The sequence below is a fragment of the Oryctolagus cuniculus genome, chromosome 4 (assembly GCF_051225735.1).
Source record: "Oryctolagus cuniculus isolate XC-2025 breed Fujian yellow rabbit chromosome 4, ASM5122573v1, whole genome shotgun sequence".
Taxonomy (NCBI): domain Eukaryota; kingdom Metazoa; phylum Chordata; class Mammalia; order Lagomorpha; family Leporidae; genus Oryctolagus; species Oryctolagus cuniculus.
The window spans coordinates 93,972,786-94,043,085 of NC_142870.1; the positions used below are offsets into that span (position 1 = coordinate 93,972,786).

Below are 70,300 nucleotides of genomic sequence, written 5' to 3' on the forward strand. Positions count from 1 at the left end.
CGGCCCCTGGTCCCCAAGGACAAGAATGGCCTTTTGTTCCCTGACACCTTCCGCAGAACTTGGAAGGCAGTAAATGAATGTTTATGGCATGCATGAGTGAAGCAATAAATAAATCGCCCCAGCAATGACTCATCCACCCAGGCGTGCGAAGGGCTGAGCACCAGCGGCTCTCAGCTGGCCGGCGTGGAGGAAGCGCGCCCGTGGGCTGGGTGGCCTCGCCCTGGGCACCTATGCGGAACATGCCCCCACGCAACACGTCCGCTGCGCGGCCTCTGCCTTTGTACTCCAGCCCGGGCGGGTACACCGCATGCCCCGCATCCTCCTCCTCTGCCGCGAGGCCGGGCGTTCCGGGCAGCCGCAGAAGAGGTGGCGCGGCCCGGGCGGCGGGGGCGGCGCGATCCCTTCCCTGGGGCGCCGGGCTCCGGACATCGCGAGCGAGCCAGCGTTCTGGCTCCGGCTCCCGAAGCAGCTGGGGCAGAGGACTTGCGTTCACGGTCATGGCCTCGTCCCCTGCTGCTAGGAGCGCAGCAAGCCGCGGGGCAGGGGTGCCGCGCTCGGGCATCCGGGCTATCCTCAGGCCAGAAGCCCCTTTGCAACGAAAGGATGCCGGCTGAGGGTGGCAAACACAACCGAGGGCAGCTGGTACATCCGGGATCCTTGCTCGCCTCCGTCAGCACCTAGTTCCATCCCCTTGGCAAAGTACGTTTTGGTTTCAAATTTAAAAAGAAAAATCAAGCGCATTCCACAAGTTAAAACAATCAAAAGGAAAAAAACCACAAAAACCAAGTTTCTCCTCGGCCCTGAGCCCCTAGTCCCCATGCCCCAGATTCCGTGCGGTCCCGGCCCGGTCCGCGCAATCTCCAGGGGGTGTCGGGCAAGAGGGGGTGGAGGGCGCAGCGCAGAGGAGCAGGGGGCTGCCAGCAGCAGAGAGAAAGGCCAGGGTATTCTGCGGAGGCCCCGGCGGAGTCTGAAGCTTCCCTCGTCCCCCCCCCCCCCCCCCGTGGGGGGAGGAAGGAGTCGGGGGAGGGGTCGTGAAAGGTGTGCCGAGGCCCCTCCAGCACTCCCAGGCGACCAAGGAGAGGGAGGGGTTTCAGTTTGCACGCAGCGTGTGGAGGGCGCTCAGTCACCCGACCAGCGACCAGTGAGCCCACTCAGTTCGCTCCCCGCATGGCTCCTGGGGTGAGCTTCCAGTCCCGTCTCACCAAGACGGGGGTAAAACCTGGGCGTGGTGTGACAGCGGGTGAAGGCCTTGTCCTGAGCACATTGCCTTCCTCTGTCACTGTCCTGTCTACCCGGTCTGCACAGCCAGGCACCTGCGGCTGCAGCCCGGCAGCGCTACAGAACACTGCAGGCCCAGTTCTGCCCTTTAGAAAGAATGCCCCCACCCCCGCCGCCTCCGTGGTCCTGGGGCCACCTTTCTCTGGTGGGAGAGGGACAGGGAAGAAGAAAGGAGGCGGTGTTGGCTGCTCCCTGGGAAGAGCTGCGCTTGGTTTCCGTGTGCAGACCCGCTCCTGGCTGTCCTCTGTGCGCGGCCTGCTGTGTCCTGGTTTGCCTCGCCAGCCCCTCTCTACCCGTTCCCAGCTGAGTGCGGCTCTGTCCGGAGCCCCTTTCTCTGAACCCTCTCCAGAGATACCACCCCTCTCTGCGGCTGGAGTGGCCATTCCCTGGCTCCCGCTGCCCAGATCCTCCTCTTCCTCTAAACTCTGGCTGCCTCCAGAACACCTCAAACATCACAGCCCTACCTAGTATTCGTCTCTTCCCTTGCTCTCCCCATCCTGGTTCTCACTGTGTCAACAATTGCAGTTACTTTGCTGCCAGCCGCCTAAGCCCTGCTCTTCCCTGCATTGCTCAGTCCACTGAGGACCTCCAGCCCCGACACCCACTCGGGAGCCAGGTAGAGCAGCTGTGCAACCCCAGGGCCTTTCCTGCTTCCTGTTATCCAGGCGCCGTCAGTGGTCAGCTTCCCAACAGGTCTTTCTGCTTTCTGGTTACCCTCCTCCAGGCTGCCACATGGAGCCATAATCCTTTATATACATATATACATATAATTTTTAAAATATTTACTTATTTATTTATTTGAAAGAGTTAGCGAGAGGCAGAGGCAGAGAGGGGGAGAGAGAGGGAGGTTTTCCATTCGTTGGTTCACTTCCCACATGGCTACAACAGCCTCCAGCCGATCTGAAGCCAGGAGACAGGAGCTTCTTCTGGGTCTCCCACATGGATTCAGGGGCCCAAGCACTTGGACCATCTTCCACTGCTTTCCCAGGCCACAGCAGAGAGCTGGATCGGAAGTGGAGCAGCTGGGACTCAAACAAGCAGCTCTTTTCCAAAGTGGATATTTGAGCCTCACTTCCGGATGAATGCCAGTTCCTTAAAGTGGTCCAGGAGGACACTGACCCCTGTCTGCTCACCTGCCTTCAATGGTCCATCACTCCCAGCTCAAACACCAAGGACCAATTAACTTTCACTCACTTCCTCAAAAGTCCATGCTCCCTACAGCCAGGGATTTTCCAATGGTCCCTTCCCTCTCACCCAAATACTTCTCCATCCTTCTTTCCCATGGTACTCATTCTTCAGCTTCCTGTGGGAACGTCTATTCTGATCTCCAAGCCTGGCTTAGCTGCATCTCATCACAGAGCTTGACAGAGTGTACTTAGATTACTGCTTATTGGATCACCCTTTCTCCTCCCACTGAACCGAGTCAGCTTGAAGGCAGGGACCCAGGCATCTAGGGCAGTTTGTCATTCTCAGGGCCTAGTATGGAGTCTGACTATATAATTGGTGCTGAGCAATTACTTAGGCAAACAAATGAAAGAACTGCTAGAAACAAATGAAGATCAACCCCAGGACCCAGGCTAAGGCTGTTCACTCAGAGCTTGCTATAGCGAGGGAGTTCTCTACCATTGTTTGCCTTTTGGCAGGGATCCAAAGGCAAGCAGAGGAGTGGAAAAGCTTTTAGTGAGAAAAAGAGAGGTTTCAGGTGTGCTACGGGCATGGGGAAGCTGTCGACTGGCTAGCTAAAGGGAACATCCCAGTAGCAAGTGCAGGTATTTGGCTCCCACTGATGGAAGTGGGGTGAAAAGCTGAAAGTGGGCCAAAAAATAAGGAGGCTGTTGGTTGTCAATCAAGTCCTTATCTTTTTGAGCCAATTGTTGCAGGAGTCATCGTTTGGCTTCCTGAACTGATTACTAGAAGCAGTGAACTGATTTCCTACAAGTCTACACTCTGTGTATCTACAAGTTCCAGGCAGCAAGCAGGCTTCCTGGGCTGGTTACTGTAGATACTGAATGGGTTTCCTAGGCTGCTTGTGGCAGATTGTAGGCCAGGGTTCTATGTTTATATAGGATTTGGTCATCATTCGTTTGTGTATTCAGTCTCTCACATTTAGAAAAGTCTCTCATTTATTGAGCATTTACTGTATACCATGCTCTGTATTAAGCGTTATACATGTAGTATCTCATGTATTCCCCCACAATATCTCTATGGGGAAGACAAAACCTCCCCTTAAGCCTGACCGTTCCCTTCTTTGAGGCTCGTACTGTACACATTTCCTGTCTCTGTGCCTCTCGGTGCTTGTGGTCACCCCGAGAGCTCCCTGAGGCCCAGGCTCTGGGGCTCCTCCGGCCCCAGGTTGCTGTCTTGACGCCATATCCTTGTGCTCCCTCAGTGCCTTCCCACAATGCTGGACTCCCCATCTGGATTTCCCCATCTTCAGTGTCCTTCACCTCCAAACTTCTTGACTCACCCCCTCTTAGTCATCACCAGCAAAGGTTTCACCTTTAAAATATAAACCCTGTCATCCACTCTGCCTTTGAAATAACTTCCCATCCACTTAGCTCTCTCAGGTAGTAATTAATTCTGGATGAGGGCATTAGGTAGATTTCAAAATACTTTTCAGGACTTTCTAAGATATTTAAAATGTATAATGTTCATAACCATATTAAAAATCCTCTAAATATTATTTTTAATCTTTGAAAATAAGTATCACCTCCTGCACCTTCCATACTCTTTCGCCCACTAGAAAGAACCCAAAGGGGAAAGTCCAGGCAGCAGTCAGAACCCATAGGATGAAATTTCTTTACAATGAAGTGCCTGGTTAGGCTGCTACCTGCCACACCAGCATCCCTTATGAGTGCGAGTTTGAGTCTTGGCTGCTCCAGTTCCAATCCAGCTTCTGCTAATGTTCTTGGGAAAGCAGCAAAAGGTGGTCTAGATACTTGGTCCCCTACCACCCACATGGAAGACATGGATGGAGTTCCAGGCTTCTAGCTTTGGCTTGGACCAGCCCTGGACGTTGTGACCATTTGGGGGGTTACCCAGCGGATGGAAGATATCTCTTTCCCTCTCTGCCTCTCTCTGTAATTATGCCTATCAAATAAAATAAAATGAAGCTCTTGCTATTTGGAAGGTCTCCAAAAATCATGGCAAATGCAATTGATATAAACCATGTCTGAGTGGCCCATGTTCCAGTATGCAGGATATGATGGTTCATTTTATGCTAGCTTAGCTACACTATGGCACCTGGCTGTTCAGTCACACATCAGCCTAGATGTTGCTGTGAAGGGATTTGAAAGATCTGATTAATATTTAAATCAGTAGACTTTGAGGGAGCAGACTGCCCTCTAAAATCCAATAAAGATCTTAGAGGTGAAGAATGGGGTTCCTGAGGAAGAAGGAATTTTGCCTCCAAGAATGCCCTGGGACTCAACACTGGCACACCAACATTTTTCTGGGTCACTGGCCTGCTCCGCAGATTATGGATTTGCCAGTGCTCACAATCTCACAAGCCAATTCTGTAAAATCTCACTATCTGTCTGTCTGTCTTCTATCTATCTATCTTTATCAACATCTGTCATCTATATATCTATCTTTTTTTTTTTTTTTGACAGGCAGAGTGGACAGTGAGAGAGAGAGAGAGACAGAGAGAAAGGTCTTCCTTTGCCGTTGGTTCACCCTCCAATGGCCGCCGTGGCCGGCGCGCTGCGGCCGGCGCACCGCGCTGATCCGATGGCAGGAGCCAGGAGCCAGGAGCCAGGTGCTTTTCCTGGTCTCCCATGGGGTGCAGGGCCCCAAGCACCTGGGCCATCCTCCACTGCACTCCCTGGCCACAGCAGAGAGCTGGCCTGGAAGAGGGGCAACCGGGACAGAATCTGGCGCCCCGACCGGGACTAGAACCTGGTGTGCCGGCGCCGCTAGGCGGAGGATTAGCCTAGTGAGCCGCGGTGCCGGCCTATATCTATCTTTTTTTAAAGATTTATTTTATTTATTTGAAAGACAGAGTTACAGAGAGAGAGGTCTTTCGTATGCTGATTCACTCCCCAGATGGCCGCAATGGCTGGAGCTGTACCGATCCAGAGCCAGGAGCCAGGAGCTTCTTCCGGGTCTCCCACATGGATGCAGGGGCCCAAGGACTTGGGCCATCATCTACTGTTATCCCAGGCTATAGCAGAGAGCTGGATCAGAAGAGAAGCAGCCGGGACTAGAACCGGAGCCCATATGCTGGTGCTTCAGGCCAGGGCTTTAACCTGCTGCACCACAGTGCTGGCCCCTGTATCTATCTTTATAAACTAACTATCATCTATCTACCTCTATATTATCTCTCTATATGTCTATTATCTATCATCTACCAATCTACCCATTATCTATCTATCTCTCTATCATTTATCTATCTCTCTGTCCATATCCTAACACTAACACCCTGGACAGCGGCCAGATGTGCAGGAAGTTCTCACACAGCCCAAGAGAAGACAAACAGGACCAACCTCTGTCAATCACTCTTCCTGTCCCGCACCACCCCCACCAAGCCTCTAAGTCCCCTTTCCCAAACCAGGCCTAGGCTCTGTACTGCTCATTCCTGTTTGTGACTCTAGCCTTCCCATCAGTGTGTGATGTCACGAACATTTTAAGCCTCTCTTTTCCAAGTTGAAGAAGGAAGAGTCTTACCACTGGTCTCTAACAAAAAATGACCCCTGCCCCCCAAGAGCTGGGGAGCCACGTTGACCCTAAGGCATCCTGAGAATCAACTTGTGTGAAGTCTCCAGGGCTCATACAATTTGGAGCATCTCTTTTAGGAAAAAGAATCCAAGAAAAAAATAGCCTTTGCAAATGTTCAGTGACGTGTGGTCCTGTGAACACCTCACTAAGGCTCCTTCTGGGCCCCTGGACAGGACATGTAAGGTAAGGGGTTTTGAAGCTTAAGTTTTATCGGTCTCAGGGTACCAGTCTGGCTCTGCTTCTGCGTTTTTTTGGGTGGTGACAGAAAGAAGGAGGATGGCCTTTCCCTGGCTCGGGTCCTCCTCTGCCCGGGCTGGGGAGTTAGCTGGGCCTGGCCTGGTGCCAGCTGCTTGAGAAAGACGCAGTTCTCTTCCTCTGAGATCCAGGCTGCCTCTCCTCCAGGGTCCTGACCTGTTTTCCTTTCCCTTCCTTGCTCCCTGCTCTGATAGAACCCCCTCATCCCAGGGCCCCGGGCCTGCTTTTCAAATTCCTGTGCACTGCTTTTCCCGAGTGTGTCCAGAGGTATTCTCAAATGGCCCTGTGCGGCGCACTGATCTGGCATCCTGCAGCCCTCTCTCTGCTGCTTAGAGCTTGACAGTCTCCATAGGGAGCATTTCTGGCTGCTAGCTGGGGGTGCGATTGTAACAGCCTCATGATGCATACTTTTATTCTTTTTTAAAATTTATTTTCATCAATTTGAAAGGCAAAGAAGGGGGAGGGAGAGAGAGAGAGAGAGAGAGAGAGAGAGAGAGATCTTCCATCGACTGGTTCACTCCCCAAATGCCCACAATAGCCAGGGCTGGGCCAGGCTGAATCTAGGCACTGGAATTCCATCTGGGTCTCCAGCAAAGATGGCAGGGGCCCAAGCACTTGAGCCATCATCTGTTGCCCCCCAGGACGCATAAGCAGGAAGCGGGATCAGAAGCAGAGGTGATATGGGATGCAGGCATTCCAAGCAGCAGCTTAACCCACTGCGCTACAAAGCCCACCCCGACGTTTTCCTCTATGTTCCTTCTCCAATCTGCTGCCACCATCTCCTCTGTTCTTCCTGCCTCTTCCAACTTCCAAATGGTGGCTTTATCCATCCCACTGAAGCTGACTCATGCTATTAGAAGCAATGGATTTCTAATAGTGCCCAGGCATAAATCATTTTTAAATTGTTTGCTGTCATCTACTTCACTGTTCTCATTAACATACAAATTTACTGCTCATTCTGGCTGGAACACGATGGGCTGAACGTTGCTGCAAACGCCAGGGGCTGACGTTTTCGGGTTCCATCTCAGCTCTGAGTCCCGGCATCTGCAGAACCATGGAGCTCCCTGACAGCCCCCTCTTCACCCCAGCTTCGTGGCAGTTCTTTGCCCTCTGCTCTCATCAACTGAGATTTGAGCCTTTCCTTTGGTTTTGCCCAGAATCACTCCCACAAGGCATATGCAGGCGTTTCTGAAACAGCTGGAATAGTGGAGCTTTTTTGGACCAAAGCACAAAACAATCAACACTTGTCCTGAGACCATGCTCATTTCTGTCCTGACATTTGGGCAGCTTCAGGCCTCCTTGCTCCCCAGCCTGGAGACTCCGCTAAACTGCCTGACTTCCAGCCTCCAGCCCTAACCTCGGCATCAGAAGTAGTTTCACTCAGGTTAGGTTGAAAAACAAAACCACAGCTCACCTGTGCTTCAGCCTCAGTGCTACTATGGGGGGGTAAATAAAAAGCCAGGCAGGAATGCAGACAACAAGAACCTGCCCATTGTGCCAGACCAGATTCCCTCCTCGTGTTGAAATGCTGCCATTGCAGGCACACCCAGCACACGCTGAACCGCCGGCGGACAACAGACGCCACCTCGCCAAGTCCCCACCAGTCTCAATTTCCTCCTGTCTCTCCCTTCCCTTGGAGCCCAAAAGCCGCCAAAGAGAAGCACTGAGTTGCTCTCCCATCTCACATGTGCCCTGCTGGGGATCACACCGAGTGAACAGAAAAGACACAGACCTGGATATCACAGAAGGATGGATCAGCAGTCACCTTAGGAGCTGGAAGCTTTATTTGGGAACAAAGAAGATGGTTCCTGGGATGGAAACCACACTGCGGATTCCAGATATTTCCATGCCATGCATGTGGTAGGGCAGCCTTGAAACTGCTCACAACCGGCATAGCACAAAGAGTCTGCACCTAAATGCCTCCATCCTGCAGCACGGCCTCTGCCTTGAGCTTCTCCAGCTCTTCGCCTCTGGAGTCTGTGGGGCACAGCTTGTAGCCAGCACCAGTGGCCTCTGTCCAGGAGGAGAAGCGATGGTGCCAGAGACTGCAGAGGCCATAGGTAGTGGCCAGTATGGCGATCCCCAAGGCCAGGTGCCAGCAGAAGAAGATGCCGAGGAAGGCGATGTCCGTGGGGTTGTCTGCCCTCCAGGGTTGTCCGGAGGGGGGCATGTACAGCAACACACTGAGCTGTAGCAACCAGCTGCTGAGCACGAGCCCCATCCAGGTCTTGAGCACCCAGAGCTGCGGCTGCTCAGGGACCCAGACCTCGATGCTGAGCACCAGGGCGACCAGAAGGACGGGCACCATGAACAGGACGTGCACTCGGATCTCCAGGGTGCTCTTGTTCTCCAGGTGGTTTGCCATCAGCAGCGCCAGCACATAGAAGGCCAAGGCCTCGGCTGCTCGCTCCAGCTTTACCCACTGCCGCTCCCGACGCCACTGGCTCATGATGTCCACCACGCCACTGAACACGAAGAACCCGTACATGGTGATGTGGTGCCAGGCGTCCTTGAACAAGAATGACCGTTGTGGGTCTTTCCAGTCGATTATCACCAGCCGGTTTACTCCTGGGGGGAAGAACCACTCGGTTAAGATGCCTATCAGCGCGATGCTCACCTTTGCCGCTCCTTCCCCTGGCACCAGCTGCCACCGCCCTCGCTTCTCTCTTGGGGAGAGAGGTGGCTTGAGGACCTTCTGTTTCCGCAGCAGGGCCAGAGACACCAGCACTGAATAATAGAGTGAGTACGAGAGGAAGAACATTGCAGGCATCAGGTGTCCTAGGAAGGTGCCCATGGCTCCGGCGTGTATGTCGGGACCAACAGGGCAAGTGCTGGCAGAGCAGCACCCAACGAGGTTGTCCGTAGAAGCAGGTGCTGGCTGAGTCCTGCAGAGATCCCCCTGCGTAGCCCCGCCTCTGCCGCCTACACACCACACACACACACACACAGACACGATGACATCCTCGCTGAGGACTCCAGGGCCACGCCCCAGGGTGGGACGCTCTGGGAGGCCTCTGAGTCATCTCACTTCAGCCTGCTGTGCAGGGGAATTCTGCACCTACAGAGAGAGGGCAGAGAAAGAGAAAGGGCTCCAGCAAAGCAGGCTGGTGGAGCGGCTCTCTCACATCCACTCTCCTGGTGCCAGGAACATTCTATATATTTCTCTCACTGAAATTCCTCAACAGGGGCCAGCGCAGTGGCCTAGTAGATAAAGACCCCACCAGCGACGTTGGCATCCCCATATACGCACCGGTTTGAGTCCAGGTTGCTCCACTTCTGGTCCAGCTCCCCGTTAATGAGCCTGGGAAAGCAGCAGAACATGGCCCAAGACCCGCATGAAGCTCCTGGCTCCTCCATCTGGAGAGTGAACCAGTGGATGGAAGATATCTCTTTCTCTCTCTCTCTCTCTCTCTCCCTCTTTCTGGAACTGTGCCTTTCAAAATAAATAAAGGAAAGAAAGTCCTTAACAACTCCATCAGGGAGTGATAAACATGTCTCAGAGGGCAGATGGGACATGCACAGGGGGACGCACCTGGCAGCTGGCACAGGGGAGCCAGGGCAGGCACCCGTGTCTGCTCAGTTTACCAAGTCCAGAGTCAGTTTGTTCATGGAGAAAGGATTGGATTTCAGTGAACACTTGCCAAGTCCTATGAGAATGGGCAAGGCACTTGGTCTTCTTGAGCCTCAGTTTCCTGCTGTGTAGAATGGGAATAATAATTTCTTGGGGAGATTAGATGGATAATGTATGGAAAGCAAATACTGATACATAGTAATACTCAAAAATGGCAGTGATGATTAACTTCACCATTGTTCTTGTTAGCTTTCTCTGTTGAATTTCCACAATCATAAAGTTATTCAGTGCTTCTATAAATGATATCAAAGCAAGAATCATAAAGAAAACTAGTGAGCTACTTAATCATGTTTAGAAACTCTAAAGTTTTTATTAATTAAAATTAAACATTATTTTTAATTGATTTACGCATGCATTAAAATCAGTTTAAAAATGATTTTTTATGTTTTACTTTCATTTTATTCAAAAGGCATAGAGAGGCAGAGATAGAGGTAGAGCTTTCATCCACTGGTTTGCTCTCCAAATGGCCACACAGCTGGACCTGTGTCAGCCAGGCGCTGGGAGCCAGAAACTCAATGCAGCGCTGGCCAGAAGCCCAATCCGGGTCTCCCATGTGGGTGGCAGGGACCCTTTGAGCCATCACCTGCCACCTCTCAGGTGCACACTGGCATGAAGCTGGATCCAAAGAGGAGGTGGAACTAGATATTGGGCACTCCATATGGAATCGGCCATTCCAAGGGAATAAAGCAAATTTCAGAAGAAAAAGAAACCAGAAAATTGTACACCCTGTGTATTAAAGTGTTAGTCTCCTTACAATGTGGAGACTAACTAAAGTTAAAAACAAACACCTCAGTAGAAAAATGGACAAAGGACATAAAGTAGCTCTTTGCACCAAGAAAAACAAGAAATACCTAACAAATACGAAACTCAAGGTATCACATTTCACTGGTAAGGTAAGGACTAATCACAATATCAGCACGCTATGGACTGAGTGCTTGTGTTTCCCCCAAATTCACGTGTTGAAGCTCTAACACCCAATGTGATGGTATTTGGAGTTGGGGACTTTGGGAACCTTTGGGTTTGAATGAGGTCATGAGGTTGGGACTCTCATGAGGTGATCAGTGCTCTGAGACAGAGAGAAAGAGAGAGAGATAGAAAGTCTACAAACAGGCAATGAGGAAAGGCCATGGCCAGCCCCTCTGGAACTGCGAGCAAGGAGCCCCTGTTGTCCATGCCACCTGTCTAAGGCATTTTGACACACTGACCAGCGTGGAAGAAGCAGGGGGACCGGGTCATGGCCGCAGCTGAGACACATGCTAGGAAAAGCCTGGCTGAGCGTGAGCTGACTTTCTTTCTTTCTTTTTTTCTTTTCTTTTTTTTTTTTTTGACAGGCAGAGTGGATAGTGAGAGAGAGAGACAGAGAGAAAGGTCTTCCTTTGCGGTTGGTTCACCCTCCAATGGCCACCGTGGCTGGCGCACTGCGCTGATCCAAAGGCAGGAGCCAGGTACTTATCCTGGTCTCCCATGGGGTGCAGGGCCCAGGCACTTGGGCCATCCTCCACTGCCTTCCCGGGCCACAGCAGAGAGCTGGCCTGGAAGAGGGGCAACTGAGACAGAATCCGGCGCCCCGACCGGGACTAGAACCCTGTGTGCCGGTGCTGCAAGGTGGAGGATTAGCCTAGTGAGCCGCAGCACCGGCCATGAGCTGACTTTCACAAGTGATTCTGGTGAGGGAGCAGAAAGGAGAGAGCTGCAGGGCAAGCTGCAGTCCTCGGGAATACCTACATGCTCACGAGCATAAAGGCATCCCTGGGAGGGCTCAGAGAGAAACAAGGAACACATCACTGCACAAGGAAGGCAAGGTGATCCTTGCTGCCAAGAGGCCAAGAACTTGGCTGAATGGGCCGGCACCATGGCTCAATAGGCTAATCCTCTGCCTGTGGCGCCGGCACCCCGGGTTCTAGTCCCAGTAGGGGTGCCAGATTCTGTCCCGGTTGCTCCTCTTGCTGTCCGGTTTTCTGCTGTGGCCTGGGAAGGCAGTGGAGGATGGCCCAAGTCCTTGGGCCCTTCACCCACATGGGAGACCAAGAGAAGCACCCGGCTCCTGGCTTCAGATTGGCGCAACGCAGTGGCCATTGTGGGGTGAACCAACGGAAAAAGGAAGACCTTTCTCTCTGTGTCTCTCTCTCACTGTCCACTCTGCCTGTCCAAAAAAAAAAAAAAAAGAAAAGAAAAGAAAAGAAGTTGGCTGAATAACGTTTGCCTTCTAGTGACGGAATCAGGTACTTGGCTAAGGAAATATCTAAGCCAAGTGTGTAAAGCGTGACTTTGGTTCTTCCCGACTACTTATAATAAAATGTGAGAAAAGAAAATGGAATTGAAAAAGAAATTTTAACCAAAAAGGAATCAGAACTCAAAGGTTTGTAAAATTCTCACCCTAACCATTTTGCAAAGAACCAGAAACTCGAAGGGTGTGGCCGGACAGCGCTGTGAGTGAGAGGCGGGAACGGATGTGAGCCACAGCAGGAAGGTGGCCAGTTTGCTCTGAGGAGGAGACGCGGGGTGACACAGGAAGGCTGTGGGGCTCATTGGACCCCCACGGGACCAGACCAGAGAGCACCACAGCTGCAAGCGCGAGCTGGGCTCGAGACCAGGGAGCAACCATCTCCACGGGGCAGTCAGGGATCCTCGGGGCTGTGTCCTTGGTTTCTAAAAGCGGAAGCCATCACTCTGATTTCCGCAGGTCAGCCCAGGCTTCCCAGGGCGAGGGGTGTGGTCTCTGAGCCTTGGAGACAGCACCTGCCTGGCAAAGGCACAAGGAGGCGGAATTATTGCTTGCATGGGTCCGAGGGCAGAACCTTGTAAGCCAACAGAATTCTTCTTCAGCCTTAAGATCGGATGAGGTGTGCCTGGCTAGATGCTGGACTTGTTTGGGAGCTGTCACTTCTCCTGTTTCACTTCTGTCTCACTTCTCCTGTTTTTAACAGGAAGGTCATGGTATGTCGGTCCCACTCAGATTTTTGGAAGCACACACAACTTACCCGAGCTCACAGATTCACCGCTGGAGAGGAATTTTGCCTCAGGATGGGTTGAACACTTGGCCCCACTCGCATATGCTTTAGATCATCTTTACATGAGGATGCTGTGATGTCAGGTAGGTAGGTAGGCAGGAGCAGCTGGGGAGGGGCCACAAACCCCTCATCCAGCAGAGGCACCAGGGACCCTGCCCTCTGCTGGGACCCATTCAAGACCACTTACTTGGCAGTTTAACTTGTGCTTAAAGTATCCTGATAAAATGGGAGCTCAGCCAACCCAGAAAAGTCTAATTTAAAACCACATGTGCAGACAGCCCAAAGATATACAATTCCCAGCTGTCAATCACACATGCCAATCAGGAGTGTCATGGCTTCCTCACTAGTCAACACTCCTCATCTCTTAAGGATAAACAGCCCCAAACCAGGAAGAAAGGGGCCATCTGCTCTCCTGACTGGCCCAGTTCTTTGGCTTCACTCTCCCTGCTTTCGTCTCTCTGAGCTAGAAGGCATTACTCCATCAGCAAACAGGAAGGGAGGCAAGCTGGTGACACGGTGACAGACTCAGGTGAGGCTTCTGGGACTGCATGGGCATGGAGTGAATGTATTTTATGTATTCTCGTGTGAAAAGGGCAGGAGCTGTGGGGCCCGGGGTGATGCGGTATGAGCTGAACCTTTGTGGCCCCCCCCCCCACCGCCATTCCCACATGGTGGCTTTGGCAGTGGCACCCTTGAGAGAATTGGGCTTGGACAAGAGCATGAAGACAAGGCCCCCAGGATGGGATCCATGGCCTTTATAAGAGGGAGGCACAGGGAGAAGACAGCCAATTGCAAGCCCGAAAGACAAAGTGGCCCTCCCCAGAGGCCGGGTCTGCCAGCATCTTGATGTTCTGTTTTAATGCTTTTTATTTTATTTATTGGAAAGGCAGAGAGAAGAGAAACAGATGTTGCAGGAGGCGGCCAGAACAGAGGTTCTTACCTTCCTGTAAGAAAAGCATTTCAGACGAGCGGCAGGGACTGGCAGCGAGCAGGTTGAGGGGGCAAGGACCCGAGCGCCCAGCCTGCATTCAGAATGGGTTCCTATGGATGTGGGGCACAGCCTGTCCTCTTCTACCTCCCAAGGCCTCCTCAAGGCAGTGGTGTTAGGCGGAATAGCCCCCTGGGGGTGGGGCTGGGCTGGGAGATTCCCCTGAGATGATCCCGTGTCCCCCGCCAAGGTTACTGTTTCACGTGGGCAGGGCTTTTGATGTGCGAATGCTGAGCTGCTTCCACAGCTTGCTTCTGAGCCTATGTTCCTTTCCTCATTTAACCACATGAAGTGCGCTCCTAACATAAACCTTCCCACCTAACACAGAGAGATTCCGTCCACTGGTTCACTCCCAGGTGCCAACCAGGGTTGGGTCACACTGAGGGCAGGAGCTGAGGACTCAGTCTCCAACCTGTGTGGCGGGGACTCAGCTCCTAGAGCCACCACCTGCTACCTCCTAGGGTGCACACTGTGAGGGAGCCAGAAGCGACAGTGGAGCTGGGACTCCAAGCCAAGCACTCTGAGAAGTCCCAAGTACCACCTTGCCCACCTCGCTATCTCGATTTTGGACTTGACAGCTTCTAGAACTGTGAGAAATATTTGTTACTTAAGCCACCCAGTCTATGGGCTACTTTGTTATGATGACCTGAACTGAATAATTAATTCATTGACTCCTAAGTTGTTCGTGTTTTTAAATTTCCACAAATGTGTGAATCTTCTAATTTTCCTTCTATTATTAATTTCTAACTTCATCCCAATGTCTTTGGAGAAGATACCCTGTATGACATATATCTTTTTAAATAGAGACTTCACTTGTGACCTGGAAATCTCCCCTGTGCACATGAGAAGAATGTGGGGCTGGCATTGTAGCACAGTGGGACACCGGCATCCCACATGGGCACTAGTTTGAGTCTCAGCTGCTCCATTTCTGATCAAGCTCCATGATAATGTGCCTGGGAAAACAGCAGAAAATGATCCAAGTGCTTGGACTCCTGCACCCTCGTGGGAGACCTGGAAAAAGCTCCTGGCTCCTGGCTTCAGGCTGGCCCAGCCTTGGTCATTGCAGCCATTTGGGATGTGAACCAGTGGATGGAAGATCTCTTTCTCTTCTCTCTCTTGCTCTCTTACCCACTCCCCCCGGTAACTGTCTTTCAAACAACTAAATAGATTTTAGAAAACAGAAAGAAGAATGTGTATTCTGTTGTCAGGTAGAGAGCTCTGTGTGTCTGTTAGACCCACTCGCTCTATCTTCTCATCTTCTGATTGTACTGGCCAGTGCTGAAGCTTCCAATTATTATTACAGAGCCATCCATTTCTCCCTTCAATTCTGTCAATTTTTGCTTCATATGTTTTGATAATCTGTTATTAGGTGTATAAAGATTTATTAGCATTATATTTTCTTTCTATATCAACCCCTTTATTAACACATAATGTCCTTTTCCATTTCTCATAGGCTTTTTTGACTTAAAAATCTATTTTTTCTGATAAAACATAACTACTTATGCTCAATTTTGATTATGATTTGCATGGAATATCTTTTTCCATCCTTTTACTTTCAACTGATTTGTGTCTTTGGATCTAATATGAAACTTGTAGACATCATACAGTTGGATAATTTTTAAAACCCACTAGTCTCTGTCTCTTGATGGGAGAGTTTAATCTCTTTTTTTTTTCATTAAAAATATTTATTGAGCATGTACTATGCACCAACACCTAATTTATCTGGAAGACATCTACACACTGTACCATCCCATGCAGAGGCACAACGCATGCATCCCCACCTGCAGCTCTGACGCTGAACACAGCAGCTCGGCGTCCCTGCACACACCACCCACACAGCTCCATGCAATCCCACTTCCCCTAGGTGGAGTGGTTGGGCCGACGGCAGCAAGGTCAACACCAGCACATGCCATGTGAACGCCACGGTCCCTGGGGTACACCAGCTCATATGTGTGCGTCCTAGGAGTTCAGAACTAGACCTAGCTGGGGAACACTGAGCCACAACCGACCCATGGGGAGGCACTGTAGGCACCCCTGGGCGAACACCTGGACAGCCTATTCTACAGGGCAGACACTGGGCAGTGAGTGGTGTGGGGCCCAGCCATGTCTGTGAAGGGCCCCGACGATGCCTGCCAGGCGGGGAGGGGTCAGGCGGAGCCCACGTCCACAGACTGCACAGGGGCACAGGCAGCAGCTGGCTGCGTCTTGATTCGTGTGTGCTCGTCCCTTGAGATACGCACCCTGTTTCCCAAAAGAACACTGCTGTCATGTCCAGATGGGAAAGAATTTCCAACTTTTTGAGATGTGGGGTCTTGTCTGGAGGTGACCGCCCAGCTCAGAGAGATCGACATGTGGTTTCTCCGCACTGGGTACCTCTGCACCACATCGCCTGTGACCACATCGCCTGTGTGGACAGGGACTGGGTCATCCATCATGAATAGCGTCTGCTTCCAGTGTGCGGTGGGGTGCAGTGGGCCAGTGCTGAGCACCTGTGGTGGCGGGCCATCCTGCAGGCTTTGGAAGTGCACGCTGAACCAGGCGGTGGAGCCATGCAGGGTGTCTGCCCTCTGGATATCAAAGTGCAGCTAGCCCCACATGGTCTATAGATCAGAGATCTGCACAGTTCTCATGTCCAGCTGTAATAAGGTGCAGGGCTCAGACAGATAGTCTTCCACTTTCAAAATGTGATTATACTTGGGCTTCGAAAAAAACTCCTTACTTGCTTAAGATTTGAGAGCACTGAGGTTGAACTCGTAGGTGTTGTCCCAGAAGAGCACCTTGCTGTGGTAGTCCTGTCGGCACTGCAGGGTACCAGGTGCGGCGTGGCTGATCTCGGCCACATGGCCCATCCTTCTTCAGGCAAACAGGAAGGACGCGATCGTGAACTTGAACAGCGGGCAGGTCCCCATCCACTCAGACACAGGCACGTCCACCTGCCCGGGCAGCACCACCTCCTCCACCTTCTGCTGGAACACGTGATGGTGTCTGTGTGGCCATTTTGCTGTGCACTGCGCCATCTCGCTGGCCCCCACTGACCCACGACATAGAAGGGGCTGATGATCCCAGGGCCACAACTGACGGCCAGGATGGCTTTGCCCTCCAAGGCTTCCTTATTCTGCAAGGATGGCACTGCGGTATTTGGTCTTTGGTCTGCCAACCTCTCCAAGCGAAGTTTCAGGGTCTCATAGCTGCCAAAGTACTCCTCCTCCTGCCACGCGTCCTCGGGGTCGTACTCCTCCGTGGGCCGGCCCGCATGATTCGCGGTAATGTGCCCGCAGCAGCCTGCCCGCTCGCCCCACCACTGCTCTGCAGGTCTCAGGAAGAGAATCCTCCTCCCTCTCAAAGCACCGAGCCGGTTCTCATCAGTGGCGGCGCAGTCTGCAATGGCCACAAATTCCTCTGGCTGCACTCCCTCCAGGAAGAGCTCTGCCTCACCGGGCGGGACAGCTTCCGCTTCCTGAGACGCACCCCCACCCCCGGGGCAGTCGCCTGTCGTGGTCACAGCTCCCTCAGGCTCTGCCTCATACCTGCTGCTTTTATTATTTCATTTTTATCCCCTCCGTTTCTCAGCCACATCCCCCTGCTGAGTCCTGTATCCACGCCGCCAGCACGAGTGGCGGAGGGTGCCCATCGGGAGCCAGAGTCACCGCGAGTTTCATCTCTTAACATTTAAAGTAATTACTGGTAAGAAGAGACCTGCTTCTGTCATTTTGCTATTTGTTTGTCATAAGCCTAATGGCTATTTTGTCTCTCATTCTCAGCATTATCCTTTTCCCTTGGGTTAACTTAATTTTTTGGGTAATGAAACAATTTAGTCCTCTTCTCAGTCCTTTTCACATATATTCTACAGCTATTTTCTTTGTAGCTGTCCTGGGAATTACATCTAACACCCTGAAGCTAAAACACTCTAATTTGAATTCATCCCAGCTTCAGTAAAATACAAAAGTTCTGCTTTGATATAGTTCCATTCACTCTTTGAGTCATCAATGTCACAAAATTGCATACTTATGCATTCTGCATCTGAAAACATGGCCTATTAATTTTTAATGCACCAGTCTCTCGAACTGAATAGAAAACAAAATGCAGAGTTACAAGCCAAAGTAACACTACCACCTAGCTAATAATTGTTTTTTAAAAGATTATATTAGTTTTAAGGACCAGCATTATTGCATGGTGAGTTAAGCCACCACCTGCAACACTGGCATCCCGTGTGGGTGCTGGTTTGGATCTTGGCCACTCCACTTCCGATCCAGCTCCCTGCTAATAGCCTGGGATAGCAGCAGAAGATAGCCCAAGTGCTTGGGCCATGCAGGAGACCCGGATGAAGCTCCTGGATCCTGCCTTTGGCCTGGCCCAGCCCTGGTCATTGTGGCCATTTGGGGAGTGAACCAGCGAATGGAAGATCTTTCTCTCTCTCTCTCTCTGTCACTCTGCCTTTTAAATAAATAAATAAATAAATAATAAAAATCTTTTTAAAATTACGTTAGTTTTAAAATCATATAAAACACAAAAAAGCAGTGATAACTTGAAATTACAGTAACACTAGTGTTTATATGTGTCCAGTATTTATATTTACTGTACTGAGATCTTAGCTTCTTCACGAATTTCAAGTTACTGTCCCATGTCCTTGCTTTCATATCAACCAGCAGGAATTTTGAAAATTCCTTGCAATTCCTCGAAGAGTGGTAGATTAGTCCATTTTCTATTGCTTTAACAAAATGTCTGTGGCAAAGTATTTTATAAAGAGAGGCATATTCAGCTCACAGCTCTGGAGGCTGGAAGTACAAGAATGGGGTGTTTGTTTGGACTCTGGTGAGGGCCTTATGGAGGGTGGCACCATGGCATCAGGGAGGAGCACATGATGAGACAGGAAGCCAGAGAGCTTTGCAGGAGTCAGCCTTGTTATCTCGTAAGAATTCACACCTACATTAGCTGGGGTCCCATGAGAATGACATTAATCCTGTCAAGGGCAGCATCCCAATTACCTCATCACCTGTCACTGGGTCCTACCTCTTAAAGGTCCCAATACCTCAGTGCCACCACACTGAGGCCCGAGTCCTTGGGGAACAAGCTACATCTAAACCGTAGCATTCTGCCCCTGCCCTGAAGTTCAAGTCCATCTGGACAATGAAAAATGCAGCCATTCCATCCCCAGCAGTCCCAAGTCTTTTTCTTTTTAAATGGATGCACAAAAATTGTCCACCTTTATGGGGAGCCATGTGATATTTTGATACATGTAGTGTTTAAATCAGGGTAACATCCCTAAAAACACCATTTCTTTGTGATGAAAGATTTAAAAATCCTTTTTTTAGTTTTTAAAAAATATACAGTATATTAGTGTTAATTATCATCATGCTTTGTGCAATAGAATGCCATAACCTGTTCCTCCTATCTAATTATAACTGAGAACCTATTACCCACCTTTTCCCCATTGCTCCCTCCCTGCCACTCTCCTGAGTCCTGCTGACCATGCTCAAGCTTTTCAAGACCAGTTTCTTTAGATTCTACACATGAGGAAGATCATGTGACATGAGTGAGATCATGTGATCTTTGAGATCATGTGGCATGAGAGTGGGATCATGTGACACATGAGTAAGATCATGTGACATTTGTCCTTCTGTGTTTTGCTTATTTCACGTAACATAATGGCCTCTAGTATGCATCCATGTTGCTGTAAATGACAGGATTTAATCGTTTTCTGGCTGAGTAGTACTCCATTGTGTGCATGTACCACACTTTCTTCATCCATTCATTATACAATTTGACATTTAGTTTGTTTCCATTTATTGGCTATTGTGAAAAGCACTGAAACAAACATGTTAGTGTAGATGTCTATTTGACATACTGATTTCATTTCCTTTGTATGTAAGCCCAGTGGTGGGATTGCTATATCATATGGTAGTTTTATTTTTAAACTGTATTTTTTGTTTACTTGAGAAGGAGAGAGAGAGAGAGAGAAAGAGAGAGAGAGAGAGAGAGTTGTAATTCATTTTCCAAATGCCCACAATAGCTGAGCCAAAACTGGGAGCCAGGGATTCCATCCAGGCCTCCCATTTGGGTGAAAGGCCTCAATCACTTGATCCATCATCACTGCCTTCCAGGGTCTACATCAGCAGGAAGCTGGAGTCCAGAGCTGGAGCTGGGCACAAATGCAGGTACTCTGACCTGGGACACAGGTGTCCTAACCAGCATCTCAACTGCTAGACTAAATGTGTGCCCCTGGTAGTTCTCTTTTGAATCTTTGAGGAACCTTCATGCTGTTTTCCATAATGATGACACTAACTTGCATTTCTGCCAAAAGTGTGCTAGGTTTCTCTTTTCTCCACATCCTCACCAACACTTGTCATCCTTTGTCTTTTTAATAATAGCTACTTACCTAGAAAGCGGTGATCATTTTGATTTGCATTTCCCTGACGATGAAAGGTGTTGAGCAACTTATAAAATATGTGTTGGTCATTTGTCTGTCTTCTTTTTAAGAAATGTCTATTTGTATCAACTGCCCATTTTTTTGATTGTTTGGATGATTTTTTTTTTTGCTGCTGAGTTGGTTGAGTTTGTGCACACATACATAAACATACATTAACTCCTTGTAGATGTATGGTTTGCCAATGTTTTCTTGCATTCTGCAGATTGTCTCTTCACTCTGTTGATTATTTGCTTTGCTTTGCAGCTTTAGAGTTTGAGATACCAAATTTGTCCATCTTTGCTTTTGTTTCCTGTGTTTCCTTGCCACTTCAGCCGTCCTGAAGCAGTTCCCCTACATTTTCCCTTGGCAGTTTCATGGTTTCAGGATCTTGGATCACTCTTTCAATTGGATAATTTGATTCATTTACATTTAAGGTAACTATTGATAAGCAAGGTCTCAGAACTAGGGCTGGTGCTGTGACACATTGAAGTAACACCTTGACAGTAGGGACTCCATTTTGGAGAACCTAAGACTCCATTCTGGGAAGGTACCCCCCCATACACCATGAGACTCTGATCTGAAACTATGATCTAAAACAGTTGAACAACAGCAGTCCACTACGTCACACTTGGCAGAGCATAGAAACCCCCTAGCATGATCGCTCAAGCTTGGAAGTGGATAGGCTGCACCTGGATTAATGATAAAAATGTAATTTGTCTATGTCCTACATATGATTAAAACATTAGCATAGTTATTATTTTAATTGTCTTACATGTTTAATCTATCCACCGTGTTCACAGCATTGGAGCATTCTGAATTTGTTTGTGTAATTGCCCTTACCAGTGAGCTCCTGTCTCTGATGCTTTCTTCTTGCTATTGTCTCTGTTTTAGTTTGAAGAACTCTCTCTAGCATTTCTTGTAGGACAGGTCTGGTGGTGACAAAGCTTTTTAGCTTCTGTTTGGGAGGTCTTTATCTCTCCCTTATTTCTAAATGATAGCTTGGCCCTTCAGTACAATGAAAGTCTCACCCACTTCCTCCTGACCTGAAGGGTTTCTGCTGAGAAGTCGGCTGTCAGGTGAGTTTGAACACCCTTGTGGGTTATTTATTTCTTTTCTCTTGTTTTGAGAATTTCACCTTCATTTTTACTCTGTGAAATTTTTTATGATGTCTTAGGGTAGACTTGATTGAGTTGAATCTGACTGGTGACCGTTGACCTTTCTATACTTGGAGAATTATATCATTTTCTAAGCTTGGGACATTTTATGGTATCTGTGAATAAGCTTTCTACCTTTTTGGTATTCTCAAGTCCTTCAAAACCCAATAACCCAGATGTTTGCATTTTTAATGCTGTGCCAAAGTTCCCATAAGCTTTCTTCAGTCCTCATCTCTGTTTTATCATGTGTCTCCTCCGGGTGTGTTTTCGCATAGCCTGTCTTCAAGCACACTTATTTTGCCTTCCGTTTGATCTAGTTTGCAAAATGATGCCTTTGAATTTTGGTCTGGTGTACTTTTCAGCTGAAGGTCTTATGTTTGGTTTTTAGAAATTGCTCCGGTCCTTCTTCTAAGTTTCTCTAACAAAATACTGAAATGTTTCTGTGTTTTGTTGAAGTCCACTGAGTTTCCCTAAAACACCTACTTTAAATCTCCTGTCCTAGCACTCACACACAATGGTTGCTGTGTGATTGGCTTCCAGAACCTTATTTTGCCCATTAGGTGAGGTCATGGTTCCCTGAAAGTCTCTGATGCCTGTTAACATGTAACAACATCTGCTCACTGAAGGATTAGGCATTTATTTAGTTTTCACAATCGGGCTTGGTTTGTACCTGTCCTGTCAGAAAATCTAAGCAGATTGCTTGTTTTCTCCAAAAGCTGTGGTTACTGCTGCTATTTGAGTTGTAGCAGGTGCCCTAAATCCAGGTGTGTCATGAGTCTGTGGTTGCTTTGTTGTCACTGTCCCTGGCTGAAGTTTTTCCCAAGTCTGCACTTGGTTTGTTGTTCATGATGGACTTGAGGAGTATTTAAAAAGTTAGTCCATCCCTGTGAGCTTCTGCCTGAGGCTAGAGTGGACCCAGACACTTTATCCAGAATCACGGGCTCATTTGGTAGGATTCTGCCCGGCACTGGGCTCCACCTAGGGACTGGCCCTAGGCTTCTATGCAGTGATTTGGTGCCTACCTCCTTCTCTCCCCAGTGACTCCCATGTTATGCTGATGGGATTGGGAGAGGAGAGGGGTGGGGAAGTCCATAGCCACCAGTGCCACATTGCTGGGCTGCACCCAAAGCCCACAACCTGTTGAGACCAGGGTAGCACATGGGCTGGACCAAGGCCCACTCTGCTGTGGGCTGCCTGCTGTTGTAGTGTACTATTGGCCTGGGATTGCTGAAGCCAGCCTCAGGTGATGTTGGCTGGAACACAAGTCCAGCCAACTGGGGCCGTGGGTCTCCACCTAGCACAGGGGTGGACGCTCTGTTTGCAGCCACCAACCTGGAGGCAGAGGCCTTTGGAATTCCTTCAGTGTTGGGTTTCACTGCCCTGCACTGAGTTTCAACACAAAGTTCTTTGCTTGCTTCCCGGTCCTACTCCCTAGCGGAAATAGTCTTTCTCCATGCTGCGCTATCTGGGGTTGGGGGAGCAGTGGTAGAGGCTGGGCCTTAGCTACCAGGCTGATGTGGGTCCAGAGGCTGTGTCTGTGGACACTGGCCTGCAGTCAGGGACTGTGGGGCTCTGTAAGGTACCAGGTTTCACTGTAGTGGGCCTGGTACCGAGCTCCCAGGCTAAAACCTGGACTAATTCCCTCTCCTCCCAAGTGGGAGGCATCTTTTCCCCAGCTTCATTGCTTGGAGTTGGGGGAGAGACGATGCAGGCTACTCTTTCCTTCCTGCCTTCTTCAGTGCATCTTGTCTTATTATTATGCTAAAACCGTGTGCTGTGATGGTGCACCTGCTTTCCTCTGCTCCTGCGAAGGTAGTTTTGTGCATGCCTAGCTGTTCAAACAGCTGTTTCTGTGGGAAATGATAGGAGGCCCTCACTCTGCCGCCATCTTGCTCTGCCTCCTTCCCATAGTCTCTCCTTAATCAGATGTCACTCCAAATCTCTGTCTAAAGTCTCCTCTGAGACTCAAAGCAAATTCGTTCCAGTTGTGAGCCCTGGGAAACAAAACCAAGTCACACCTTCTAAGATCTTTGATGGGACAAGCACGGGGTGAACTAGGGAAGTGAAACGGAGTAGCCAGCCCAAAGCAAGATTGAAACCCAGAGGGGCAGACATTAACTCCTAAAGCTCCGAGTCTGGCATTCTGTGCACCCCACAGTGGGAGAGGAGCCCCCAAAGCCGCAGGCAGCTGCACACCCACAGTTTTGCTAGTCACAGACCATATGTCTGATCTCTCAGTTGGCAGGCTGGTATCTGTGGCTCTCCAAGACCGCTGTTGTATGCTGCTGGTTGCTCTACCTTTCTGGGGTTCTGGCTGCCAAGGTTCTCTGGTAATCCTTCAGTTCAGGCAAACCTCTGCCCGGCCCCCTACACTTTCCTGTGAAATCTCAGTGGGAGCCACCATGACCCCGTAACTCCCGCACTCTGCACACCTGCAGAGTGCGCACCTGTCTGTGCCCCCAGGTCCTGGCCCTCCTTGAACTGCTGCTCACACAGCCGTGGCGCACTTCACTGCAAGTGGGGAGCAGAATCCTGAGGTGGCCCTGGGCAGTGAGCCCATTCAGAGAATGGAAGCCCTTGTGCACTTCTAGGCCTCGGCCTGTGAGGGAAAGGCCACCTTGCAGATTTCAGAGACATGGTTAGGCCTCTTCTCATTTGATCCAATGCAAATCAGCTGGCTCCCTTTTAGCCTCTAACCTCTTTAGCAAGTAGAGATTCAACCTCATCATTACACACTTTTTCTTTGCTCCTTCACTAGTGAGGCTGCAACTTTTCCAATTCCTTCCACTCTGTTTCCTTTTGCTTCCAACTCTCACTAAAATTTCACTCAAAGTGGCCAATAATACCCATTCCTGGATGCTTCACTGTGTAGAAATTTCTGCTGCCAGATCAAGTATTCATCATCCTTAAATTCAGCTTTCCATAAACTCCAGGGTGTGCACACAATCAGCCAAGTTCTTTGCAATGTTGTGGTGCAGGAAAGGTGGCCTTTACCCAGTGGATTCTTTTTCACTTGAGACCATCTCCATGGACTCCTCACCATCTTTTTTTTTTTTTTAATTTTTGTTTAAGTTTTAAGCTTTTATTTAACGAGAAAAATGCATAGGAGAGTGAGGGCCCTATCTAAAAGAGAGAGGGAAATCTGGATTCATCCTGAGCACCAGGAGCCAGCCATGTGAAGGAGCATGCAGGCCGGGAAGCAGGGAGCGGGTGGCCCAAAGGCCACGTGCCCTGAAGGCGCAGGGGCAGCAAGAGGGTCCAGGGAAGAAGGGAAAAAAAAGGGCGGGACCCACCGCGTTCCAGGCTTTTAATTCACTTCCAAAGTGGAGTGGTTACTTAGTCTGATTGGCCAGTGGGCACACAGGGGTAGCCTGTAGGGGCATGAGGTCATACAGGGGCGTGGTGAAGGCGTGGCTTTCCAGCTCACAGACCTGATCAATTTTATCCTGTATGCCTGCCTACAACATTCCCCCCTCAGAGACTCCATTCCCTTAATCCTAAGGGATGTTGAAGAGCGTGGAATCACCCCTCTTCTGTAGCTGCTTCCTGCTTATTAGGGGTGTAGTGCAGGCCCTGTCTGTCTGGGGTCTGGAAGTCTCTGTCTATCTCTTCTAGCAAATTCATTGTGAGCTGGAGCAATCTCAGCCACTACCAATGTCTGTGTCCCCTGCATGGTCAGTTATTCCCAAAGGTCAAGTTCTGAAACATATAAGTTTGTTAATTAGCATAAGCAAAACTGGAACAGGACCAATGGTAAGTGGAGTGCCCCTTAAAATGAAAAGAACATATCTTACAGGCTCCCAGGTAGTGGGTGGTGATTGGCAACCCTTACATAGATTATAAAACCATTTAGCTTGAGCATAGAAAATTATAACAGAAGAACCCATTAGGAATTTTATCATCAGTAACAGTTCCCAGAGGATCAAAAGAGGAGGCAGGGGACAGCATACCTGCCTTAAGGAGCGGCAGTCTTGATGTGAGGAAAGCAAAGGCTTTGCTTATCTTTCTGCTTTGAAGAGGTACTTAAGACTCTAATTGGCTTACAGAACAGTCAGGTGTGTCTTTTGGGTTCACCTGTGAAGACTTAAAGAGGTAGAAGTTCAATCTTAATTTTACTGAGGTAGTCGTGTTCAGTAGCACCTGAAGGTCCCTTCCATTTAAGCCACAACTGATCTGAAGAGGATCTTCCTAGGAATGGCTTGCTCAGGAATTCCCAGTATTGGAGTTTGGGTCAAAAGCTCCCTAATTCTTTGGAACACCTTCTGTAGCTCCCCTGTCCAGCGCAGTGTGTCTGTGTCAGGGGCTTTTTAAGCAAACACCAGGCTTAGAATCCAAATGCTGGAATCCATATTCTATAGAATTCTGCCAGCAATTCCCAATTAATCCTTCGGAACAACTCTTGCAGCTACCTTGTCCAGCACAGTGTCTGCAGCAGGGCCTCTTTGAAGCTATATACAAAGCTTGGGATCCAAAGCTTGGAACCAAATTCCACAGAATCTTGCCATTCCCAGAAATATTCTTAAATGCCTTTTAAATATGGAATAGCGTTCTCTTCCCTTGACTGAGACAGCACACTTTCCTGGAGTTAGAACATACCCCAGGTAATCCACCTCTAGTTTAGAAACCTGAGCTTTGGGAAGTTCTATATCCTCACTATCCCAGATTCTGGGTTTAGTGAGATACAGAAGAAATTATGTCTTAGGCAAAGGTTTAGCACACAATGCAATGCATTGAAACAACTGTCTCATCAGTAGTCCTGAGGCTTTTAACCTTATGTTAAAGTATATGAGAGGGGCCGACGCTGTGGCACACTTGGTTAATCCTCCGCCTGCCGCACTGGCATCCCAATATGGGCGCTGGGTTCTAGTACCGGTTGCTCCTCTTCCAGTCCAGCTCTCTGCTGTGGCCCAGAAAAGCAGTGGAAGATGGCCCAAGTGCTTGGGCTCCTGCACCTGCATGGGAGACCAGGAAGAAGCACCTGGCTCCTGGCTTTGGTTCGGCGTAGCTCTGGCTGTAGCAGCCATTTGGGGGGTGAACCAATGGAAGGAAGACCTTTCTCTCTGTCTCTCTCACTGTCTATCTCTCAAATAAATACAATAAAAAAGCATACGAGATAGGAATTTCATAGAGACACATGGATCTAAGAGTTCATGTTTGAGGCACTTAACTTTGAAGAAACACCTAAGGATACAGGCAATGGAGTTTCACACTTAGCCATAACTAAAACTTATGACAGGTAAGAATATAACACACTAGAACAAGGTAATTCTTTGGGAACAGGCTTTACCATTAATGCTAATACTATAAGTCTTTGAGAACAGAGGTCTTGCATGAGAAGTTAGTGCACAGTGCCTCCTATTGTTAATTTAACAATTAACTCTTATGTATGACGTCAGTGATCACCTGAGGCTCTGCCTAGGCTATGGAAGCCTTCTGAATCCACCAACTCTGTCAGACAAGGCCACAAGCAAAGTGGAAGTTCCCTCCTCCCTTTGGAGAGAAGTAGGCCCTTCTTTAATGACCACTCCTTTCCGCTGGGGTCTCACCCAGAGAGGTCCTCCACGAAGGGACACTTTTTGCGTGAGCGTCCTGGCTTTCCACACCTGAAATGCTCTTGTGGGCTTTTTAACCAGACCAGAATGCCTTTAGGGCTGACTCTGAGGTCACTGAGCGCTATTTAGAGCAACTGCCATTCTATGAGTCTGCTGTATGGACGCCTTCCCATATTGGAGCATTCACTTTTCTTTAATTCTATTTATTATTAGCAGTAAATACTTAAGCCTATTGACATGATCTCTTTAACAATCAATCCTATCTATATATGATAACTTTAAAACTTAAGTTAACTTATAACTTTAAATCATTACCATCTAGCCCAAGGGATTTGGGATCTCATGCCAAGTTTTTAAACTGTACCCTTAGAAGTAGGTCTGTAGAAATGCATGCAGACCTATATAGCCTCACAATTTCTTTGTAGGACTGAGTACCAGGAGCCAGCCACATAAAGGAGCATGTAGGCCAGAAAGCATGGAGTGGGTAGCCCAAAGGCCATGTGCCCAAAAGGCGCAGGGGCAGCAAGCGGGTTCAGGGAAGAAGGTAAAAGGGCCCAAAACCGCCATCATCTTGTTTTTAAAGGTTTATTTGTTTGAAAGGCAGAACAATGGGGGGGTGTCCTCCATCCATTGATTCTCTCCCCAAATGGCCAGGTCAAAGCCAGGGGCCAAGAACTCCATCTGGGCCTGTCACGTGGGTGGCAGGGGCCCAAACTACTTGGGCCATCATCCACTGTCTTCCCAGGTGCACCAGCAGGAAGCTGGAATGGATGCAGAGCAGCTGGGACATGAACTGACACTCCAATAAGGAATGCTGGTGTTGCAAGCAGCGACTTAACCCACTGCACCAAACCCCTGCCCCCCCCCCCCTTCTGAGTTCCTTCCAGATTCTTGTGTGGCACTCCCTTACTGCATACAAACTTTTTCCAGCCTGCTTCTTCAAACTCTCCCAATCTCTGCCGGTTATCCAGCTCTAAAGCTGCTTCTACATTTCCAGGGGAATTTCCAGGAAATAGCCCCACTTCCAGGATCCATTTCCTGTACAAGTCAATTTTCTGGAACTCTAACAAAATGCCTGCAGTGGGGTACTTTACAAAGAACAAAGGTATGTCCAGCTCACAGTTTTGGGAGCTGACATCCAATACCATGTGACTCCATTTGTCTGGCCCCTGGTGAGGGCTTCCCAGCAGGTGGCACTAGGTGGAAGTGCAGGCGAGAGGGAGCCAGAGGGGGAAGCAGGGCCTGGGCTTGCTCTTTGAAAACTCACTCTGGCCTTTCGGGGAAGCCGACAAGATAGTGGAAGTGGAGCAGAAGAAGCGGACCTTCTGCAGGCTCACCTACCGCAGCGCGGACCTCGGCCAGCTAGCTGCTGCACATGTCCTACCAGCCCCTCAAGCAGTGACCCCGAGTCCGGCAGAGGCGGCGGAAGCAGCTCTCCCTCCTGCAGCACCTGCGCCAGACCAAGAACGAGGCACCGCCCATGGAGAAGCCGGAGGTGGAGACGCGCCTGAGCGAGACAGTGGGCAGCATGGGGGCCGAGTACAACGGCGAGACCTTCAGCCAGGCGGAGCTCCAGCCAGACGTGATCTGCCACCACCTGGGCGAGTTGTCCATCACCTGCAAGCCTGTGACTCATGGCCGGCCGGGCATCGGCGCCACCCACTCCTGTCGCTTCACTCCCCTCGAGTAGCCCTCGTAATAAAGGCGCCGGTTCCAGCGAGGAAAAAAGTAAAACAAAACTCACTGTGGTGGGAACCAGCTGGGGTCCACAGGAACTGCCTCAGCCCTTTCGGGTGGCAGTGCTCCCAGAGGCCTGACCAGCTCCCACCAGGCCATACCTGAACCTCAACCCCACCGTGCCGAGGGCCAAGCCGCCGGCGCGTGAACCCTTGAGGAACAAATAACCTCCAGACCCTAGTGCTGCTGTGTGAGTAGGCAGGGAGTTGGTAAGGTTGGCTGGAATTCTTGCCAGCACTGCCGTGGAATGTTATCCTTTACCTAGCCATCTAAAACCACCACCTTTCCAGGATGCACCTGTGTCTCATCTGGGACCAGGAAGCGGGAGATACCATGATGACCACATGGGTATTAAACTCGACGTGGAGGTGCCATAAAAATCCCAGATGGAGAGGCCATCATTGTGGCTTAGTGGGTGAGGCAACCGCCTGCCATGCCAGCATCCCATATGGGCACCAGTTCATATCCTGGCTGCTCCTCTTCCGATCCAGCTCGCTGCTGTGGCCTGGGAAAGCAGTAGAAGATGGCCCAAGTCCTTGGGCCCCTGCCCCAGTGTGGGAGACCCAGAGGAAGCTCCTAGCCCCTGGCTTCAGATCAGCACAGCTCCGGCCATTGTGGCCAACTGGGGAGTGAGCCAGCGGATGGAAGAATCTCTCTCTCTCTCTGCCTCTCCTTCTCTCTGTGTGTAACTCTGACTTTCAATTAAATAAATCTAAAAAAAAAAAAAAAAAAAATCCCAGATGGCTTCACTCATGCTAAGACCCCACTCTGCTTATTCAATGAAGGCCACACCCCTACCTCATAAAAACGGCTGAGAATGGGGAGAGCCCTGTTTTTGCCCCTGACCTTGGTTGGGGTGCTATTCATCTCCCCCACCTCTGACTCTAAGCAACGCTGGGGCCCACTCATGATGTGGATTTCTCCATGTGAGGTAGCTCACAGTTGTGCGTGAATACTTGCTTATTCTCTCACCTTTTAGATAAATCCTGCTCTCAATTCTGCATTTTATGATTCCACTTAGACTTTTTCTTTAATCTCTGTGGGGAGCAAGATCCTGGACTAAAAGTTAAGGTACCCGGCCCATATCAATAGGCCCATGGCAACAAAGTCCCTCAGGTTTGGTTAATCTGGGAACATCTTTGTTTCTCTTACAGTTCTGCTGGCTAAAGGATTCTTGATTGACAATGTTTTTTCTTAAACACTTTGAATATATCAACCTAATGCCTTCTCACCTCAAAAGCTTTCAATGAGAAATCTGCTAGTAATTTAATTGAGGGTCTCTTCTATGGGAAGCCTTCAAAAAATGTGCAGAAAAATGAAATTAAAAGGTAGTGCACATTTTCCATGAAACTTTTGAAGCCTCTTCAGATGTGACAAGTTGCTTCTCTCTTGCTGTTTTCAAGATCCCCCCTCTGAGAGCAGGTGTTTGGCCAGAGGTTAAGAGGCCACATCCCACATGGGAGCACCTGCGTCACGTCTTGACTTCTCTGCTTCTGATCCAGCTTCCTGCTAATGCACACCCTGGGAGACAGCAGGTGATGCCAAGTACTTGGGCTCCTGCCACCCAGGTGGGAAACAGGTGGAATTCTTGGCTCCTGACTTAGGCCCGGCCCAGCCCTCGCTGATGTGGGCATTTGTTGAGTGAGCCATCGAATGGATGAGTTCCCTCTGTCTGTCTCTCTCTTTCTCTCTGCCTTTCAAATAAAGTGGAAAAATTTTGAAATACAAGATTCTTGGCCTTTTGACTGGTTTATTCTAATGTGTCTCTGAATTCATCCTTCTTGGAGTTCATTGAGCTTTTTGGATATTTATATTCATGTCTTTCATCAAATCTGGGGAATTTTCAGCTACTGTTCCTTCAAACTCACTCTGTCCTTTCTTCTCTACTGGCAAGAGGTTCTGATAAACATGGGGCTGTGGAATGGCTGTTGCACCAGTATGTGGGAGGAACAGGTATGGATGAAATTATAGGCCATAATCCTGTGTAGCCAGAGACTGATTCACTGTTCATTCAACCAACGCCTTCAAATGCCAGACACAGTTCTAGGCCCTGAGGAGATAACAGCAAAGAAGAGAGAAAAGAAGCAGATGTGTACACAAGAAGAAAAATGGTAGCAAATGTAAATGATAGCACCCCCCTCCCCAGTTAAGGCCACTGAGGTAGTAAGTGGCTCTTTCAGATGGAGCCATCAGAGAAGATGTCTAAGGAAGTAACCTTTTTTTTTTTTTTTAAGATTTTGTTTATTTGAGAGGTAGAGTTACAGAGAAAGCGAGAGACAGAGAAAGAGGTCTTCCATGTGCTGGTTCACTCCCCAAATGGCCGCAACAGCCAGAGCTGAACAGATCCGAAGCCAGGAGCCAGGAGCCTCTCCTGGGTTGCCCACATGGGTGCAGGGACCCAAGCACTCAGGCCATCTTCCACTGCTTTCCCAGGCCACAGCAGAGAGCTGGATCAGTAGAGGAGCAGCTGGGATAGGAACTGGCTACGGGAGATGGGATGCCGGCACTGCAGGCAGAGGCTCAGCCCACTAGCCACACCACCGGCCCCAGGAAGTAACTTTTACATCAACATCAACTTGGCATTAGGGGCCAGCCACGCACTATGTGACCTTGTGCTGGGTCGCTCTACCACATAAAGCTCGAAAGAAGACCCGGATAAAAGCAAAGATCCTGAAATCCCCACCTCGCCATTGGGTGCTACTTCCGATCTCTCCATTGCTTTACTCCATGTTGTGCTTCTAAGAATACCCAGACTGGGTAATTGCAACGAGTAGAAATTCATTTCCCTCGGCTCTGGAGGCTGAGAAGCCCAGGAGCAAGGCACTGGCATCAGACGGGGGCTGCCCGCTGTGTCCCCATGCGGTGGGAGGAGGGAGGACAGCAAAGGGCCGATCACCATGTATCCAGGAGCAGAAGAGCAGAAGCAGGGAAGACAGCCACGCCCCTGTGTTGCAGGAGTCGTGGTTCTTGCAATTATTCTTTTCTCCACCAGGTTCATGTCAGATTCTCGAACAACGACATGAACAGACAGGAACGGTGTATAAAGAGAAGCAGTTTATTTAAGAAAACAAATATGAAGGAGGGAAAAAACTCATCAGCACTGAAGGGATCCCTAAAGAAAGCCTAAGTGAGAGAAAAAACCCTCCCAACAGCACTGAGCAGGATCGCTAGAGGAGGCAGCCATTTTGAAAGCTGATTGGCTACGGTTTTGCAGGCTGAGAAAGGGGAAGTCTTCGTGATTGGTCCAGGAAAGGGGTGGTTGGCTTAGTTTAAGTGGATGACTACGCAACAGAAAACACATGAAACATTCCCCCACGCATAGAATTCTCATCACCTAGTCAGTTACAGCAGCACAGAAGAACCTTCATTATAAGAACTAGCGCATGGCATGGAATTATCACCTTGACAGTAGGGACTCCATTACAGAGCACCTGGGACTCCATCTTGAGAAAGCACCCTCCCCCCACAAGATTCTGTTCTGAAACTATGATCTAAAACTCAGACAATAACAGTCTACTTGGCAGAGCATAGAAACTCCCTAGCATGATCGCTCAAGCTTAAAACAGCTAGGCTGCACCTGGATTAATGTTAAGATCGTAATTTGTCTATTGTCAAGATTGCAATTTGTAGCTTCGCATAGGCCTCAGGTCAGCTTGGCCCTAGCAACCATGTAGCCCCCCTCACCTCCTTGTGGTTTTTGCCTTTATAAACCCTATTGCTTTGAGCTTCAGGATCTATCGTTCTTTAGGGCTTGAGCCTGCTCTCCGCCACCGGCAATAAAGGACCGTCAAATTTTTATCAGTGTGTGGTGCTCCTCTGCACTCACTCAGGTACAAATCAACATCCCACGCAGAAGCTTTTTGCTTGAACTATCTTATCTCCAGATAGTGGGAGGGGCCGCCTGGTCCCTCTCTACCTGGCCAGGAATGTCTCTGTCACTTCCACTGAACTCCTTGAGCAAAGTACCTGACCCAACTCACAAGGGAGGGGTTCTCAGGGCCTCATCAGCTCCGACCAGCCTCGTCTATCAACACCATCACACTGGCAACACCTGAATTATGAAGGGGTTGCCTTCAAACCCAGCGTTCAGTAACATCTCCCTCTTCCTAGCCGGAATCAGATTCTACTTCTTGAAGCCATGGGCTGTGGTGGGGAGCTCTAGGCGCTAAGTAGTGGGTAGTCTGGCTTTCCTTATCTATCTACTGTATTTGACAACACACAAGTGTAATTAGACATGTTGTGTAAACTTGACCCAATTATCTAATTACCCACTGTGTGGAGGTAAGGCTTGGATACGAAAATATCAAAATGTAGCAGTTTCTGGATGGTAGTCTTATGGGAAATATTAATTGTGGCCTCCATTTTCATATTTTTCAATGTTTTATAAGACTTAATTGTATGATAAAGTTATTAACATGAAACAATTTGCAAGAGCTCTTCTTGATAATCAAAATATTTATTAATAAGTATATATATTTTAAAATATTGATTATTTATTTATTTGAAAGGCATTTTATATACATAGATCTTCCATCCACTGGTTTACTCCCCAAATAGCCACAATGGTTGGGCTGGGCCAGGCCTAAGCCAGGAGCCTGGAACTCCATCCGGGTCTTCTATGTGGTGGCAGGGGCCCAAGTATTCGGGCCATCTTCCATTGTTTTCCCAGGTGCATTAGCAGGGGCATGGATCAGAAGCAGGGCAACAGGGACTCAAACCAGTGCTCATAGGGATGCTGGCACCACAGGCAGCAGCTTAACCTGCTGTGCCACAACACCAGCCTCTATATATGTATATTAATGTGTGTAATTATATACATGTAATTATATACACATATGAGGCTATTTTTAAATGATCATGGAAAAGTGAAAGTAGAAGATAAATTTATCTTTGTGCAAAAAAATTTTAAAATTTATGGATACAAAGGGTCTTCACAAACTCTATGAAAAGTATGTATTCTGAAAAACTATGCACTGGGGTCGGTGCTGTGACACAGCAGGTTGACACCCTGGCCTGCAGCACCGGCATCCCATATGGGCACCAATTCGAGACCTGGCTGCTCCACTTCTGATCCAGCTCTCTGCTGTGGCCTGGGAAAGCAGTAGAGGATGGCCCCTGCACCCACGTAGGAGACCCGGAAGAAGCTCCTGGCTCCTGGCTTCAGATCAGCTCAGCTCCAGCCATTGAGGCCAATTGGGGAGTGAACCATCATAATGAAGAACTTTCTCTCTCTGCCTCTCCTCTTTCTGTGTAACTCTGGCTTTCAAATAAATAAATAAATCTTAAAAAAAAGAAAACTATGCACCAAATAAACATCTTTTAATTCTATTTTCCATTAATGTTTTCAAGTACATCTATGAAATATTGACAATTCGTAAAGACAACAAAAAGCACAGACAATTGAAAAGACCAAGGTAACACAATAAAGTCCAACTCAGAATGAACAGGTGTTAACATTTTGTCCTGCTTGCTGCCAGGGTTTTAAAAAATAAATAAATAGATCTACACCACTCCCACACCTCCCTTACTCCACAAGGAAAACTCTATGTTGTTGGTGTGGGCCTTCCCTGTCATTTTATATACATTTGCCTTCCTATCTATCACTCATCTACCTATCACCTACCAATCTAGATCGGACCATTTTCTATATATTTCTGATTTTGCAGAAACAGGGACAAGAAGGAGCCTTCCTGGAATAAGGCACTGGTCATGCCTCAGTGGGAGCCCATGCAAGTGGAGTTCCTGGGTAATGAAGTCAGTGCAGTTAAATAAAGGGGGGGGGGGGCGTGCATGAGGCTTGCGCCAGATACAGTTGATGGGAAACACATGTCTGAGTGGCCGCGTTCCAGTGAACTGGGTGAGCACACAGAGGCACTGGTCATAAATTCTTCTCAGCTCCTATTTGTTCGTAGAGTAACTGAATGTTAACAGGGCTAACTTTTGTTACTCCCCTCCCAAAACAGTGGCCATGGGTCCCTGGTGAGTGTGTGTCTTCCCGTGTCCCAGACTAGCAGTCACTTCCCTCCTGCTCTGAGCCCTCCGGTGTTCGCAGGGAGACGGTGTGTGCCAATAATGACCTACGCGTGGGGGTTGACCGATCCTTTTAGCACATGAGTCATTTCAGGCCTCTCATCACCAGCTCAAGAAGCAAAATCCTTCGCTTTACCCACAGCTAAAGGAATTCTAGGTGTCAGCCAGCAGGTGCCGAAGTGTGTGTGTCATGGGGCTGGGGGGTGCTCCTGGAAGGAAGTCTGGCCGAGCCCTTCGGACCCTGTGGATTTCAAGGCTGCCCATGAAAATCACCGGGGAACTTTTAAAAATGTCTTTGCGGGCTCAGGCCCCAGAAACTGTGACTTAACTGGCTTGAGGTTGGGCTTCCGCATTCAGGTTTTTAAAACGTGCCCTGTGGTCACAAAAGGAGAAATTCTGTGGATGACTGCGCTCGTGTGAGGTGCCCAGAGCCGTCCAGTTCACGGGAACGAAACCCGAGCGGGGCTGCCCAGGGCTCCGGGCCGGAGCTAGGAGGCAGGAAGCCAGGGGGCGCTGATGGCTGACCCGGCAGCTGCTCCTTTGGAAGATGGAAGGCTGTGACGGTGTGAGCGCGCTTAACGCCGCGGAACTGCACGTCTAAACGTGGTGAAGACGGTAGGTGTGGCCCTGTGTGTATCTTACCACAACGCACAACACGCAAGGTCACCTCTCCCTGGGGACTTCTAACGCGCCAGCAGGTTGAGACCGGTGTTAAACCTTCTCTGGTTCCTGGAGGGAGTATTGGTCCTGCCTTGCTGTTTAAGCCAGTTCCCTGCTCCCCTGGGAGTCTCTGCTGGGTGCTGTTCTTGCGACTTTTGCTGCTACTTGGGGACAAAGCAGTTTATTTTTCCTGTAGGAACTGGTCTGTTGCCCGCCCAGAGCGGATCCCAGAAACCCTCCGCTTACCTCCTGTGGCGCTTCTCTGCCAGTAACCATGTTTCAGGATAGCGGCAACCTCTTGATCAGAGTGGGTTTTTTGTTTTATTTATTTGAAAGGCAGAGTTACAGAGAGCTCCTCTATCCGCTGGTTCACTCCCCAAATGGCTGCAACAGCAGGTGCTGGGCCAGGCTGAAGGCAGGAGCCAGGAGCTTCATCCAGGTCTCCCATGTGGATGGCAGGGGTCCAAGCACTTGGACCATCATCTGACGCCTTCCCAGGTGCATTAGCAGGGAGATGGATGGGAAGTGGAGCAGCCGGGACTTGCACCACTCAAACTGGCTGATGTTGTGGCTTAACCCGCTGCTCCACAATGCTGGCCTCCTTCAGGGGCTGTTTTATGCTCAGGTGCCTTCTGATACCTTGGCTGGAGCCTCCTCCCTCCCAGACCCGGGATTCGTCTGCTGCAGCCTTGTAACCCGACTTGTGCTGGTATAAACCGTGATAGTGACCAGCCAGTTAGTGTCCAATAGTGATGACCATAGGCTCGCAGGGAGGACTGGTTTTTCATATCTTCTCTGATGAGACGTTGTGCTTATCTAGTTTATATTCCACCTGTTAGCAGAGACCACACTAGCTTATGAAAGTACAGCATACTGCAATTTTGTCTGAGGAGAATGGAATTATTTTCTAATTTTTAAAAAGATTTATTTGAGAGGTAGAGTTAAAGACAGAGAGAGGAAGAGACAGAGAGAATGGTCTTCCATCTGCTCGTTCACTCCCCAGATGGCTGCAACGGCCAGAGCTAGGCTGATCTGAAGCCAGGAACCTGGAGCTTCTTCCAGGTCTCCCACATGGGTGCAGGGGCCCAAGAACTTGGGCCATCTTCTACCACTTTCCCTGGCTATAGCAGAAAGCAGGATCAGAAGAGGAGCAGCCAGGACTAAAACCAGTGCCCATATGGGATGCCGGTGCTTCAGGCAGAGGCTTAACCCACTGTGCCACAGCACCAGCCCCAGGAGAATGGAATTAAAAGATAAGTTTACTGTGGTGAGAATATTTTTGAAAGCCCTGCATATGAAAGGTTTTCAAAAAGGTCATGGAAAATGCATATTCTGAAAAGACTATGCATAGGATTTTGAAGATTTTTACACCAAAATCAATGCATGAACTTTGTGAAGTCCCCTTGCCACTGCCTCGGGCCCTGTCCCACACCTTGGGGAAGTCCAATGGTCTGTCCAGGGATTCTGGACATTCCAGAGCACTGGGGTGTCCCCTCCTACGTGGCACAAGGTGTCCTAGTAACTCAAGCACTGTCTCCCTGGCAACCCCAGTGTACAGCAGTTCATGGGGCTCCAGTTTTGTGTTGATTCCATCTCTACTTTCTGGAAAAAAAAAAAAAAAAAAAAAAAAAAAAAAAAAGCTAAAACACTTAGAAAAGGCGTTGACGGGGGCAGGTGTTCAGTGTAGCAGTTAAGACACTGCTTGGGATGCCTGCATCCCACGTTAGAGTGTCTAGTTCAGGTCATGTCTCTTCTGCTTTTGATCATGCTTCCTGCTAATATGCACCCTGGGAGGCAGCGCCATGGCCCCACGTGGGAGACCCAGAGCGGGGTCTGGGTTCCAGGCTTCAGCCTGGTTTAGCCTTGGCTGTTGTAGACATTTGGGAAGTGAACCAGCAGATGAGATGTTTCTTTCCCTCTCTCCTGTTCTTTCTCTTTCAAATAAAATAAAATTATTTTTGAAAAGATTTCATTTATTTATTTGAGAGGCAGAGCTACAGAGAGAGGGGGAGACAGAGAAAAAGGTCTTCCATCCACTGGCTCACTCCCCAAATGGCCACAATGGCTGGAACTGGGACAACCTGAAACCAGGATTCAGGACTTTCTTCCAGTTCTCCCACGCGGGTGCAGGGCCCCAAGCACTTGGGCCATCTTCCATTGCTTTCCCAGGCCACAGCAGAGCTGGATCAGAAGAGGAGCTGCTGGGACTAGAACTGGTGCCCATATGAGATGCCAGCACCTCAGGCAGAGGCTTAGCCCACTATGTCATATTGCTGGCCCCAAAATTAATTTAAAAACTTTGTGTTAGGGGCCAGCGCCATGGCTCACTTGGTTAATCCTCCGCCTGTGGCGCCGGCATCCCATATGGGCGCCGTGTTCTAGTCTTGGTTGCTCTTCTTCCAGTCCAGCTCTCTGCTGTGACCCGGGAGGGCAGTGGAGGATGGCCCAAATGCTTGGGCCCCTGCACCCACATGGGAGATTGGGAGGAGGCATCTGGCTCCTGGCTTCGGATCGGTGCAGTGCCGGCTGTAGCGGCCATTTGGGGAGTGAACCAACAGAAGGAGGACCTTTCTCTCTGTCTCTTTCTCTCTCTGTCTATAACTCTACCTGTCAAAAAAAGGAAAAACTTTGTTTCAAAGAATATTTCTTTGTGCAATGGCTTTGTCCATGTGCGATCCTGAGGAGTGGGCTTTACATCATCCTAAAACAAGACTCTCAGTATTGGGCATTAGATAGTTCTGTTCCAGGAGTCTTCAGTCATCTCACTTGACTCTATTCATGGAACATCCCCAGACTGGGAAAAGTGACCCAAGGTGTTGAAGCCAGGTTAGTGGTGTGTGTGCTGGGGGAGTGGCTGGGAGGAGCCTGAGAAACTTCTGGGATTCTGGGAAATTCTTTTTTTGAAAAATTAATTTTTTTTATTTGAAATGGGAGAGAGAGCTCTCCCATCTGATGGTTCATGCCCCCAGATGTCCACAACAGCAGGGCCAGGCCAAAGCCAGGAGCTCAGAAGTCAATGGTGGCAGGGACCCAAGTACTTGAGTTGCCTCTGCTGCCTCCCATGGTGCACATTAGCAGGAAGCTGGGTTGGAAGTGGAGCCAGGACTCAAACCTCTGCACTCCCACATGGGATGCAGTTGTCCCAGGCAATGACTTAACCTTGCGCCAGATACCCAGACTACTTCTGGTAAAATTCCATTTCTTGAATCAACGTCACTCATACAGGTGATGTTGGGCAAAGTCGTTGAGCTGCACATGCTGTATTTGTGTCATGCCTCAATAAAACATTCACATTAAAAACTCAAGAACAGGGACTGGCATTTGGCAGATGAGCATATCATATCAGAGTGCTGGTTCCAGTCCCAGCAGCTCCCTGCTAATGTGCCTGGGAAAGCAGCGGAGGACGGCCCAAGTGCTTGAGCCCCCGCCACCCACATGGGAGCCCCAGGTAGAGTTCTAGGCCACCAGCTTCAGCCTGGCCCAGCCCCAGCGGTTGCCATCATTTAGGGACTGAACCAGCAGATGGAAGGTTGATTTATCAATCTGTTGTCCTGATCTTCAAATTAATTAATTAATTAATCAATAACTCTGGAAAAACAAACAAACGCCTGATGCTTGGCTCTCTCCTCCCAGATCTGCTCTCCAGACGCCCAGGGGCCTCACTGCACCTTTGTCCCTCCACTCCCACGTCTCAGCCCCTCCTTCGGAAACGCTCACATCTGTCAGAAAAGAGTGTCTGTCTCTAAATTTTTTTTTAAATTCTTTGTGAGAAAAATAAAAACAGAGAAACCCGCTGGTTCACTCTCCAAATGCCAACAGTGGCTGGGGCTGGGCCGGGAGCCGGGAATGCAATCCAGGTCTCCCACGTGGGTGGCAGGGACCGAATTGCTGGAGCCATCACTGCTGCCTCCCAGGATCTGCAGTGCCAGGAAGCTGGAGTCAGGAGCCGAGTCGGGAATTGAACCCTGGCACTCCACTGTCGAACACGTGTGCACTCGGTTAAATGCCGGCTCACGGGCTCTGCTGCTGACTTCCCAGAGAGGCCAGGAAACCACCTCCACACAGCGAGTGACAGAATGACAGTCCCTGAAGCCCTCCCGGGAGCGGAAGCGAAACAGCCCCTGGGAAACAGATGTGGCATGTGAGAGAGGAAGCCACGCTGTGGGTCACAGGATCCTGCAGCCCAACCTTCCTATTCTGGGGCCAAAATAGGGTACAGGCAGGGACAGAAGGACAGCTCAGCGGGGACATGGCTTCCTGCAGCGGGACCTCTGCCCTGAGCTTCCCAGCTCTCCACCACCGGGGCTGGTGCAGGCTGGTACCGTCCACCCCAGCTTCAGGTGCAGCTGTCCTAGCCATCCTGGCTCATCACAGCCACAACAGGGAGAAGCCCAAACCCAGGGAGGTGCTATCCTGGTATGTGGACTTGGACCAGTTCCCTGGGGTCTCCCCGGCACACTGTGGAGGACAAGAGAACCTAGCCAGGGTGACATTAAAGAGGAAACCACTTTGCCCATCTCTTCCACGATATGGGCTGCTGCTACCTCTGCCCTCCCGTGTTCCTCGCTGGGGCACAGAACCGCAGGGCAGGCCACCAGCCCTGGGGAGAAGAACCCAGGACCCTTCATGACTATGCCCCTCCCCCTGGGAAAGCACCTGAGCCCACTGACCTGTGGGGAGGGGGCTTGATATGGAAAAAGAGAACAGGGACTCTGTTAACATTCAGGGTTCAGGGATATCTGATAACCTGGGGCTGCCCACAAAACCATTGTAAGAAGAAACAATGTGGTACCTAAGAGAATATTTGTTATAAAGGAGGAAGGCATACATATGCCAAACCCATTCCTCTTCAAACCCTAAGGGGGTCCAAGTGACTTTGTGGTCTCAGAAACTCTGAAAGACTGGTCTGTGCCCCTGCGCCAGCCCAGCCCACCACAGCAGCAGGCCCATGCTTTGGGAGGGAAGAAGTCCAGGAGGAGGACCTCAGAGAACATCCCAGAGAATGCTGGGACCCTGCAGTGCTCAAAGACCCTTCCTCTGGCCCCCTCTCCAGTGGAAACAGAACTGCTTCTTTCTGCCAGGGACCCGACAGTCCCCAGGGAAAACTGGCAGCCATCCAAAGCCAGGGAGACAGCTGTCAAGGCCACTGTGTGTGGAGCCGCAGCCCCAGGGACCCAGCTCAGGGGTGGCAAGGGTGGTCGCTCACGGTGATGGTGACACTGCCAGCCAAGAGGAGACACAGGGCAGACAGGCCATGGCCCAGCGGCTATAGCCTCACTAGGGAGGTGTGGAGGGTGGCAGCAGCATGGGTAGCACAGGAGGACATCTGCCTGACCAGCCACCTGCTGCAAGAGCAGTCACCAGACGCTCTGGGGAGAGTCCCCGGTTCCCCTCCCCGTGGGAGCCGGAGGGGGAGCCTGTGATGAGGTGGGGGCTGAGAGGCATGAGAATGTGGGCCCTCAGATTAATCAGAGCAGACTCGTAGTTCCAGGCCGGCAAGAGCTGACGTGATAATGGCCATGATAAGGACAGTAATTGCTGTGGTGCGTGCCATCCACGCATAGTAATTTGGGGCCTGAGCAGAACAGAGTGAAACACACTGGGCAGCCCTTCCTGCTGCCCCCACCAGGGGCACCCCGCCGAGAGCTGAGCCCACCTGTCCCACCCCTGTTGCATGGTCCTGGTGCCCCTGCCAGCAAAGAGATCGCTCTGCCTGGCTGCTCAGCCCCTGAGCCCCTTTTCTGCACCCAAGGAAGTGCCCAGGTCCCGGGCAGGCAGGAAGCAGAGCTCGGCTCCCCAGTGCACTTCCTGCTTCTCTGCCCCAGGAGCACCTGGCTCTTGCGCCTCCACAGGACTCCTTTTAGCAGTCTGTTTCGGCTTAAATTCGCCAGAGATGGTTTCTGTGGTTTGTGGGGAGGGGGCCTTCCTCTCCGCCTGACCCCAGCTCCAGCCCTGTGAGGTACAGGCACGCGTGCCTGTCTCTCTTCCTCCCTTTGCTCTCTCCTCCCTCCCTGCCCTCCTTCCTGGTGCCCATTTCTTCTCACAGTCTTTCGCTCCTGAACTCACCTGTAGAATGACCTGGTGCAGCTGCCTCAGCCCCCGCACGGCCCCTTTGTAGCCCTGCCAGGCCCGGGACCAGCCCCTGCTGAGCTCGGGCACTGCAGGCTGGCCCAGGGCTTTTCTGGGGGATGCTCCAGCCCAGCGTGGCCTCTGTGCCCAGGTGTGAGTGAGGCACGCGTGGGCAGGAGGTTGCATGGCAGCAGAGCTGCAGACACCCTTGCCTCTCACACGCTCCTTCCCATGGTCCCGCTGCTTGGCTATGGGAACTCGATATGACAAAGATGGCACTGCAAGCCTACAGCCAGGGATAGATTGTTTAGCGGATGGCAGTGGAAAAATGGATTCACTTCCTGCCTGCAAGGGGGGACTCTAGATGGAGTCAGGAACTGATTGTGAAAGATACAACTGTGGACTCTGGTTCGAGTCCTGGCTGTGCCACTTCCAATCCAGCTCTCTGCTGTGACCTGGGAAAGCAGTAGAAGATGGCCCAAGTACTTGGGCCTCTGCACCCACATGGGAGACCAGGAAGAAGCTTCTGGCTCCTGGCTTCAGATTGGCCTAGCTCTGGCCATTGTAGCCATTTGGGGAGTGAACCAGTCTCTCTCTCTCCTCTCCTCTCTGTCTGTAATTTTGCCTCTCAAATAAATAAATAAGTCCTTAAAAAAAAAAAGATGAAACTGTATAGTCTGTAGCAGAGAGTGGAGAAAAGCATGTATTATATCATAGTGACTTAAAAAAAGTTCTTTTTCAAACATCCCAGTAATGTGGGAAAATGATTGACTGATTTAATGAACTTGATTCCAGAAGGTGAGGAATTTTGGCTCTGTGAAGAACACAATGGGAAAGTTCATCAGCAACCATGGACTTGAGGAGGTCATTGCAGTGTTGAAAACTGACCAGGTACAAAAACCATTCCAGACTATACAAAGAATTCCTTCAGATTAATAAGGAAATAAAAAACAGCAACTTCAATGGAAAGATGGGCAAAGGCCATGATTAGGCAACTAGCAGCACAGAGGCCCCATGAGCTAATAAGCGTGTTCCAAACTCACTGATCAAGGGAAATGCAAATTAACACTCCCATCAGATATTGTTTTGCTCCTATTACACTGGCAACAAGCAGAAAGCCCAGTAATGCTGAGTTGGAGGGATGTGGTGATGTCTGCAGAAGCCGGTCCTTTACCACTAAGGCAAGGGTAGACGTATGTGGCCATTCTGGAAAGGAGTCTGTTTCTAGTTGGTCAAACTGAGTCCTCCTATACATGCACACCCTGAGACCTGGCCATCCTGGCCCTGGATGTGTTCCCTAGGGAAATCCTCACACAGACTCATAAGGGAACACACATGGAGGGGTTCATGGCGGCATGTTTCTGAACGAGCAGGGATTGAAGGAGACCTGAGTGTTCCTGGCTGGGACTGTAGCCTGGCGAAGTTCAGCAGGTGCATGTGGGCTAGGATGCAGAAGGCAGACCTGTTGAATCAGATGTCACATAGCAACACGGTTGTATGTTAAAAATAGAGAGGAGGGAACAGAATAAAATATACCACGTGGTACCTTTTACATAAATTTTAAAAATATATGCACATAAATCAACAACACATGTTGTGCAAGAACATCCTCCTAGGAAGATGCTCATTAACACAGTAAAATAGTCACCTGTGAAGGGATGGGTAGTGAAAGCAGGGACTAGGGATGAAAGGGACTAAATAACCCACAAAGCAAGGGCACGATTTTGTGCAGGCTGAGGATTATAAATAACATAGGCAGAGAAACGGGAATCATGCAAGCCTCTGTAGTCCAGGCAAACAAAATGAAACAAAAGCCACAATCATAGAAGAGAAGACATGACAGGTGCACACAATGTCAATTATTATAAGGCCAAATGTGACGTGGACCCCCCTGAGAAGGGGCTCTGGGAGACAAGGCAGGGTGAGACCTGGCCCATTATAGGAGAATCTAGAGAAAGCATCCTGCTTGAGTTAATGCAAGTGCCCAGCACAGGCCTCTTCCCCAGGAGGCTCCCATTGGAAAGGTCTACTCACAGAAGACCCTGTCCACCACCTGGAGAGATCTGGGGATCAGGTCTGTATCAGATGATCATGGGAGGGGGGCCAGTATCAACACCAGAGATGCCTTTGCATATAGGTGGTTGGTCATGGAGACAGGAAGGTGGCCTCCAAGCTGGGCCCAGGAGGCTGGGTCCAGCCGTTTCTAGTGGCTCCATGTTGTAATGCCCTCTGCAGCCCCCTTGTGAAGCTCAGCTATGATGACTAAAAGATTTAAGTTCAACTAGAAAATAAGTAGTACCAAGAGGTGTTAGAGACTCCTTGTCGTTTGCTTCTAGTAGACCAGGGGATAAACCATTGTCCTACAGACAGCTACTAAAGCTAGGCATCAAAGCACCATCTTACAACACTGAAGACCGAATAGCAGGACAGAGGAACAGAGAAGCTCAGAGAATGTGGGTGATCCCAGGAGGCTGCCTGCCGAGCCCATGCAGTTAGCCTGACTGCTGGCAGGCGGCGGGACCCCCAGGCACATTTCTCCCACCCCTGCCTTCTGCCAATCAGGTAAACTGCTCCCAGGTGTGGCCCAGGCCCACCTGGAAAGCTACCCTAGCTACGTGACCTTCAAGCGGATTGGAGAGGCATATCGGCGCCCATGTCAGTTCTGTCCTATAGAATCAGTGTTGTCCTGAATTAGTGACGCCCCTTCTGCCTGCCCTTTAAAAAATGTGCACGGTTGTTAATAAAGACAGACATGTTTACCGAGCCTGTCCCAGGTGCTTCCTGTGGAAGTACACCACCGCCCCTCTCTCCCCAACGGTGCGGCCTCGCAGGACGAGTCTGCAAGACAAGGGTACGGGCCCAAACTGGAAAGTCTTTGCTCCTTACCGAGATGAGTTCAACCTCTGGGAGAAGGCAACCAGCAGGCCCAGCTCCCTGACTGAGTGGGAGGGGCTGCATTGCATTCCACAGTGTCCAAGAGTCCCTGTTGCCCCGCCCCCTGACACTTTCTCCCTGGACTGTCTGCCAGTCCTCAGCCGGGTGAGGTGAGCAGTGCTTTGGCATGGTTGGGGGCACTCCTGGAACTAGGAGCACAGTGGTGTTCGCTGTCCATCAAAGACACAGCCTAGTTAAGCCTCCTCGATGCTCTGGGCAGGGACCCCAAGGGGCTGCATCTGGAAATGGAGGTAGGCACAGGCTCTGCAGCCATGGAGAGTATTCTAAAGCCCTGTTCCTGGATAACTGGTGCCCTCAGGTGTTGGCAGGTGGGAAGGGAGACCCTCTCTGGATGGAGATGCTGGGCCTCAAGTTCATTCTCAAAATCATCATTTCAAAGGAAATGTTCAGAAACGCACAAGTACATGGCACCCGGCAGACAAAACAGCATGAGTCAGAACCAACAGGAGCCACAGGGCAGGGAAGCAGAGCCTCTGGGTGCCGGAATTACCAGACAACAACCAGATAAACGAGGCCATGCTTTGAGTGTCCACGGGGACATAGGCTGAATTTAAATTTTTTAGGTAGGAAAGTGGAGATTCTGCAAGCAACATTGGAGATTTTTAAAAAGAACCAAATAGATGATACAGAGCTATAAGTCCAAAGTACTAGAACTCAATTAAGATTTCAAAGAAGAGCTAATTACCATCAGTGGAATGGAAGATAAATCAGAAGAACCCCCCAGAATGAAGCCTAGAGAAGCCTAAAGATGAACAACACGGAAGAAAAAGTAGATGTGGGGAGAAAAATCTAACATATGTTTAACTGGGATTCCAGATGAGAGAAGAAAGAGAATGGAACAGAAGTGATATTTGAAGAAAAAACAGCCAAGAACTCTCCAGAACTGATGCAATAAGCCAACCCACTGATTCAAGAGACAAAAGGAGAGATACCTACAGGAAATAGAATCTCAAGGGGCCGTGCATTGGCTAAGCCAAGGACCTCCAACTATAGAGCTTCTCGTGTAGTGGCCAGCCACGGAGGTACTTGGGGAGCTGGTGGCTTCCTTACAACAGAGTTTGTGGGTTTGTTTTGTGCTTGTGTTTGAAGATAGGAGGGATCTGGCCTTTGCTGAAAAGTTGAGTGAAAAACTGAGAGTGAGAGGTTGAGAACATGAGTGGCGCGGGCGATGTGGCAGGGCAGGTTAAGGCATGCCTGGGGACGCCCACATCCCCTAGGCAAGCGCCTGACATCAAGCACCGCCTCTATTTCCAATCCAGCTTTCTGCCAGCATGCCTGGGAGGTAGCAGATAATGGCCCAAGTGTCTGAGTTCCTGCCACCCATGTGGGAGACCTGGATGGAGCTCCTGGCTCCTGGTGTGGGCCTTGCCCAGCCCTGTCTGTTAGAAGATCTCTCTCTCTCTCTCTCTCTCTCTCTCTCTCTCTCTCTCCCCCTTTCAGCTAAATAAATAAAACTTTAAAAAATGGAAACACAGAAGAGAGAAGGGGTAGTGCATGCAGAAGGTTCTAGAGGCACAGGAACCGATACCATGAGTAACAGTAATGGCCATCACTTACTGACCATATCATGTCAGAGTCATTCATTTTGAAAACTTGTCACACACTGATACTAATTACAATCCTTAAGGATGAGTATGGGGCAGATGCTGTGGCACAGCAGTTAAAGCCACTGCCCGTGGTGCCAGCATCCCATATCCCAGCTGCTTCACTTTTTTTTTTTTTTTTTGAGAGGCAGAGTGGACAGAGAGAGACAGAGAGAAAGGTCTTCCTTTTTGCCATTGGTTCACCCTCCAATGGCCGCCACACCCAGTGAGCTGCGGCCGGCGCACCGCGCTGATCCGATGGCAGGAGCCTGGTGCTCCTGGTCTCCCATGGGGTGCAGGGCCCAGGTACTTGGGCCATCCTCCGCTGCACTCCCTGGCCATAGCAGAGAGCTGGCCTGGAAGGGGGGCAACCGGGACAGAATCCGGCGCCCCGAACGGGACTAGAACCCGGTGTGCCGGCGCCGCAAGGCTGAGGATTAGCCTAGTGAGCTGCGGCGCCGGCCACTGCTTCACTTCTGATTCTGTTCCCTGCTCATGTGCCTGGGAAAGCAGCAGAGGATGACCCAAGTACTTGGTCTCCTGCCACCCACGTGGGAAACCCGGATGGAGTTCCTGGTCCTGGCTTCCACCTGGCCCCATCCTGGCAGTTGCGGCCATTTGGGGAACGAACCAATGGATGGAAGATCTCTCTCTCTCTCTCTCTCTCTCTGTCTATGTAACTCTTCTCTGTAATTCTGCCTTTCAAATATCTGTCTTTCAAATAAATAAATCTTTTTTTTTAAAGAATGAATACAAAAAATCCGCAGAACGTTTTTTCATAATACACATTTTCTGTGAATACTCTGAAAACTCCTCATATTTCTATTTAGATATGACTGACGCTTTCGCCAATGCTAAGAAAATTTCCAGAAAAATCAGCCTGATCCTATGGCTAGGAAGTGGTGGCTGCAGGGTCGGAATCAGGTCTGCTCTACTGCACAGCCTGGGCACTCTCTGCTCTCCCGGACGGCGCCCAGAGCCCACGCTGGCCCTGGAACGGCCCTTCCTCTGGATGCGCGACTGGACGGAAGGAGGGGGGCATGGTTGTGGATGGCGGTGTTTGTAGGATAGAGACGGGGAGAGGATTAACACGTTGAAGTCATGCAGGTGAGACTTGGTCATTCCCAGGAAATTGGTAAGCGGTGCTGTTTGCAGAGTTTGAAGGATGTGGGATTCCAACAGGGAAGCAGAGGATGGCATCCAGGTGGGAGGGGAGGAGCCACGCGTGCACGCACGCACGGGGCAGCGGTGCAGAGAACCCGGGCAGGGATGCTGACACAGCGACTTAGGCGACGGCAGCACTCGGGCGACAGGGAGAAGGCGAGCCACGTGCCAAACCGCCAAATGTGGCAACGTGGCGCTCCAGGGACGGGCCACGACGTGGAGCGCTGGGCGGGAGGTGGAGGAGAAACACACTACTTCACAGCCTCGGAGCATCTCCCCCGAAATACTTGTTAAGAAGGACAAAGAGAAAAGTCGTGGACATCACCTTAGCCGAGGGATCGCAAAAACGCTGCTCCATGAGGAGAGAGACCCAGGGGAAGCTCCTGGCGGTGGCTGGGGAGGGACGGAGGAGAAGAACCGGTGCCAAGCGCTGCAGCCGACAGGACTCCCCCAGCGACCTGTAGCTCCCACCGCGGCCGCGTGCAACGTTAACGTGCTCCAACATGCCATGAGTTCCAGAGGGTCCCGAGCTGTCCTTGGCGGGGGAGGGGGCTCGGGCATGGCGGCAGCATTGGGAAAACGGCTTTGGGGCTATGGCGCGGGGGTCTGGGTGTGTGAGCTCCAGGAGCACCGCCCCTGCACCTAGGGCGCAGAGGGAGCGCCCGGGGCACCCGACCGCTCCCGAGAGGCCTCTTCTGCGAAGCGCGCCGGCGCCCTCTAGTGGCGCCTTTGGAACTTCCCGCGGCCCCCTGACTCGGATCGCGCTCGGGGGTTTTAATCCCGGGTTCTGCTCGGCCCGGGGCCCGTGAGAGGACAGCGAGGACGACGCAGCCAGGTCTGAGCCCTCCCGCCTGGCGGTCTCGGCCTCTGGCCTCCACTCTCTCCAGGAGGAATGGGCTCCTCTGTTCTTGGTGTGGCTGAGGGAAAAGAAGAAAGCTGTGTGCCAGGCAGCTCGGCTTTAGGCGTCTGGAAAAGAAACTACTTGTAAAAAACGGGGGGTCGCAAAGACTCAGGAGGAAACCCTCGAGAGAGGCCAAGGTGCTTTTAAGACTAAGGCCGAAGACCGTGAGCCGTTAGAGGAAGGCGCAGGGCGCTCACCTGCCGCTCCACCCACAGGAGAAGCCCGTAATGCGCCGATCAGCGCCGAGAATCGCCCACTGGCGAGGAGCCTGCTTACAGAGGTGCCTGCTTGCTTGCTTGCTTTGTGAGACGCACAGCTCCGACACCACGAAGTCCGCAGCTTGAAAGCGCAGAGGTGCGTGACGCTGGAGAGGACAAAGCTCACCCGCCCACATGCCGCCCCGGGGCCAGGGCCGCCCGCGCGCACCTGCAGCCCACCCAGGGCGCAGCTTCTAAGCCGCACTCCCGGGCTGCCCACCTCCTGCAGCCGCAGCTCCCGCACCACATGCCCCGCAAGGCAGACCCAATGTTCTTTAGAGATGTGCAAACCCGGAGCTGCCTAAAGTCCTTGCGTGGCTTCTTCCGGTCTTTGGAGTGAAACGCCACCTCTGTCCCGCAGGCCCCCAGCTCATCGCCACCCCTCCCCCTCTTACCTGCGGAACTGCTGAACTGCCTGCTCTCCTGAAGTCCCCCTGGTACACCGGCCTCGCCTACAGAGGGGCTTCCCCGGCCAGGCCGCTCGCTCCTAGTACCACGTACTTCCCGCCGAGTACCTAAGGCAGCCCGCAAAGAGCCCACGTGTGGATCTGCCTGTTTCTCCTCCAGCAGAATTGTTCGTATCACCCTTTGAGGTCTTCTCCATATGCAATTAACTCACCTGAAGGTAGAGACCGTTTCTTCTGCAGCTAGAATTTCTCCTGTTAATTTCGTTTTCCTCCTGCACACCGTGAATAGCGCGTGATTACAGTAAGCATTGCTCCCTGTGGGAGAAATAGCTTTGAGGGTTTCAGTAAGCTGCTTGCTACCGACTTTGGGTAAATATGCTTTATTTATGTAAGAAGTGACCCTCTATATGACACTTCCAGTCTGTGCTAGGGTAACTACCCCATTACATCTTCCACTTTCTGGTGTCAGTTTGAACTTTTCCAGGAATTCAATGATTGTCTCCAGAATTTCAAATTGGCTGCCATAGAGATCAGGAAAGAGTGTCTTACACTCATCTTCCCTCTGTTGTATCTGGCTCTATGTCGTGCTTTGTATTTCTGTTATTGTTTGTGTCTGAGTTCTCATTTGTCCCTCATGATGGGCATGAGACTTCTGTTTATCTTATAAAAAATGTGATTGGGCTTAGAAGTACCCTGTGACGCAGCTGTTCATTCCTTTGCATGTATTTAAAAGGCGAAAGATTATATGATCCGAAAAGAAACCAAAGTATTTTGTATGTATTTAAAAGAATTGAGAGGCAAGCACTGTGGCAAAGCTGGTAAAGTTGCCACCTGCAGTGCCGGCATCCCATATGGGCGCCAGTTCAAGTCCTGGCTGCTCCACTTCTGATCCAGCTCTCTGCCGTGGCCTGGAAAGCAGTGGGAGATGGGCAAACGCTTGAGCCCCTGCACCCATGTGGGAGACCCGGAGGAGTCTGGGATATATTTTGAATGTCAGAGAGACGGTGACAGACCATCAATCCCCCACCTGCCAGTTCATTCCCCAGATGCCTACCACAGCCCAGAGCGGGCCAGGTCGAGGCCAGGAGACTGGAACTCATTCTAGGCCTCACACGTGGGTGGTGGGGACCCAAGTACCTGAGCCATCACATGGTACATCCCACGGTGCACGTCAGCAGGACGTTGGATGAGAGGCAGAAACAGGACTCAAACCCTGGCATGCTGACTTAGCATGTGGGCAGCTCTGGCAGTTTCTTTCTTTTTAAAAAAAATTTTTTTTTATTTATTTGAAAGGTGATGACATGGGGTGGGGGGTGGCGGGAGAGGGGAAGGGGAGACATTTCATATCTGCCACTTCACTTCTTGAACCCAGGAGCCTGGAACTCCATCCTGGTCTCCCACGTGGGTGCAGGGGCCCAAGCACCTGGGCCATCTTCCACTGCTTTCCCAGGCATGTTAGCAGGGAGCTGGATCAGAAGCAGAGCAGCTGGAACTTGAACTGGCACTCCAAAGTGGGACGCTGGTGTCACAGGTGGTGGCTTCAACTACTGTGCTACAACGCCAGCCCTCAGGCAGTAGCTAAATGCCCACACCCAGTATTTGACTTAGCGGTCAAGGTGCCCGCCCCGCCCCACATCAGAGAGCCTGGGTTAGGTGCTTGGCTTCAGCTCCTGTTTTCAGCTTCCTGCCAATGTAGACCTGGGGCTGGGGGCAACAGGGATGGGGGTCCTGCAGCTCATACGGGAGGCTTAGATTGAGCGTCCTGCTCCCAGCTTCGGCCTGGCCCAGCCTTGGCTGTTGCGAGCACTTGGAGTTGCTATGTCTGGTGAACTGTGCTGGGTGGTTGTAGTACTTGGTCCTCTGTGTCCTGGCTGATTTTACCCTCTCGATCGGGCTGGTTTTGGAAGATGTTTATAGACTCTTCTAGCATAGTTGTGTCTATGTGTTTGTAAACCAGGTTCCCCTATGTGTCCACAGGTTTCTCTGTGCTGCCTGATGGATGGACTGCCTGGCTGTTTCATATTTAGAGATTCATGACTAATACTCTTCTTAGAACGTGCCTGTCCTCATCATGCACTGTCTGTCTCATTTAATGCTTTTTATCTTAACTTCCGTGTTATCTCAGCTGTCGCTCCTGCTTCCCTGTTGTATTTGCCTGTTTTCTTTTACCCTCAACTTTTGGGGTCACTTTGTTTCAGGTATGCGTCCTATAAATAGTTTATGTTTGGATTTGGGTTTTCAGTTCTATCTGAGGGTCTCTATCTTTTAAATAAAAAATTCAACGTGGGCTGAGTGTGTGGTTAAGTCTTTAAAAAGAAGCATTTTGGGGCCAGTGCTGTGGCGTAATAGGTTAAGCCTCTGCCTGAGATGCCAGCAACACATACGGATGCCGGTTCAAATCCTGGCTGCTCCACTTTGGATCCAGGCCCCTTCTAATGGCCTGGGAAAGCAGTGGAAGAAGGCCCAACTCCTCGGGCCCTGCACCCATGTGGGAATGGGAAATCTGGAAGAAGCTCCTGGCTCCTGGCTTCAGACCAGCCTAGCTCCAGCCGCTGTGGCCATCTGAGGAGTGAACCTGCTGATGGAAGATTCTCTCTCTCTCTCTGTTGTGAAATAGTGACTGGGAGCTCTCTGTCTACCTCTGTGTTTCTTAAAAAACAAGAAATAGAAACTTCTTAGCAAACTGGTGATAGGAAACTCCTTAATCAGGGCAAAGTTACCTACTAAAAGCAAACTTCATAATTGATGATAAAATGGTGAAAATGTTCACCTTGATGTAGGGGGTGAGGTGAGAATGCCCATTTCAGCACTTCTAGTTAATGTGCTATTGTTTGTCCTAGCCAGCATACGGAGGTGACAAGGGAACCCAAATTACATGGTTTATAAAGGAGGAAGCAAAACCTTCATGAGTTGCTTACAGTATGTATATGTAAGAAACTCAAATAATCTATAGACAATGTATTTAATTTAATAAGGGGATTTAACAGGGATACTGGCTGCAAAGTCAACATAAAAACACAACTCGATTTGTATCTCGTTATTCATGCTACATGTACAGACAGGAAGTCCTGTCACAAACGTTAGGCTCTTTCTCCACCTGCACTATAGTTACACAGGTGCTCACTTTATATTTATCCTGAACCATACATATCTCAGGCAGTTGGCTGTGTGTGTGGATTATAGTCTCAGTTTTCTGTATATACCAGGGTTATCAATAGGAAGATTCAAAATCATAAAGATTTTTCACTTCCCAAATTAACATATGAAGTTACTGTTTAAATAAAAATTCCCAGCAAAGATTTTTATAGAGCCAACAATTTAAAAATATATGTACATTTCGCTATAAAATGCATGTGAAGTACTAGAATAAAATAGGATTTTAAAAATAACAGTCTTAAATGGGAAAAATCTTTTTAAGTAAGGACAAAACTCAGGAGCCAAAAAGGAAACAAATGGACACATGCATACATTAAAAATTTCTGCCTGAAAAGATACAAAGTAAGATTTTAAAAAATTAAAAAGGTAGGGAAAGTAGTTGCAACTTGTATGTTAGATAGATAGCTAGTTTTCTTAGCTGTTTTGTATAAATATAGAAATAAACTAGGAATAAATCTAACAAAATATGTTTTATATATTTGTATGATGTAACTTTATTGAGAGATTTTGAAGATCTAAATAGATGGAGATCTATTCTGTATCAATAGAAAGACAATATAAAGATGGCCACTTGCCACATTCAATCTAGGAGATCAGTGTTTAAATCAAAGTCTCAACAAAGATTTTTGTAGAACTCACAAGTTAATCCTAAAATATACATGATATCTAAAAGACTCCCAATACAGAGACAGTCTTGAAAAATATGGAAATGTGGGCACATCCCCAAATCAAGACTTAGGATGAGGCCCTGTACTGTGGTGTAGCGGGTAAAACTGCCGCCTGCAGTGCCATCATCCCATATGGGCACTGGTTCAAGTCCCGGCTGCTCCACTTCTGATCCAGCTCTCTGCTGTGGCCCGGGAAGGCAATTGAAGATGGCCCAAGTGCTTGGGCCCCTGCACCCATGTGGGAGACCTGGAAGAGGCTCCTGGCTCCTGGCTTCAGATAAGCCCAGCTCTGGCCATTGTACCATTTAGGGAGTGAACCAGCAGATGGAAGACTTCCCTCTCTGTCTCTCTGCCTCTGCCTCTCTGTAGCTCTGCCTTTCAAATACATAAATTAAAAAAAAAAAAAAGACTTAGGATCAAGTTACAGAAATTCAGAGAGTGTGGAATTGCTCATGGGTCACCACATGGAAGAAAACAGTCCAGAAAGAGAACAGCACGTGTTAGGGAACTTGGTTTATGACAGAGCCAGTGTTGCCAGCTGGGCTGCCCAATCACAGGTGGACCATCGTTAGCCATATAGGAAGACAAACTCTCCTGGTGATTAAGACCACATTGTCGGGGTCGGCGCCATGGTGCACTAGGTTAATCCTCCACCTGCGGCGCTGGCATCCCATATGGACACTGGGTTCTAGTCCCGGTTGCTCCTCTTCCAATCCAGCTCTCTGCTGTGGCCCGGGAAGGCAGTGGAGGATTGCCCAAGGGCGTGGGCCCTGCACCCCCATGGAAGACCAGGAGGAAGCACCTGCCTCCTGGCTTCGGATTGGTGTAGCGCGCCAGCCATAGCAGCCATTTGGGGGGTGAACCAACAGAAGGAAGACCTTTCTCTCTGTCTCTCTCTTACTGTCTGTAACTCTACCTGTCAAATAAATAAATAAATAAAATGAAAAAAAGAGACCACATTGTCAAAACCAAAAGTTTTTAGAAGGATTTATTTGTTTGAAAGGCAGACAGAGAGAGCAAGAGACGTCTTTTTCATCCACTGGCTCACTCCCCAAATGGCTGCAATAGCCAGGTGTGGGTCAGGCTGAAGCCAAGAGCCAGGAACTCCATCATGGTCTCCCACTTGAGTGGCTGGGGACATGCTTCTGCTGCTTTCTCAGACACATTGGCAAGAAGCAGAGCAGCCAGGACTCAACCCAGTGCTGCAGTATGGGATGCCCCTGTCCCAGGTGGTGGCTTAACCCACTGCACTACAACGTCGGCCCAAAACAACAACATTTTAAACTTTCAGAAGGAAATATAAGGAGACTTAGGACCTTTGAACAAGAGAGGGTATTTTAACCAAACTGCCCAAAACACAAGCTATAAAGAAATAGATACAGTAGACAAATTAGAATACACTAACACTGAAATTTTTTCTGTACCTTGAAAGACGCCATGAAAAAGTGACACAAAGTAGGATTAATATCCAAAACATAGAAAGAATTCTTAAAATCAATCAGAAAACAGTGGCCGCCAATGGAAAAATAGGAAAACGTTGTGGGGAGGAATTTACAGAACAAAATACACAAGTGACTCCTGAACATGTGGACAGATACCTAGCCTCTAACCCTACAGTGATGGGGAAATGCACATTCGAAACCAAAGTTAAAAATGCAAATTCACCCTTGAATTGGGAAAGAATTTGATGAGAGCAAATGTGGGTGAAGATGAGAGACAGACCACTCGCCTGCTGCTGGGGTGGCCGCCATGGAGAGCGGCTGGGCACTCACTCATGACGTTGAACCAGGTACCCCTGGCAGCACTGAGGACCCAGCCCCGACTGTGTGTTCTGTCCAAAGTCACACCGACTAGAACGTCCACAACAGCAGTGTTTGCAGCGAGAACAGAATGGGAACCTTGAGAATTTTCGTCAGCAGGGGAATGGGTAAATAAATATGATCTTAACACTGTAGTCTACAATACGGCAGTGAGAATGAGTTTTTAAAAAACCCAACAGACAGGCACGTGTAGCACCATGTTCAGGACTCAATTCTAAGTTCTTGATACATATGAACTTGTTTGCTGAATGAACCAAAAGTAGAGTCCCCAAGGCATCATGTTCCCCGAAACAGCAGGTTGCAGGGTGATACGGAGTACCTCACCTTGTATGTCAAGTCTGTAAGACTTCAAATAGTGTTCTAGAACAGTAACAGCAAAATAGAGAGAGGTGATCTCAGGGTGAGGGGAGGAGGCAAGGGGCCCTTCACCAGCATTTCTTGTTTTTTAGAAACAAATTTTTTTGACAGTGGGACTTTGTCATTTGAATTTTTATTTATTTATTTTCATTTTATTTGAAAGGCAGAGAGAAAGAAAGAGAGACATCTTCTATCTGCTGGTTCGGATGCAAAAGCCAGGGTTGGGCCAAGCTGAAGCCAGGAAGCAGGAACTCCAATCGGGTCTCCCATGTGGGTGACAGGGGCCCAAGCCCTTGGGCTGTTAGCTGCAGGGAGCCGGAATCAGAAGCGGAGCAGGAGATGGACCCCAGGCCGAGACATAACCACTGCAGGATGCGCTGCATGGCCTTGCTTGTTGCCAGGTGAGGTTTCCTCCGTTCCGGATGGACCTTGAGAGAGTTCATGGAGCTTTCTTTAAAAAGGAGGGAAAAGCTCACCCACCCGCGTTGAGTTTATTTTATAGCCCATATCCACACAAACTTGAGTTCTGTTTGTTTCATGTAATCAGGATGTTCCCTTATATTATTAAAAACTCGTAAGGACAGGGTGACAGCCCAACTGGTGGACACACCATACTGTCTTTATCAATGCTCAACTAGTGGATTCCAATTTTCAATCAACCCTTTCTCTTTTCTCAATACAAAGAGTATCTGTGTGCAAAAGCTTCGGGGCCTGTCTAGAGGATTCCTTGTGATCCAGTTCCGCTGGTGGAGTAACAGCATCAGAGGACACGGGTATTCAAATCCTCTCCCTGGATTTTATGACACCGCCACAGGAGATGGGCGGGGCTCCATTTCTGCAACTGCTCTGTCCGCCCCACCCCCAACACTTTCCATTGCCCAAGTCCTTGCAATTCTGATGCGTGACGGTGGAAGCCTCTCTGCGTTGTTTTGAGATTGTTACCCCCCCTAAATGCTTACCAGACACGCACGAAGGGAGCCCCAGTCTTGTCCTGCAGTGGGTGTGGGCCCAGCTGCTGGCGCAGGTGCCACTCGGAAGCTCCCGCCTTTGTGTGAGACTCAGCTCCCAGCCAGCTCCTCCCCATGCTCCCGGGGCCGTGGGGGCAGAGTTTGCTGCCACCAGCTCCTTCCTGCACCCCGAGTCGCCTTGAGTCACCCCCCGCTCCCCGCCTCGGGTCACCCCCACCCTCCACCGCCCCGTCCCCGCCCCGGGCCTGCGGGCCAGGCTTCTTTTCACGGCTGCCTCCGCCTTCCCCGTCACCCAGTGACCCGCTGGCCGCTGACCTCTGGCCCCGTCGCCCACAGAGCCTCCACCTCAGGCCACACACAGCTTGGGCGGGACCGCGCAGCGGCTGCTTTCCCATGAAGAGGACTGGAATTTGGGGGGGAGGTGGGAATTGAGGAAGTGGGGAAGGGAGGAGTGGAGGGGGTGGGTGAGAAGAAGGGCGGGGGAGGGGCTGAGGGTGGTCTCCCCAACCTATCCCGGGGGACAGGGAGGCTCAGGGAGGAGACGCAGGGAGCATCTGCGGGTGCGGGAGTCGGGGAGGGCGGCTGTGACCGCACACAGATTTCAGAGTCGCTGCTGAAGCTGAGAGCAGCCGGAGGAGCACCGGCCCTGGGGAAGTGTGCCTGGAGCAGGTGCAGGCTGGGCCAGGGCAGAGCCCGTGGAGATGGACTCTGAGGGGCCAAGAGGTCATCTGGGAAGTGGGGAGAGGCCACGGGGTGCACAGCCAGGAAGGGGGAGACCCTCACTGTGAGCCTGGGGAGCCCACCACAGGGCAGCTCTGGGTGGGGCCGAGAGCGGCCTTTCTCTCCAGCTCCCAGCCATGCCACAGGCGGCTCTGGGCTCACGCTTGGAGTAGCAGGAGTGCAAAGAGCTGTGTCTTGGCATCAGCTATATTTGCAAAGAGGAAAAATACCGTACGTGTGGCAGGAGTCCCATTCTGTTTCTTAAAACACAGGGTGTCTTACACAAACACACACAAGCATACACAGACAGGAAAAAAAGATGCTGAAAAAGTCCATCAAGACTATTTTTCCCGTGGAGGTGGAATTATGAGTGATCCTAATTCTCCACTTTCTGCTTCTCTCTCTATTTTTGTTTTGAATTTTCTTCAATAAATGTATATCCCTATTGTGAGAAGAGCACTCCCTCAAAACCATGGAGGTTCTTTGTTTTAAAGGGAGAAATCTGGCAGAAGTTTCCAGATTCCCCTCAGTGGGAAAGAATGGCCGCTCCTCTGTCCCACACTCCCAGAGCAGCCGGCCGCTGGCTGCTGGGAGGGGGACCGCTGGGCGCGCCTCTCTTCTCGCAGGAGCCTGGAATAGACCATCAGTGCCTCTGTGCTGAATGCGTGCACAGGGCCGCACAGGACAAGACCCATGGAGCTGACTTTGGCTATGGAACTCTAGATGTGCGTTTCGATTGAAGCCTTAAAGCAAAATGTCCTCCTGCTCTATCCTAAAGAAATGGTTCAAACTGCAGAAAAGAAATGCATTTGCAAGGATGCTCATTGCATTATTTATGATGACTCCAACACTGGAAACACCCTAAATATTCATCTGTAAATAAATTAGGGCACATTTGCATATTTGCCCAGTGGCATATTTTCCACCCATTACAAATTATGTTCAGTCTTAGGGCAGAGAAAGGTTTCCTATGCAGGGCACCAAACCCACAAGCCATTAAGGAAAAGCTAACAGCTTTGACACCATAAATATTAAAAAGGCTTGTCCTTGAAAGACACCGCAAACAAAGTAAAAATACAAATGCAAACAAATAAAATATGCAAGAGGAACTCTATTAAATCCATGCATTTCTATTCTTCCTGTAAATCATGCTTTCTCTCAGCTTTTCTTCTCCAGGCCTGAGACTTGGAGCTTGTTGCCCGGGGAAAGAAAGGCAGGACTGCCTGGGACGGAGACCGAACCCTTGCGAGTCTCAGTCTCACACTTGACTTCATTAACCTCTTTGGCAAGACTAGAGTCACCTGTGTCAGCCTTTGTGGAGAAAAGGAAGGAGATGAATTCATCCTGAAGCTCATCCTTGCTGAAAGCAGCTTACAGGGGCCAGCACTGTGGCGCAGTGCTTAAAGCCAGTCTGCAGTGCCGGCATTCCATACAGGCTTCTGGTTCGAGTCCCCACTGCTCCACTTCCAATCCAGCTCTCTGCTAACACACCTGGGAAAGAGCAGAAGATAGCCCAAGTGCTTGTACCCCTGCACCCACATGGGAGACCTGGAAGAAGCTCCTGGCTCCTGGTTCAGCCTGACCCAGCCCTGGCTGTTGCAACCATCTGGGAAGTGAATCAGCAGAAGGAAGATCTCTTTCTCTGTCTCGCCCTCTCTCTCTCTGTAACTCTGACTTTCAAATAAATAAATCTTCCTTTTTAAAAAAGATTTTAATTTATTTCTTTGAGAGACAGAGTTACAGAGAGAGAGAGCGATGGAGAGACAGAGAGAAAGGTCTTCCATCTGCTGGTTCACTCTCCAAATGGCTGAAACAGCTGGGCTGATCCGAAGCCAGGAGCCAGGAGCTTCTTCCAGGTCTCCCAAGTAGGTGCAGGGGCCAAAGTACTTGGGGCATCTTGTACTGCTTTCCCAGGCCAGAGCAGGAAGATGGATCAGAAGAGGAGCAGCTGGGACTCGAACCGGGGCCCCAATTTTTTTTTTAAAGCAAGCAAGCAACTATTAGTCCTGCTCATGTTCATCTACACAGGGCGCCCATCAAGAGCAGGTGGGGCCTGCGGGAGGGGGGACAGGGGGAGGAGAAGGAGCAGTGGTGAGAGCTGTGTATCCCTTCAGTCCCAGAGTTCTCGACTGGAGGGCGGAAGGCGATGCCAAAGGCAGAAGAGGGGACTCTAGCCCTGTTCTTCTGGGGATTCTGGGACGAGAAGCCTCGCCAGGCATCTGCTCTCTCTCAACCTTTCTGCCTGTTTAGGTGGAAAGAAGCCAAGATGCACGTGCTCAGTGGGACTGAAATGGGAAAGAGTCCATTGAAGGGACCCACGTCGCAGCACAGCAGCTAAAGCCACTGCCTGCGATGCGGCTACCCAACATGGCGCTGGCTTGAGTCCCAGCTGCTTCCCTTCCAGCTCCCTGCTAATGCATCTGGGAAGGCAGTGGAGGATGGCCCATGTCCTTGGGCCCCTGCACCCAAATAGGAGACTCAGATGAAGCTCCTGGCTCCTGTCTTCTTCTACCTGGCCCAGCCATGGCTGTTGTGTCCATCTGGGGAGTGAACCAAGCAGATGAAAGGTGTCTCTCTCCTCTCTCTCTTCTTCTCCTCCTCCTCTCTCTGTAACTCTGCCTTTTAAATAAATCAAAAATAAATCTTAAAAAACAAAAAACAAAAAACAAAAAAACAGAAGCTGATTCCCTGTCACTGGCAAGTCCAGGAGGGCGATGCGGCCTGGGTGTTACGGCTCCATGGGGCCAGGGACTGCAGCTGCTTCCCTGTGCTGCTCCCAGCTGTTCTCACCATGTGACCTCTCTCTGATGGGCTAGGAAGGCTGCTCTAGCTATTACCATCGTGTTCACGTATGTCCCAGCTGGTGGGAAGGGAGAAAACACTAAGTAAATAAGGCAGACTGCTCCACCGCCTTGAGGAGCCAAGCTCACATCTGCTGTGCACAACTCGGCGGCACTGCTCTACCCGGCTACGAGGGCAGCTGCAAGAGGGGCCAGAATCCCTCTCTGTGTCGGCCACAGGACACACGCCACGTCCTCTGCAGGGAGGACAGGTCAGGACCTCTGCAGCCCCTCCACAGGCTGCGCAGTGACTCTGAGGACCCATGAAGAAAAGAGAGGTCAACTCCCCTACCCCCATCAAACATCCCAGAATGCACTCGGGGAGAGGGACAGGATAACTAATAAAAGCTTCTTCCTCCACTCAGAAAAGAGAAGGATGGGAAACACTAGTTCACAGCAGGTGTGAAATCCGACCAAACAGGAGGTAGGCCCGCCTGGCTCTGCACCGCCCCCCACCCCGGCCCGCCCTGGAGCAGCCATGGGCCCTGCCGTCTGCAAGTGAGGCCCCTGTGCACAGGCCCCAGGAAGGACGGCTTCACTTGCCTTTGTGGCTGCCTCTCAGGTGGGCAGTGGAGAGAATGGCCTTGTGGGGACCTCCTGGAGCTCATGACCTGTGTCCTCTGGAGCTGTTTTTTGGGGGGCACTGGGAGTTGCTTTGGAGAAATCAGAAGAATTCCAGTCCATGTTTGTGGCTCCTTTGCCAATAAAATTCCCTCCAAGGGTTAGTGGGCTTTCTGCCCATTTGTTTCCGCTCAGTGCCAGGTGCACGGAGCCAGGGTCACAGCTCTCTGGGTATGGTCCTGCTCTCTCATGGACTGCAGTCCTGCAGCTCTGGGGTGGGTGTTAGCAGTGACCCAGAGACGCCCACCAACAAAGCCAAGGCCAATGTGGAATTCACTTTGTGTGTCTCCTTTCCCGAGGCTGCCTCGCATCAGACGCCTGAGAACTGTAGCCTCATCTATTTCGTCTGGTTTTAGCGTTTTCGTCTGGTGGTGGCTGTGAGTGGAATCTGGGATCAGTCACCCCACCAGCGCTGTAATCAGAAGCCCTTTGGCCTTCCTTGCTCGGTTAGAGACTTTTATTTGGATGCACAGCCGTACAGGGCACTGGTAAGCAGGGCATGAGCAGAATCAAGCATGGGTCTCGGTTTTGCTTTGTTTTCTTTTCCCGCTGGGTGGAATGCTATGGCTGTGGCTGCCAACTACCCATGAAAATCTATTCTCCATAATTAACGTGTTTAAAGCCGAGGTCTCAGAAAGAAGAGAGAGACTGGGGAAGGAAAAAAAAAAGTGCAGGAAAGAGGTAGTGGCCAAGTGGTAAACGTCACTTGAGTCAGTTCAGTGAACCCAGGCAGGATGAGGAAGAAGAAAACCGTATCCAGGGCCATCACAGTCAAATTGCTGAAAACAAGTACAGAGAACAAAGCCTGGGGCAGGCGCTGTGGTGTTGCCAGCCCACCCCGCAGTGCTAGCGTGAGTCCCGGCTGCTCTGTGCTTCCGAGCCAGCTTCCTGCTAATGCACCTGGGAAGCCAGCAGAGGGCTTGGGCCCCTGCCACCCACGTGGGAGACCAGGATGGAGTTCCAGGCTCCTGGCTTCGGCACAGCCCAACCCTGGCTGTGGAGGCCATTTTGGGAGTGAACTAATGAATGGATGCAGGATCTCATTCTCTCTCTGTCTCTCCCGCTCTTTGTCACTCTGCCTTCAGAACCCATCACTGTCAGTTAGATTTTTTAACAAAAGAAAAAAAATCTTGAAAGTGGCCAGGTGAAGGACATGCTGTAGGTGAGTGACAATGGGAATGACGGCTGACATAGATTGAAAAACCACCGAGGCCTGAAGACAGAGGAACTGTGTCTCTAAGTTGCTGGAAGAAAAAGCTGATCATCCATAATTTTATATATGTATTTTTTCTGACAGGCAGAGTCAGACAGTGAGAGAGAGAGAGAGACAGAGAGAAAGGTCTTCTTTCCGTTGGTTCACCCCCCAAATGGCCACTACGGCTGGTGTGCTGTGCTGATCCGAAGCCAGGAGCCAGGTGCTTCCTCCTGGTCTCCCATGTGATTTCAGGGCCCAAGGACCTGGGCCATCCTCCACTGCCTTCCCAGGCCACAGCAGAGAGCTGGACTGGAAGAGGAGCAACTGGGACAGAATCCAGTGCCCCAACCAGGACTAGAATGGAAATCTCCCTCAAAAATGGGAATAAAGGGGCTGGCACTGTGGCATAGGGGGTAAAGCCTCCACCTGCAATGCCAGCATCCTATATAGGTGCCGGGTTGAGTCCCAGCTGCTCCACTTCTGATCCAGCTCTCTGCTATGGCCTAGCAAAGCAGCAGAAGATGGCCTGAGTGTTTGGGCCCCTGCACCCATGTGGGAGACTCAGATGAAGCTCCTGACTTCTGCCTGGCTCAGCTCCTCTGTTGTGGCCATCTGGGGAATGAACCAGTGGATGGAAGTGTTTCTCTCTCTCTCTCTCTCTCACACACACACACAAACACAAACACACACACACACATATACTTTGCCTTTCAAATAAACAAATAATCTTTTAAAAAGAAGGAAAAACAGACTCAAATCAGTTACCTAATTGTAGCATCCCCATGTCCTTCAAGACAGGACAGACCATTTGTGGTAACAACTGGAGCCATGGCTGCTTGTGCACTGGGCACAGGGGAAATTTCTGGTGATGGAAACAGACTGCATTTTGATTAGTGTGTTAGCTACAGCTGCGTAAGTCGCTCAACACACAAGCTCTTTGCATTTCGCTGTCCGCTTGTATTCCCCAATTTAAAACGGGGAGGGGCTGCTCAGTCTCTGGTATGTCATTGATGTAGCCTTTATTTTTTTTTTGCCACTAAAGAAGACTTAAAAAAAAAAACAACTCCTTGGTGTAATAGCTAATGTTTGTTGCTGTAACTGATGAGTCTCCAAATTGTGCTGGGTAACACAAACACTGTTTCTCAGCCACAGGAAGCCCCAGACAGAGGAGAACCACAGCAGCCCTCCAGGTGTTGAATCAAGCGTCTGTCTCAGCCTCTGCCCGTCCCACGGGCGCCTTCCCAAGCTGTCTGCGGGCAGCCAGCAGGAGGGTAAGGCTGGGAAGATCCGATGGTGCTGGCCATCTCTGCCACCCTGTGTTACCAAAGTCTCCTGTAAGCTAACATGCATCAGATGCGGACTGATCACCAGCCACGCTTTTAACAACCTTGCAGGTGCTCACCAGCAACTCTTGAAGGTGCGGGGCAGGTTTTACAAGTGAGCAAACCGCGGCGTCAAGAAGTTAGGAGGGATGGATCCTGAGCCCCGGCAGCCGGACTTCAGGGCAGGGAGCCGCGGCCGCGGCGCCGCGTTCCGAAGGTCTGGTGAGCCCGGTGGCGCCGGCCCGTGTCCACACAGTCAGAGACTGGGATTGTCTCTCAAGGTGCTGCAGAATACCTCCCACGCTGATTGGAGGCGTTGCTGTAGCACCCCCAGACCTGGGGCTGCGCACCTGACAATCGCTGACGTCGGGGTGGTGGAGGTAAGCGGGTAGGTATTGCAAAGTGCAGAGCAAGGACCAGGCAGCCACAGCTTAATTTCTGGGCTCCCCAAGGGGCCGGGGGGTGAAGGTCCTTCTAGATTGAAGTTGGCGCTGAGAGGCGTATGATCAAGCTCCTGGTTGGTCCGTGGTGCTCGTGACTCTCCTTTGATTGGCCGCGGAGGCCGTGCTCTTTAGGCAATCTGTGACTGTGGGCGGGGATCCAGTGGGTCTGGGGAGGGTTCACGTGGGTGGCGGTCACCTGCCCAGGAGCTGCAACGCCCCTGGCTGGACCTGGAATTTCCCTACTCAAATCCCTTCAGACCATACTGGCCAACGGGGCTTCAGGCGTTGGAGAAGCAATGACTTCTTGCATCCGGTGGTGAGACCCTTGTGCAGCCCGCCGTGGCCGGTGGATGCAGTAAATTCCTTGGAGAAAGGACAAGTCAGGACTCCGGGGCTGAGGGAGACGGGGGAGAGGCGGGTCCCGCCTGTACCTTCTAGGGGTCCTGTCTCGCTGGAGACTTCGCAAAATAGGTGATGCGGAACGTCCTGAAATGTCTCCCCCTGACCTTGGGTTGATGCCTGAAGACTGGTTCCTTGCTTTTTAAAGATTGCTATGGCCCTGTGTTTCCTCTCTGGGTTACGTACTGCACGCAGATGCCCTCGGTATTGACAAGACTTTCACCACTGGCTGGGAAATGTTTTGTTTCAACTCTCTCCACTTGTGAGTTGTTCTCCACCAAACATTCATCTGCTTTTGTTGATGTTTGAGCCCCCAGACATGGAGTAGACAGCCACGAGTTCCTCCACTTATGCAACGCGGGCACAGAAGCTGGTGGTGGAAAAGTATCTCACAGCTTATCTGGTCCAGTTCCTGAGCTGATGGAAAAAGATGCTTCTAAAAACGGCTGGGCAAAAATAGACACTTTATAAATTGAATCACATTTTTTTGACTTCCAAGGCGAGCTTGCTCTCAAACAGAGTCAGTGATAAATGTTTTAGGAGGTGAAAATTTAGCTTGCAAGCAATTAGCAGTGATTAAAGCCAAGACACAGAGCGCCCAGGCTGCCAGCTGACAGGTCGGGCCGAGCCTGGGAAGGGATTTGGCTGCCTCAAAAGCGCAGCTCACTGCACATCAGACTTCCTGTCGTGTGGTCCTTGCAGCAAACCTGGGTGCTGTGGACCGCTGACAGCCCTGCCGCACACACAGGGTTAAGGAAAGATGCAGAAAACCCTCACTGTCATCCTCACGTCTTCTTAGATTCTCCCGCAATCCTAACATTGTTCTAAGGTTAAAAACAAAAGGGCCAGGATAGCGATGGACTGGTGGGGTACAAACCTAGCTTTTCTTGAAAGCTGAGGTGGGGGGATGTTTGTCTGATTGATTGATTGATTGGTTGTCTTTTGGGAAAGAGAGGCCCCTGGGGGAGCTGGATTGTGGAGCTCCCACTCTCTGTCCCAGCTCCTTCTCTGTTTCAGAGCCCTCACACCAGGGGTCCTGCCTGCCCCTCCCTCCCGAAGTCCCTTGTCTCTTCCCATACTTCTCTCACAGCCTCTTCCCAGGCCCAGCATCCCCTCCACCCCCACCCCATGTCATTCAAGCCACAGCCCCCTGGAGCCTTCCTGGAGTTGCCAGGAAGGCGAGACTCCACCTGTTTACATAAGCAGTTCCTGTGCAGTGCCCAGCCTGGATCCCATGGAGCACAGGCTGAGTGGAGGGGGCTCCAGGGCTGTGGAGTGTGGGGACTGTCAGGTGCTCCTGCGGCCACTTCAGGCCGCGGAGGACAGTCACACCCTGGACGTGAACTTGGCTTTAGGAAAACGTCCCCGTGGCCTCCGGTGTCCCCCATGTGGATTGCACTGGCTTCGGCTGGGGCTGGGCAGGAGAACCGAGGAAGGAGAGGGTCAGGGCCATTGTGCGGCAGGATGGGGGTGGCCTAGAGGGGACCTCGGTGGAGCCTCTCTCCTCCTGTCTCAGGGAGTGTGGTAGGCAAGGCCTGCGCAGCCTGAGCAAGGCCCCCGGGGAGCGGGAGGAGTCACACTGGCCTCCGTTTGCGGGGTGCTCACGGTCTCCTGCGAGAGGAAGCACAGGTGCTTGCTGGCTCACCCACACCACGTTCACACGCGAGGACCCACGCCCGATGAACAGCTGACAGCTGCAGCGCTACAGAAGCTCCCCCCGCGCGGCTCTGCTTGCGGGGGCAGGGGGCAGGGGCAGTGGCGGGGTATAGGTAAGTTTCCAGGGGGTCTTTGAAGCAGTAGCTCAGGCCAAGGCGTTATAGGACTTGGAGCTGGACCCAGGTTTGATCACTGGCATCTTGGGTGACCTTAGCCAAATGAGGAATCGTACAGGTCCCTTACAGGGTGTTTTGTTTTGTTTTGTTTTGTTTTAGAATGTATGGCTTTTCCAGAATATGTGTGGAAGATTCTGGTGTATAGCAAGTGTTCCATAACGTGACATGAGCCTGAATCTAGAACATTCTGGGATCCCATGCTCTGCAGTGGCAGCAGCCTCCCAGAGCGCAGGTGACGGGAGAACACTGATTTTTCTCAATGTTACGTGCATTTTTGTGGCACCTGGTGTGAGGGCTGAGAACTCTTGCTTGTGCCCTCATGCAGTGCTGGGCTGTGAGCACTCAGCAAGGGGCTGGGGGGCGCGCAGCCTGGCATGCCCTGGCTGTAGCACACCCAGGGGCTGCACAGGCGTGGGTCCTCAATCACAGTGGGTGATGTGCACGCTCAGCTCTGTCTCCTGCACTTAGAAACTGAACCCCAGAGAGGCACAGGCTTTCTCGGGGCCACAAATCCCAGCAGTGGTAAGATGGAGTCTGAACCCGAGTGGGTGGATTCTGAAGGTCCATGCTCTCTGGCCAGCCTGTGACCTGCAATCAGGTCCTGAGCCCAACTCAGCTAAGAGTGCTGGGGCCTGAGCCATGCTGTAGTGGGCTAAGCCCCCGCCTGCATCCCATATTGGTGCCAGTTTGTGTCCTGACTGTTCCTCTTCTGATCCAGCTCTCTCTTTGTGGCCTGGGAAAGCAGTAGAAGATGGCCCAAGTGCTTCGGCCCCTGGATGTGCATGGGAGGCCTGGAAGAAGCTCCTGGCTCCTGGCTTTGGATCAGCTCAGCTCCAGCCATTGCAGCCATTTGGGGAGTGAACCAGCAGATGGAAGACCTTTCTCTCTGTCTCTCCCTCTCTCTATTACTCTGCCTCTCAAATAAGTAAGTAAATATTTTTAAAAAGGGTGACAATAACTACATCTCTTAGTGTTTTGAGATTTGACTACCAAAAAATCCACTTAGGGTGGAGCTTTGAAAACTTTAATATCCTGGTATAATGTATTCTTAAACAAAAAAATGGGTGGGTAGGGGTGGGAGCAGGGTTGGAGATACCTTTTCCTCTCCTCAATTCAGCCTCAGTCCAGCTCCTTAACCTACTATTGGAGGTACCCGGAGCCTTCTTCATGCAGCCCATCTTGGACGGAAGTTGATGCTCTCTCCCCGTCCCCAGTTCCTGGAGTTTCCATGGCTCCACTCTCTGTGGCTAGGAGAACAGAACACTCCTCCTACTGGGTTTTCTCCCCAGCTGGGTCTCTCGCAGCTGGATGCACCTGTTGGGCCATCACACCCTGGTGGTGACTTATGAGGCGCTCTGAGTTCCCTTGCACCCCCAGCTAGTCAGCAATGCAGGGGAGGAAGTACCGGGGACCAGACTCAAGCTGTGGGGTCCGTGTGTAACTTCCATCCCCGCCCCGTGGTGCCGGGGCGACCGATGGAAAGGCTGGCTGATGTCGGTGCTGGCTCATTTTATTACTAGTTATTAAGTCTCCTTCACAGTAGATGCCCTCTGGTGGGCGTTAACTCGTGACACGAAGACCTTCCCACGGTGCCCATTCCCAAGGGTCCATCTGCATCCTCTAGCCACACCTCCTGCTCCTCCTCCTCCAATCATTTTCCTTTCAGGCTCCGAGCAAGGCTGTAGCCAAGCTCCCAGCGTGGTCGGTTCACAGCCACACGTGAGGCTGAGACCTCTGAAACCCAAGTTCAGGCTTTTCCTTCTTCCTGCAGCTGGCTGGCCTACTGCCCGTCCATCCTGGGGCATGGGCTGAGGCAGGGCGCTGAGACCATGGTGGTGGTGGGGGCACAGCTGGCCTGTGACTTCCGGCTGGATGGGCCGTTGCTGGGGCCGCTGGGCGCCCACAGCCCAGTTAATCTGACCAGACCCAGATCCAGGGGCAGCCTGGCTGTGTGCTCTCATTGTGCAGCGTGGAGCTGTTTTGTTTTACCTTTGGCACGTGTGTCTCAGCTGCAGGTGCACAGCCTGGCGCGAGACCCTCAAGGTCCCCCTGTGGGCCTCCCCCGGGGTTTGCTGCCAACTCCAGGGACGTCTTTCCCCACCAGTGGCACCCCTGCATCAGAGCATCCTCGGGGACACATGCTCAGGGCTGCTTGCTCTGAGGGGACACACGGCCGCTGCAGGCGGGGGGGGGGGCAGCCTGAGGAAGGGCTTTCCCTCTCTTCCCGCTTTTACACTCTTGTGAGTGCAAAATGAATGGGAAGACAGAGAAAGAGAATGAATTTGCTCTTTGCTGAGTCCTCTTGTGGTGCTTTGGGTTTTTTATTTTATTTTTTAATGAGAGCAGGCATTTACTATTTATTTATTAAAGATGTGTTTATTTGAAAGACAGAAGGGGAGAGACAGAGACATCTTCCATCTGCTGGTTCACTCCCCCAAATGACTGCAACATCCGGGTCCGGGCCAGGTGAAACCAGGAGTCTGCAGGGGCCCAACACGTGGGCCACCATCTACTGCCTTCCCAGGCGCATTAGCAGGGAGCTGGATCCGAAGTGGAGCAACCGCAGGCGCATACACAACAAGGCGGCCCCTGGCGCTTTTCATTTACATCTCTCCCCAGCTGTGAGCGCCTTCCGGACAGAGCAGCCACTCGGCCTCGGCGTCGTCCGGTGCCCTGCTCGGCGGTGCGGTGAGCACCTGGCCAGCGGCAGGACGCGACCGCCACCAGCGCCGCGCAAATGCGGCTCTTCCTCCCCTGCCGCCGCGAAGCACGGCTCTTAACGAGTCTGTGCGAATGAGCGAGAGGGTCCCGGTGAACGCGGGTAATCCCTGGGGGACACGTGGCTCACGCGGGCGCGTGCTGACCAGCGTTCTTTCCCAGGGATTCTAACGGCGTGCAGGTTGTACGGGGCCGTGGCGGGGATCCTCCCCGGGGTGCAGACTCGCAGCGCCTCTGCTCTCCCCCTCTCGCTCGGAGCTCCTAGTCTGTCCGACTCCTCCGCAGCCCAGCTGGCCGCTACCTATGGGCTCAAGCCCAGGACCACGCGGGATGCGTCTGCAGTGGGCGGCGTGGGTGTCGCCTGCGTGTGCACATCTTAGGACGAAAGTCCCCAGATGCAGGGAGAAGCCAGACTGACCCCCTGAGTCCCCTCACCCTGCGCAGGCTCGGGCTCCTCTGCCGTCCTCAGCAGGGGGCAGCACCTGCGTCCTGATCTTTGCATCTCGGCCTCCCGCGCAGGACGTGGAGCTGCTTCCCGGCTGCGGGGATGGGGTGAAAAAGAGAAAGCCGCGGTGGACTGCCTCTCCAGGGCGGTGCCGCAGTGCCCTCTAGTGGACGTTCTCTGAACTTCGCCAGCCGCCCTCGGCCGCCCTCGGTGCGGGTCACCCCTCTCCTCCTCGCAGCCTGGGGGTCTCGGGAAAGGCTGAGGCTGGGGCGGCGGGCGAGGCTGGGGAGCGCACTGACGCAGGGAGAGCAGACCTCTCGTTCGTGTCATCCTCTTCTTGCTGCTTCTCCGGCAGGAAGGTCTCAATCGAAGTCCCGAGTGTCCGCGTGCAAAAGGAAGCAAGAGGTGAGTTGTGTGTGTGTCAGATGCTTTCAGAAATAACGGGGCAGGGAAAATAAAGAGGTGAGAAACGGAACTCGATGAAGCCAGCCAATCATGGGTGAGACCGAAGGTAACCAGAAAGCACAAACTGAGAGAGAGACTCCCCCATCAGTGAGCTCGTGATTGTGAACAGACTCAACGACCACCTCTCTCAATGTGAAGCTTTATTTCTCGTTATTAAACCGCGCTCTCTGAAATAAGAGGAACCAGGAAGGCCCGAATTCTCGTACTCTGGGCAGATATTCACGTCAATGCACCAGCAAAGCCTCGCTGGCTCTGGACCCAAACCACATCCCAGACGCTGGTTGCAGCCATGCCACCAGCCGAGCTTGCACCCTCTCTGGTCCAATTGGTCACAGTAGCTTCCCAGCCCATCTTCTGGAGTGTACGTACGCCCCAGCCGTGCAGAGCCCGAGCCGATCCAGAATGTTCCTTTGAAACCATACATCAGGTCACAGTGCCACCTCCTCGTTTTCAAAGGTTTCACCTGTGCCCTGTGCCATCTGAAATAAAAACCAAATTCCTCTCTGTGACCCACCAGGCTCTCCCGGTGCAGGGAAGGAAGGCTCCTGCACCACAGGGCACAACCAGGGCCACAGGAGAGTGACACAGCGTGGCCTTCAACCCGGAGAAGGGAGCAAGTTCCTAATCACCCAAGCTGTCCCGTGACAGGACGTGGGCTGCAGCCACTGGGGTAAAGCGTCCGCTGCCGCCCTTCCGCGCCACATTCGGTGACTCTGGGAATGAGACACATGTGGGGCAAGTGCCCAGGGCGGCGGCGCCGGAACGTGGACACGCCGGAGGTGTCAGCCTCCATGTGCTCGTCTCCTCTGCCTCAAGCCTCCCCTCCAAACGCGTGTGCGTGGTGGGGAGGTGGAGATGCGAGCCTACGCTCTGCTACGGAGAAGCTCTGGGAGACGCTCGCGGCGTCACGAGCACCTGGAAAGGACACAGCTGCATGGCCAAGTATCCGGAGGGGCGCTTGAAAGGCTCCCAGGTGGTTCTGGTTGTGACGAAGGTCGCGACCCCTGGCGTAGCTGGGAAGTGATTTGTCTTTGAGACCCCCACATTACAGTCCCAGGCTTGCCACTTGTCAGCTGTGTCATGGCTGCTGCCTCTCTAGCCCTGTGAGCGGGAGGAAAGAGAGGAGGGAGGGTCAGAGCGGAGAGGCGAGACCACCAGGGAAGGGGGCGGGGTCTCTGCAAATGGCCATGGGCAGCACTCACCCCAGGCTCTTTTTTATTTTAAGATTTATTTATTTGAAAGGCACAGTTATAGAGGCAGAGGGTGACAGAGAGAGAGAGGGAGAGAGAGAGAGAGAGAGAGAGAGATCTTTCAAGTGCTGGTTCACTCGCAGTTGGCTTTAACGGCCCGAGCTGGGCCAGGCTGAAGCCAGGAGCCAAGAGCTTCTACCGGTCTCCTATGTGGGTGCAGGGGCCCAAGCACTTGGGTCATCTGTTGCTGCTTTGTCCCGGCCACTAGCAGGGAGCTGGATCAGGCGTGAAGCAGCTGCGACTGGAACCGGCGGGCATATGCGATGCCGGTCGCAGCCGGCGGCTTTACCCGCTGCGCCCCAGCGTCAGCTCCCAGGCTCCGCTACT

General features: G+C 51.0%; 1 protein-coding gene, 1 long non-coding RNA gene and 2 pseudogenes across 4 annotated transcripts; 1 reads left to right on the forward strand and 3 right to left on the reverse strand.

Annotated features, from left to right (window-relative positions):
• Window positions 1–7,999: 7,999 nt before the first annotated feature.
• LOC100347588 (transmembrane epididymal protein 1A) lies at window positions 8,000–9,673 on the reverse strand. 3 transcript variants are annotated; one of them, XM_089330362.1, is made up of 2 exons: window positions 9,500–9,673; window positions 8,000–8,817 (listed from the first exon to the last, which is right to left on the reverse strand). In XM_089330362.1, the coding sequence occupies exon 2, from the start codon at window positions 8,735–8,737 to the stop codon at window positions 8,162–8,164; it is 576 nt and encodes a 191-aa protein (XP_089186488.1). In that variant the 5' UTR covers window positions 8,738–8,817; window positions 9,500–9,673; the 3' UTR covers window positions 8,000–8,161. The 3 variants fall into 3 exon arrangements, with proteins under 3 accessions (XP_089186488.1, XP_089186487.1, XP_002716519.1); XM_089330361.1 differs by lacking the exon at window positions 9,500–9,673 and adding an exon at window positions 8,942–9,208; XM_002716473.6 differs by lacking the exon at window positions 9,500–9,673 and having other exon boundaries at window positions 8,000–9,210.
• Window positions 9,674–15,592: 5,919 nt separating this feature from the next.
• Window positions 15,593–19,350, reverse strand: LOC100356054 (protein arginine N-methyltransferase 2 pseudogene; annotated as a pseudogene).
• Window positions 19,351–28,062: 8,712 nt separating this feature from the next.
• LOC100355807 (small ribosomal subunit protein uS19 pseudogene) lies at window positions 28,063–28,746 on the forward strand (annotated as a pseudogene).
• A 26,126-nt stretch (window positions 28,747–54,872) lies between these two features.
• LOC138849432 (uncharacterized) lies at window positions 54,873–55,911 on the reverse strand. The gene is made up of 2 exons (XR_011388303.2): window positions 55,715–55,911; window positions 54,873–55,183 (listed from the first exon to the last, which is right to left on the reverse strand). It is a non-coding gene; the product is annotated as an uncharacterized LOC138849432 (long non-coding RNA).
• Between the last annotated feature and the right edge of the window lie 14,389 nt (window positions 55,912–70,300).

Coding starts and splice junctions, on each gene's coding strand:
- LOC100347588 (XM_002716473.6), bottom strand. CDS start 9,043: ATGGGCACCTTCCTAGGACACCTGATGCCTGCAATGTTCTTCCTCTCG.